Below are 72089 nucleotides of genomic sequence, written 5' to 3' on the forward strand. Positions count from 1 at the left end.
ACCCTATCAGACTTCGGATGGCCAAGAAGACCAGAAGTGAGATTTCTTTTCAGGCAGCTGCTAATGTCGCAAGGAGGATCGAAATGGTTCTTGCACAGGAAAGAGAGCAGAGGTGCAATAAGAGGCCTCGTCAGTTCGGTGGTTACAGTGGTGCCTCGTCTGGAGGCCGGAGTAATTTTAGTAGGGATTATCCTCCCAGACCATTTCATTCAGCACTTCATGTATCTCCCGGTGCTTCAAGGAGTCACGATCCTATTATGCCTTACTCTAGGCAGCCAGTATTCAGTGCACATTCAGCTCCTATCAGTGTACCACCACTCCAAAGTTACTACAGTGGTTATCTGACCCATCTGGGTCAGCTGTAGCTTCAGCAGCCACGGCATCAAGATGGGTGTTATGAGTGTGGGAACATTGGTCACATTAGGAGGTATTGCCCTAGATTGGCGAGTAACAGATCTCAGCAAGATTCTTGTGCCATCATACCGGCACTGGTTTCTTCACCGCCTACTCAGCCAGCTAGAGGTAGGGGTCAGGCAGTTAGAGGTAGAGGTCAGGCCATTAGAGGTGGAGGTCAAGCCATTAGAGGTGGAGGTCAGACCGTTAGAGGTGGAGGCCAGCTAGTTAGAGGCCGTCCCAGAGACGCAGTTCAGAGTGGTGGGGCTCAGCCCCAATTTTATGCTTTTCCAGCTAGGCCTGAGGCCGAGTCATCTGATGCTGTGATCACAAGTATTATTCCAGTTTGCCATAGAGATGCTTCAGTTCTATGTGATCCAGGATCTACTTATTTCTATGTGTCCTCCTATTTTTCTTCATATTTGGTTGTGCCTTGTGATTCTCTGAGTGCTTCTGTGTGTGTATCTACACCGGTGGGAGACTCTGTGGTAGTAGATCATGTCCACCATTCATGTGTGGTTACTATTGGTAATCTTGAAACTAGTGTAGATCTTCTACTTCTTGATATGATAGATTTTGATGTCATCTTGGGTATGGATTGGTTGTCTCCTTATCATGCTATATTGGACTGTCATGCCAAGACAGTGACCCTAGCTATCACGGGGTTACCTCGATTAGAGTGGAAAGGAACTCCTGGCCATTCTGCCAGCAGGGTTATTTCTTATATGAAAGCTTGGCGTATGGTAGAGAAAGGATGTCTAGCCTATTTGGCTTATATTTGCGATCCCAGTGCGGATGTCCCTTCTATGGACTCAGTGCCAGTTGTTCGTGAATTTTTAGAAGTATTTCCTGCAGATCTGCCGGGGATGCCACCCGACAGCGATATTGACTTCTGTATTGATTTGGCTCCAGGCACTCGGCCCATTTCTATTCCACCATACCATATGGCCCTGCCAGAGTTGAAAGAATTTAAAGAGCAGTTACAAGACTTGCTTGATCATGGATTCATTACACCCAGTGTCTCGCCCTGGGGTGCACCAGTATTATTTGTAAAGAAGGAAGATGGCTTGATGCGGATGTGTATAGACTATCGGCAATTGAACAATGCCACTATCAAAAACAAATATCCGCTGCCAAGAATTGATGACTTATTTGATCAGCTTCAGGGTGCCAAGGTATTTTCGAAAATTGATTTGAGATCTGGTTACCATCAGTTGAAGATTAGGGCATCTGATGTCCCTAAGACAGCTTTGCGGACTCGGTATGGGCATTACGAGTTCCTAGTGATGTCATTTCGGTTGACAAATGCTCCAGCAGCATTTATGGATTTGATGAATCGGGTGTTCAAGCCTTATTTGGATTCTTTTGTGGTTGTATTCATTGATGATATCTTGATTTACTCCAGCAGTCGAGAGGAGCATGAGAAGCATCTTCGAAGTGTGCTTCACACCTTGAAGAATAATCAGTTATATGCCAAATTTTCAAAATTTGAGTTTTGGTTAGACTCAGTTGTCTTTTTGGGACATGTTGTATCGGCAGAAGGCATAAAGGTGGATACTAAGAAGATTGAGGCTGTTCAGAATTGGCCTAGACCTACTTCGGTTACAGAGATTTGGAGTTTCCTGGGTTTGGCAGGTTATTATCGTCGGTTCGTGGAAGGGTTTTCATCTATAGCAAGCACATTGACCAGACTAACCCAGAAGGGTGTTCCATTCACATGGTCAGACGAGTGTGAGTTGAGCTTTCAGAAGCTCAAGACCGCTTTGACTACGGCGCCAGTATTGGTATTACCCACAAGCTCAGGATCGTATACAGTATATTGTGACGCATCTCACATTGGGCTTGGTGCAGTATTAATGCAAGATGGCAAGGTAATTGCATATGCATCGCGGCAGTTAAAAGTTCACGAGAAGAATTATCATGTTCATGACTTAGAATTGGCAGTCATTGTTCATGCGCTGAAGATTTGGAGGCATTACCTCTACGGTGTCTCATGTGAGGTATTTACTGATCATCGTAGCCTTCAGTATCTGTTCAAACAAAAAGATCTTAATTTGAGGTAGAGAAGATGGTTGGAGTTGTTGAAACACTATGATATCACCATTTTGTATCACCCCAGAAAGGCCAATGTTGTGGCCGATGCTTTGAGTAAAAAGGCTATGAGTATGGGCAGTCTTGCGTATATTCCGGTTGGTGAGAGGCCATTAGCTGTAGATGTTCAGACTTTGGATAATCAGTTCGTGAGGTTAGATGTTTCATAACCCAGTCGGGTTCTAGCTTGTACAGTCGCTCGGTCTTCTTTATATGAGCGCATCAGAGAGAGGCAGTATGATGATAATCATTTAATTGTCCTTAAGGACACGGTGTGGCACGGTGATGCCAAGCAGGTTGCTGTGGGGGAAGATGGAGTTCTGCGAATGCTGGGCCGTATTTGTGTGCCTAATGTGGATGGGCTTCGTGAATTAATTCTTGAAGAGGCACACAGTTCCAGGTATTCTATTAATCCAAGTACCGCTAAAATGTATCAAGATTTGCGGCAACATTATTGGTGGAGGAGAATGAAAAAGGATATAGTTGCACATGTAGCTCAGTGTCTGAATTGTCAGCAAGTTAAGTACGAGCATCAAAGACCTGGTGGTTTGCTTCAGAAGTTAGAAATTTCTGAGTGGATGTGGGAGCGTATCACTATAGGTTTTGTTGTTGGGCTCCCACGGACACATAGAAAATTTGACGCAGTTTGGGTCATTGTGGACAGGTTGACCAAGTCAGCCCATTTCATTCTAGTGGCAGTTACCTATTCTTCAGAGAGGTTAGCTGAAATTTACATTCGTGAGATTGTCCGCCTTCACGGTGTACCCGTATCTATTATTTCAGATCGAGGTACGCAGTTTACCTCACATTTCTGGAGGGCTGTACAGCATGAGTTAGGCACGCAGGTGAAGTTGAGTATAACATTTCATCCACAGACAGACGGACAGTCAGAGCGCACTATTCAGATATTGGAAGATATGCTTCGCGCTTGTGTTATAGACTTTGGAGATTCTTGGGATCATTTCTTACCACTTGCGGAGTTTGCTTATAATAATAGCTACCAGTCGAGCATTCAGATGGCTCCATGTGAGGCATTATACGGAAGGCGATGCCGATCGCCAGTTGGTTGGTTTGAATCGGGAGAGGCTCGGTTATGTGGTACCGATTTGGTACAGGATGCCTTGGATAAGGTCAAGATTATTCAGGATCGACTTCGCACAGCTCAGTCTAGGCAAAAGAGTTATGCCGACCGTAAAGTTTGTGATATTGAATTCATGGTTGGAGAACGTATATTGCTCCGGGTTTCACCTATGAAAGGTGTAATGAGGTTTGGAAAGAAGGGCAAGTTGAGCCCTTGGTATATCGGGCCCTTTGAAATTCTTGCAAGGGTGGGTGAAGTAGCCTACAGGCTTGCATTACCACCTAGTTTATCAGCGGTTCATCCGGTGTTCCATGTGTCTATGCTCCGGTAATATCATGGTGATCCGTCCCATGTGTTAGATTTCAGCTCAGTCCAATTGGACAAAGATTTGACTTACGAGGAGGAGCCGGTGGCTATTCTAGCCCGGCAGGTCCGACAGTTGAGGTCTAAGAGTTATCCTTCAGTTTGGGTGTAATGGAGAGGTCAGCCGGTAGAGGCATCTACCTGGGAGTCCGAGTCAGACATGCGGAGTAAATATCCACACCTATTCTCCAGCTCAGGTACTTTTTCTAATTTCGTTCGAGGACGAACGTTTGTTTTAGAGGTGGAGAATGTGATGACCCAAAAATGTCATCTTTAAATTTAATAAAAAATTATGTGTTCTAAGACCTCAAAAAATATCATTTATCATTCCTCGACTTGCGTGCATAGTCCGTACATTTTTCTGGAAAGTTTTTATGTGAAAAATGGATTAAAATGGGAAATAGAGCTTTAAAACTTAACTAAGTTGACTTTGGTCAACATTTTGAGCAAACGGACCCGGATCAGTGTTTTGAAAATTCTGGTAGGTCTGTATCGTGATTTGGGACTTGGGTGTATGCCTGGAATCGAATTTCGAGGTCTCTAGCCTGAGTTATGGAATTTTGATGAAAAATTAAAAGCTTGAAGGCTTAATGATTTCTAAGAAATTACTGATGCTGGATTTATTTACCTCGGATCCGTATTTTGGTTCTGGATCTCGGTATAGGTCCATTATAATATTTATGACTTGTCTGCCAAATTTGGCGAGAATCGGAGTTGATTTGACGTGATTCGGACGTCCGGTGGTAAAAATATAAGTTTTAAAGTTTTCTTGAAAACTTCCTTTGATTTGGTGTCTGATTCGTAGTTCTAAGTGTTATTTTGGCTATTTGATCGCGCGAACAAGTTTGTATGATGTTTTAGGACTTGGGTGCATGTTTGGTTTGGAGCCCCGAGGGCTCGGGTTGATTTCGGGTGATTAACGGACCATTTTTGGACTTGGGAATAACTGCAGAAATCTGCTTCTCGTATCCTTCTTCGCGTTCGCGAGAGGTGGCTCGCGTTCGCAAAGAAGAAACTGGAGGCAGGTGAAATTTACTCTTCGCGTTCGCGAAGAGGGGGACCCGTTCCCGAAGGGAAGAGGGAAGTGTTCATCGCCAACGCGTGGAAGCATTCGCGTTCGCGAAGAAGGCGAGGCCTGGCCGGGCACCAAGCATTAAAGCTTCACGTTCGCGTAGGGTGTATCGCGTTCACGAAGACCAAATTTGGCAAGGCTTCGCGTTCACGAAGAGAAAAGTTTTGGCAACACAAAAAATGTGCTTCGCGAATGCGAGGCACTGACCGCGTTCGCGAAGGGTAAAAATCCCAGAAATAGAACTTAAGTTCTGGAAATGGGGTTTCGACCCATTTTCAATTCTTTCCCATTTTTGAACTCGGGTAAGGCGATTTTTGGGCAATATTTACGGGAAAACATTGGGGTAAGTGTTCCTTATCCTATATTGATTATATTTTATGATTTCATACTCATTTATATCATGAATTCGTGAATTTATGGAAGAAAAATCAGATTTTTATAAAATCTTCCAAAAACGAAAAATTAAGATTTGAAGGTCTATTTGATATCGGAATTGGACAAATTTGGTATGGTTGAACTCGTATCGGAACGGGTGTTCGCATTTCGCATATTCTTTCGGGATTTGAGACGTGGGTCCCATTATAGAATATTTTAATGAATTTGAGATTTTTATCCGAAAAATTTGTAAATTCATATGGAATTAATTCCTATGATTAGTATTGAATATATTGAATTGTTTGTGAATAGATTTGAAGCATTTGGAGGCAAATTTAAAAGAAAAATCTATGATTGAATAATTGATTGGAATTTGCAAAACGAGGTAAGTGTCGGGGTTAACCTTGACTTGAGGGAATAGAACCCTTAAATTGTTTGTTATGTGTATTGCATGTAAACGACGTATAGGCGAGGTGACGAGTTTCTATACGTCGTCAAATTAATTGTTTGCCTGCTTACTTGAAAAATCATAAAATATTTTTAATCATAAATTAATTACCATAATAATTATTTTTCTCTTATTTCTTGTCAAAATATAAATTCTTGAATTCCTGCATTAATTGTTACATGCTATGTGAATTGTGTGTTTTAATTGTTATTTCACATTTAGCATATCAAATATTAAACTGCCTATTTTCTCCCTGATTTCTATAATAAATTGTTAATTGTCATTGTTTGTTTCATAATTAAATCATAATTGTTGTATACTTGTTGCCTTATAATTTTATATTAATTGTTGCATTTATTGGGGAAATTTCTTCTATAAGAATTGATTGAAACGGAATATTGGAGGATCGGGTTGCACGCCGTAACAGACTTATGAAATGTTAATATTGGAGGATCGGGTTGCATGGCGCAACAGACTTATGAAAAGTAAATAATGCAGGATCGGGTTGCACGCCGCAACAGACTTATGAAAAGTAAATATTGGAGGATCGAGTTGCACGCCGCAACAGACTTATTAAAAAGTCTATATATATACTTGATTGAAATAAATATATAACAAACTTGTTAAAAAGTTAATATTGGAGGATCAGGTTGCACGCCACAACAGACTTGTTTAAAATGAATATGTTGGAGGAGTGGGTTGCACGCCGCAAAAGAACTGAATGTGAATATATCACACTAAGAGCGGGTTGCGTGCTGCAACAGAACTGAATGTGGATATATTGTGAGAGCGGGTTGCACGCTGCAACAGAATTAATGGAAATGATAATTGGTTATGACTGCTGAGTTGCCTTCAATTATTATAAATGAATTACCTGATTTATTTCTATTATTGTTGTTGTTACTAATATTACGTACAGATTAATATAAGTGAACCGCCTTAGCCTCGTCACTACTTCGTCGAGGTTAGGCTCAGCACTTACCAGTACATGGGGTCGGTTGTACTGATACTACACTCTGCACTTCTTGTGCATATTTTGGAGTTGGTCCCAGTGGCGTACCATAGACTTGCTCGGATTTCAGCTATCAGAGGAGACTTGAGGTATAACTGCATGGCGTTCGCAGTTCTGAAGTCCCCGTCTATTGTACTTCAGGTGTGTGTTTATTTCCAGACAGCTTTATTTTATTCATACCTTTATTTGTATTTATTCTAGAAGCTCGTGCACTTGTGACACCAATTCTGGGATGGTATTTAGACACCGTTATTATTATGGATTATTTCAAAATTGCTTCCGTATTTTCTTCCTTGTTATTAATAAATTTGAAAATTGTTTTAAAAATGGATAATGTTATTCTAACGTTGGCTTGCCTAGCAAGTAAAATGTTAGGTGCCATCACGGTCCGGAGGTGGGAATTTTGGGTCATGACATGAACAGACGATGTGATAGTAGGACATATAGGGAATCAAGAACATAGGCAGTCCTAGTACTTCTAGGAATAGAATCATTTGTGAAAGTTGTGTGCTTGCTCGTTTCATTGCATCATGTTGATCATTCCAAAATGAAAGAAGGGATAGCCTTAACATACCTAAACCGATTCTCTTGACAATTCCTCTAACACACGCCAATTGTGACGAAACACGTAACGGCGGATCGGAGTAGGGAAAAATCCGTATGATATTCTTGAGAAAGATTGTACCATGTTCTCTTAGAATCAAAATTCTCATGTTGCTAAGTTGTCTTGTATGAATTTTGTAGAAAATCACGTTGCTATCATATATTCTTGTCTGAATTTGCTGAAGCCTTCTTTCATTACATTGTAGAGATATAAAATAGCTCCTTAAGTGATTTAGAGAGGTTTTTAATCTTGGTGGGTGTGGGACCCACTTAGGTGATGACCTAGCCACAAGACTCTCTTAAATGTGCCACCTTGCTACATGATTTAAGAGTCATTATTTGGGCATTGCTTGCTGCCACGTTGGGGGGGGGGGGGATTTCTGTAACACCCCGGAAACATTCGAAGTATTTAAGCGCTATTAAGAATGTTGATGTGCACTAATTATATTATTTTGTGTGTAGACAAGGACTATTATATAAATGATATCAATTGATCATTATAATATATGTATGATGTGCATTAATAATGTTTTATGGTCTAAGAAGATCCACAAGGCTAAGTCAAGTTGAAAAATTTATGATGGGATAAAGTTTCAAGTGAGTTCGCACAAGATCCTACTTCTAACGCATGCTGCAACCAAACTATAACTACCTAGGATATTATCTACCTATGAAATTAAAACCCTTTGAGTCTAGTTTCCAACGCTTTAAACAGTTCGTTATTTGGAGACTCCTACAAGACGTTATCACCAAATTACCAAAGGCTGGAAAAAATGAGATTTTGCAACCAATTCTGCGATCGCAGAATAATTAAGCGATCGCGAAAGTGCTTCTACGACCGCAAACTGGTCGCAGAATGGACCAGTGTAGCCCAATTTTTGGCATCGATTTTGCGGTGCATTTTTTGACCCGCGTAGCCATTTTGCTGTCCATTATGCAACAACATACCTGATTTCAGAGGGTTAATTTTTCTATTTTCATAACCCGACACAATTTTGATAAATAGGCTTTGGGTCTTATTTTGGGGCAATCATCTGAGATTTTTTGGAGAGAAGTGAGAGTGTTCTAGAGAGAGAAAGTAGATGAAGTGTTTTGTTCATCAAGATCTTGCCCAAGCTTTGAAATCCAATAAGGAAATCTCACAAGATCTTCATCTAAGAGGTAAGATTCAAACCCCTAGTCTTCAATTTCGAGTTTGGGGTAAAAAATGGGTGATTGAGAGTATGATTCTTGGCTGTAAGAGTATTATTTACACATTCTTATACTAATAAGGTTTGTGGGAAGATTGCTGAGCACAAATAAGTACAGATTGGGTTGTGGAGTGAAGGAAACCTTGTAGAAGAACCTTGTAGTTAAATTTGCACACCTAGTATTTGATAAAATGCTCAAATGAGCTGAGACCATGAATATCTTCCTAATTATGATTCAAAGCAATAGATTGGAATTGCTAGAATTTCCGGAACGCTATAGTAGTTTAAGAAAAGCTCAAAGCGAGGTATGTTGGCTAAACTTCTTTCATAGAATTGAATATGCTCTTGTAAGTCCCGAGTCATTCTTTATAAATCAATTATTCCGAATAAGCTTTGTGTTGAAAGGTATATATTCAAAATTTATTTCGGATGCTCTTATCATGTGATGTTATCCTTCGGGAATGTGTTCAAATCATGAGTTGGGTATAAAAATGTTATGACTCCAAGTAGCGTTTCATGTGAAGGCTATTATGTCAAATTGTGTAAGAAGTCTCAATGTACATAAGACTCTTATTTGCTCATAGGTGTACTAAAAGTCGTGATTAGAGATTCTTTGTTGTCGATAATCTATAAAGATTCTTGAAATTAAAAGTAGTGAGTTGGGGATATAAAGTGTAGACACCGTGCCAATAATGAAAGTTATGATTGTGGCCAATAGAGCCAATGAAATGAAATGATGTGAGAAATATGATGATGAGTCTTGAAAGTAATGAAATGAAAGTATGGAATATAAGATACGGCCACCGTGCCATGAATGAAGAATAATATGTATGGCAAAAAGAGAGACAATGAAATAATGATGTTGTACGTAATTGAAAGTACTAATAAAGTGATAGTATGAACATGAAATGTGATTGTTTGCCTAAATGAGAATTATGAGGTGTTGTATGTCCCAATGGTTTCAACTATAGTTGTATGCTTCTGAAATAATGTATGTAAATGACTTCGATGTTAAGTCCTTAAGAATCATGAACTTAGCTAATGACCTCAATATGTGAAGTGAGTGAATAACAAGATGAAAGGGAGATGTCCTATGCTAAATGATGATGAACCTTAAGAAAAGAAATTGGGCTCATGTGCCATTGAAATTGACTTATTGATTCACCATGTATGTGCTAATGTAATGTGCTATGTTTCTCCATGATGAGCATGAACATGAAGTGCTCCAATGATCTGGGAACTTACAACCTTAATGTAATGTTAATCATGTCTCTTTGACTTTATATATGGTTATATGCATAATGATGTGTTATGAACCCTATGGATGGTCTATGAAACGCATAGGTGCATTGTGTATGAGATGTATATGTATACGGTATGAATAAACACTATGGACGTTCTGTGAAATGCATAAGTGTATAATTTGCTATGTGAACACTAAGGACGGTCTATAAAATGTATAGAGGTAAGATAAGAGAGGGATATGGACGGTCTAGTGAGACGCATTGTTAACACAGACATTACATGCCATTTTCATTGACCTTGTTTGAACATGTTGTTTCAATTACTTTATATTATGTATTATACGCATAGTTCATGTGGCTCAGTTAATCCTAAACAAAATTTTAAATGATGTAAGCATAACGAGCCTTGAAATGTGAATATATAGGATATTTTGTAGTTCTTGATGTACTTCATATGACTCTTATATGAATTACCATGATTTCATATGTTGTTCTATTTGCCTTACATGCGAGTACTATTCCATATGTACTCATGTCCCTTTTGCCGGGGGCGCTGCATCTTTTAATGGATGCAGGTATACTTCTACAGGATGATATGGATCTTTGGTAGGGATCTTTTGTGCAACAGATTATGGTAAGCCCGCTACAATTCCAGTGGGCATTCGAGTCTAGTTGGTTAAATGTACTTAGGTATCTATTGCCATAGAAGCTCCATGTACACTGTGGGTCATGTACTTAAGTTTTGAGTTTCGTCATGTATTTATGTTCACAGATACTTACGAAGCTATGTACCCATCACGAGTGAAGAAAAACAAACTGTATGGGCCATTGAGCCAAATGTATTCAATATGAAAGTCATGATCTAATTATGTTTTGATAAATCATGGATGAGTTATGATGAGAGGTTGATGTAACATAGGCTTGCTCGACTGGGTTCACTCGGTTGAGCGCCGGTCACGCTCTTCGAGTTTGGGGCATGACAAACTTGGTAACAGAGCATGGTATAAGAGTCCCAAGGTGTCATGGAGCTGTATCAGTAGAGTCCCTCTTATCGGTGTGTTGCCGGCCACACTTATAATAGGGAGGCTACAACGACATTTAGGAAATATTTCTCTTCTTCTATCCTCGATCGTGCGTTAATGTTCCAAGTTAGTCTCGGAGTACCCTTGTTGATACCAAGGAATGTAGCACATCGTGCTACGAAATGAGAAAGGCCTAAGAATTAAAGGAATGACGCACATGACAGTCATAATGTGTGAGGTACCCAATTGTCCTCATAATGGAGGAAGAAAAAGCCAATGATACGACCAAAGGTAAGAAAGATCATAAAGTTGGCCTCGAGAGTCATAGTTGTTGATTTCATATATATGGTGCAAAGTGATGTTATCTATATGTTGTTTAGGATTTATTTTTGGGATTCTCTGACAGGTGGATAGGCCTAGTTACAGGGGAAATTCTACCAAAAATTTTAAGAATTTGTAAAGGTACCCAAATTTTAAGGGCCTTAAGTAAGTTGAGATTTTGGATAGGAAGTATAAGACCCATGTAGTCATAAGTGCCTATGCATAATGGTTTTAGGTAAAAGGATGGTAACTCTATTATTAGAGGTGTCTTTTAAAACATTCGAGGATGAATGTTCTTAAGTGGGGGAGAATGTAACACCCCAGAAAATTTTGAAGTACTTAAGCACTATTAAGAATGTTAATGTGCACTAATTATATTATTTTGTGTGTAGACAAGGACTATTATATGAATGATATTAATTGATCATGATAATATATGTATTATGTGCATTAATAATGGTTTATGGTCTAAGAAGAGCCCCAAGGCTAAGTCAAGTTGAAACTTTTATGATGGGATAAAGTTTCAAGTGAGTTCGTACAAGATCCTACTTCAAACACATGCTGCTACCAAACTATACCTACTTAGGAGATGATCTACCTATAAAATTAAAGCCATTTGAGGTCTAGCTTCCAAATCTTTAAACCGTTAATCATTTGGACACTCCTACAAGAAGTTATGACAAAATTACCAAAGGCTGAAAAAATAAAATTCTACGACCAATTCTGCGATCGCGAAAGTGTTTCTGTGACCGCAAACCGGTCGCAGAAAGAACCAGTAAAGCCCAATTTTTGGCACCAATTTTGTGGTACATTTTGTGACCCGCATAGCCATTTTGCGGTCCATTATGCTACCGCATACCGGATTTCGGAGGGTTAATTTTTCTATTTTTATAACCCGGCCCCATTTTGATAAATATGCTTTGGGGCTTATTTTGGGGCAATCATCAGTGGTTTTTTAGAGAGAAGTGTGAGTTTTCTAGAGAGAGAAAGTAGATGAAGTGTTTTAATCATCAAGATCTTGCCCAAGCTTTGAAATCCAACAAGGAAATCTCACAAGATCTTCATCTAAGAGGTAAGATTCAAACCCCTAGCCTTCAATTTCGAGTTTGGGGTAAAAGATGGGTGATTGGGAGTATGATTCTTGGGTGTAAGATTATTATTTACACATTCTTGTACTAATAAGGTTTGTGGGAAGATTGCTGAGCACAAATAAGTAAAGATTGGGTTGTGGAGTGAAGGAAACCTTGTAGAAGAACCTTGTATTCAAATTTGCACACCTAATGTTTGATAAAATGCTCAAATGAGCTGAAACCATGAATATCTTCCTAATTATGGTTATATTTTGTCATGTTTCAAAATATATTGGGATTGCTAGAATTTTCGAAACGTTATAGTAATTTAAGGAAAGCGCAAAGCAAGGTATGTTGGCTAAACTTCTTTCATAGAATTGAATTCCATGATGCTCTTGTAAGTCCCGAGTCATTCTTTATAAATCAATTATTCCGAATAAGCTGTGTTGAAAGGTATATATTCAAAATGTATTTCGGATGCTCTTATCATATGATGTTATCCTTCGGGAATGTGTTCAAAGCATGAGTTGGGTATAAAAATGTTATGACTCCAAGTAGCGTTTCATGTGAAGGCTATTATGCCAAATTGTGTAAGAAGTCTCTCAATGTACATAAGACTCTTATTTGCTCATAGGTGTACTAAAAGTCGTGATTAGAGATTCTTTGTTGTCAATAATCTATAAAGATGCTTGAAAGTAAAAGTAGTGAGTTGGAGATATAAAGTGTAGACACCGGGCCAATAATGAAAGTTATGATTGTGGCCAATAGAGCCAATGAAATGAAATGATGTGTGAAAAATGATGACGAGTCTTGAAAGTAATGAAATGAAAGTATGAAATATAAGATACGGCCACCGTGTCATGAATGAAGAATAATATGTATGGACGAAAGGGAGCCAATGAAATAATGATGTTGTAAGTAATTGAAAGTACTAATGAAGTGATAGTATGAACATGAAATGTGGTTGTTTGCCTAAATGAGAATTATGAGTTGTTGTATGTCCCAATAGTTTCAACTATAGTTGTATGCTTCTGAAATAATGTATGTAAATCACTTCGATGTTAAGTCCTCAAGAATCATGAACTTAGCTAATGACCTCACTATGTCAAGTGAGTGAATAACAAGATGAAAGAGAGATATCCTATGCTAAATGATTATGAAACTTAAGAAAAGAAATTGGGCTCATGTTCCATTGAAATTGACTTATTGATTCACCATGTGTTTGCTAATGTAATGTGCTATGTTTCTCCATGATGAGCATGAACGTGAAGTGCTCCAATGATCCGGGAACTTACAACCTTAATGTAATGTTAATCATGTCGCTTTGAGTTTATATATGTTTATATGCATAATGATGTGTTATGAACCCTATGGACGATCTATGAAATGCATAGGTGCATTGTGTAAGAGATGTATATGTATACGGTATGAATAAATGCTATGGACGGTCTGTGAAACGCATAAGTGTATAATATGATATGTGAACACTAAGGACGGTCTATGAAATGTATAGGTGTAAGATAAGAGAGGGATATGGACGGTCTAGTGAGACGCATTGTTAACGCAGACATTACGTGCCATTTTCATTGGCCTTGTTTGAACATGTTGTTTCAATTACTTTATATTATGTATTATATGCATAGTTCATATGGCTCAGTTAATCCTAAACGAAATTTAAAATGATGTTAGCATAACGAGCCTTGAAATGTGAATCTATGGGATATTTTGTAGTTCTTGATGTTCCTCATATGACTCTTATTATAATTACCATAATTTCATATGTTGTTCTTTTTTCCTTACATGTGAGTACTATTCCACATGTACTCACGTCCCTTTTGCCGGGGGCGCTACATATTTTAATGGATGCAGGTATACTTCTACAGGATGATATGGATCTTTGGTAGGGATCTTTTGCACAGGAGATTATGGTGAGCCCGCTACAATTCCAGTGGGCATTCGAGTCTAGTTGATTTTATGTACTTAGGTATCTATTGTCATAGAAGCTCCATGTACACTGTGGGTCATGTACTTATGTTTTTAGTTTCGTCATGTATTTATGTTCATAGATATTTATGAAGCTATGTACCCATCACGAGTGAAGAAAAAAAACTTTATGGGCCATTGAGCCAAATGTATGCAATATGAAAGTCATGATCTAATTATGTTCTGATAAATCATGAATGAGTTATGATGAGAGGTTGATGTAACGTAGGCTTTCTCGACCGGGTTCACTCGGTTGAGCTCCGGTCGCTCTCCTCGAGTTCGGGGCGTGACAATTTCCCACCAAATAGTTATCCAACAATTCCTTAATTAACTTGTTAATCCCCCACTAATCCAATAATTAACCAATTACCCACATAATTAAGAATTATCTCAAATTACTTAAAATACTAATCACTTTTAACACACTTTATACACCTTACTATCATGGTCATGTGGTACCTTGTATGGCACTAGTCCATAAATACCGGGTATTATAGCTCGGACCGTATTTTATCCCAAATTGACAACCTTCAACGAAACACATTTTCTTTGATTCGTTTACCCTCTAACCTTCACGACACTCACTTATCACTTGTTACAAATAACATAAATACTTATAACATCAAAAATAATCTCATTCCCGAGCTTACGTCGATTAACTTACGGCGAAACTTTAACGTATGAAATGCGGGATGTAACATCCTTCCCCCCTTAGAAACATTCATCCTCGATTGTTTAACTCCCCAGGATCTATATAAATTTTTGGCAGAGTCGCCTTTGTAATGATATTACTACCAACGCTTCCTATAGAAAACTCAATAACTCAATGACACTTAGGACCACAATCATCAATAACAACAATGGTCTCACACGACCAATGACAATAACTAACACAAGAATGCATACACGTACCTTAAGGTTGTGATGTCTCAGTCTGATCCTCCTCTGGGAGTGGAAAGAAGTGAGGATATCTAAACTTCATGTCTTCTTCGGCTTCCCAAGTCATTTCTTCCACATTATTGTTTCTCCAAAGTACTTTCACCGAAGCTACATCTTTAGTCCTCAATTTCCGAACCTGTCTATCTAGTATAGCAATATGAGTTTCCTCACATGATAGCTACTTTGTGACCTGAACATCATCAACTGACACGACTCTGGAAGGATCTTCGATACATTTTCGAAGCATAGACACATGAAAGACTGGATGTACAGACTCCAAGTCAGAAGGCAAGTCTAACTTATATGCTACCTGGCCTACCTTGCGTATGATCTTATATTGTCCAATGTACTAAGGGCTAACTTTTCCTTTCTTACCGAACCTCATAATACCTTTCGGAATACCCAGTCATCAACCTGAAACTCCAAGTCTCGTCGTCGATTATCTGCATAAGACTTCTGACGGCTTTGAGCTGCTAATAGCGTTTCCTGTATAAGCTTAATCTTCTCGATTTCCTATTGTACCAATTCCGGTCCTACTAACTTAGTTTCCCCAACATCAAACTATCCTATAGGCGTACACTTCCATCAGTAAAGAGCTTCGTATAGAGCCATCTGAATACTGGCATGATAGCTATTGTTATACGCGAACTCAATAAACGGCAACTGATCATCCCAACTACCCTTGAATTCTATCACACAAGCCTGTAACATATCCTCCAGTGTTTGAATAGTACGCTCAGCCTGTCCGTCTGTCTGGGGATGAAATGCTGTACTAAGACTTACCTGAGTCCCCAATCCTTTTTGGAAGGACATCCAGAAATTAGCTATAAACTGAGCTCCTTTATCCTAGATAATAGATATAGGGACACCATGAAGCCGTACTATCTCCTTAATGTAAAGCCTTGTATAATCCTCTGCGGAATACGTAGTCCTAACGGGCAGAAAATAGGCTGATTTTGTAAGTCTCTCAACAATCACCCATATAGAATTGAACTTACGCTGGGTACGAGGTAAGACTACAATGAAATCCATATTGATTACTTCCCACTTCCAAGTCGGAATCTCTATAACCTGTAATAATCCACCGGGTTTTTGATGCTCAATCTTAACCTGCTGACAGTTAGGGTACTGAGCAACAAACTTCGCTATATCCTTTTTCATTCCATCCTACCAATATATTTCCCTGATATCATGATACATCTTTATTGCTCCTGAATGGATAGAATAACGAGAATAGTGAGTTTATCCCATAACCTGCCGACACAGCCCTACAATATTAGGGACACATAATCATCCTCGATACCTGAGGACCCCATCTTCTGTAATCTCAAATAGCGTCTTCTCTTTCTGAGGGGTTGTATCCCTATAATGAGCTAACATAGGATCCTCATACTGGCATTCCTTCACTTCAGTTACTAAAGAGGGTGTTGTCGTGTCCTGAATAGTAATTCCAGTATCACCTAAGTCCAGTAATCGAACTCTAAGACTAGCTAGTTGATGAATGTCATGGGCTATCCCACTCTTCTCTAGTTGTAAATATGACATGCTACCCATAGATCTACGGCTGAGGGCATCCGCTAATACATTCGCCTTCCCTAAATGGTATAAAATATCAACGTCATAGTATTTCAGTAGCTCCAACCATCTCCTTTGGTGTAAGTTCAATTCCTTTTTCTTGAAGATATACTGAAGGCTCTTATGATCCGTATAGATATCAATATGAATGCCATACAAGTAATGCTTTCACAGCTTTAGTGCATGAATCACTACAGCTAACTCTAATCGTGGGTTGAGTAATTCTTCTCGTGCTTTCTTAGTTGTTTAGAAGTATAAGCTACAACCTTACCATGCTGCATCAGTACACAACCCAATCTAATGCCCGAAGCGTCACAATAGATAGCATAACCATTGGTTCCCTCTGGGAGTGTTAGAATCGGTGTTGAAGTTATCATGTCCTTCAATGCCTGGAAACTTTGTTCACAAGTATCAGTCCATTGAAACTTAGCTCCCTTTTGAGTCAACTTTGTCAATGGTGCTGAAAGGGAAGAAAATCCCTCTATAAATCTCCTGTAATAACCTGCCAAACCGAGAAAACTACAAACCTCCGTCGGTGTCGTGGGTCTAGGGCAAGTCTTTGCTGCCTCAATCTTTTGTGTATCAACCGGATACGTTCACCCAAAATAATATGCTCAAGGAAAGCTACAGAATTCAACCAGAATTCATATTTAGAGAATTTTGGATACAACTTCCCTTTTTGTAGAACTTTGAGCACAGTAGGCAAATGATCTGCATGCTCAGTGTCAGAAAGGAAATATACCAACATATCATCAATAAATACAATCACGAATAGATCTAGAAAGGGTCTGAACACACGGTTCATCAAATCCATGAATACTGCTGGGGCATTGGTCAAACCGAATGACATAATGCGAATCTCAAAATGCCCATATCTAGCCCTGAATGCTGTCTTCAGAATATCTTTCTCTCTAACCCTTACCTGATGGTACCCGGACCTCAAATCTATCTTCGAGAAATACTTGGCACCTTGCAACTGATCAAATAAATCATCAATCCTCGGGAGCGAGTACTTATTATTTATCGTTACCTTATTCAACTGTCTATAATCAATACACATCCGCAAGGAACCATCTTTCTTCCTCACAAATAACATGGGTGCTCCCCACGGTGATGTACTAGGTCTGATAAAGTCTTTTTCAAGCAAGTCCTTTAGTTGTTCCTTCAACTCATTTAGCTCCGCGGGTGCCATTCTATAGGGAGGAATAGATATTGGTTGAGTATTTGGTAGTAGGTCAATAGCAAACTCAATTTCTCACTCTGGCGGAAGACCCGGAAGATCATCGGGGAAAACATCGGGAAACTCATTAACCACAGGATAGATGGAATGGTTGGTGACTCTACTTTCACATCCTGCACCCGAACTAAGTTACAAATATAGCCATTTCTAATCACCTTCTTTTCCTTGAGATAGGAAATAAATCTACCTCTCGGCGATGCCGTATTACCTTTCCATTCCAAAATAGGGTCCCCTAGGAATTGGAATCGGACCATCTTGATCTACAATCAACGTTGGCATAACAAGAAGCCAACCAATCCATACCCATTACAACATCAAATTCTACCATATCTAACTCGATTAGGTCTGCTACCGTAGATCGACTATGAACTATTACTATACAATCTCTATATACCCGCCTAGCTATCACTAAATCCCCAATAGTTGTGGACACCTCAAAAGGTTTAACCAACTTAGGTTTTATTCCAAACTTACTAGCAACCAATATAGTAATATATGATAAGGTGGAACCTGGGTTAATCAATGCACATATATCATACGAGGAGACTGATTATATATATGTAACAACATCCGGTGACGACTCTTGATCCTGTCGACCTGCTAATGTATAAATGTTGTTCTGAGGATCGCTCGAGCTAGATGCTCCACCTATGCCTCTAACACGACCGATTAGTGCTTGTGAACCTTTCCTATGGGGTGTACTGATGATGACGAACCAACTACAGATCCTACTGGCTGAACTATGCTTGTACCATCTCTCGTCAGACAATCTCTCATAACATGGCCTGGATAACCACAAGTATAACCAACACCCAACCCCATACGGCACTGCCTGACATGCTGCTTACCACACTGAGCACATCGTAGCAAGGGTGGCCTCATCCGACTTGACTCACCCTTATACTGAGAACTTGAGGCCCTGAATATGTGGAACGATCAAATCTCCTATTGGAAAACTGAGGGGGTCCGCTTGTCGATGGCTGGGCTGGATATCTCGGGTATTGTTGTCTCTGACCACCTCGAAACTCACCAGAAGGACCCGAAGATCTTGCTCTCTTACTCTGGCCCCTATCATGCTCACGACCGGCCTTCTGCTTCTGTTTAAGCTCCTCTACACCCTGAGTGTATGCCTGAATATGATAAATATCTATGCCTGGCTGAAGTGAGACCGACATACAGTCGTTAAGCAGGTGCGGCTCCAACCCCATCACAAACCGGTGAACCCGATCCTCCATCTTAGCTACAATAGTGGGAGCATACCTAGACAACGAATCAAACTGAAGACTGTACTCCTGAACAGTCGTGTTACCCTGCCAAAGGGTTAAGAACCTATCAACTCTAGCCCGTCTAAGCTCTGGTGGTAGATAATGATGAAGAAAAGCCTTTGTAAACTCATGCCATACCAGTAGAGGGGCATCCTCACCTCTGGACAACTCCCAAGACTCATACCAATTAACTGCAACAACCTGAAGTCTATAGGAAGCTAGTTCAACTGACTCAGTCGTGGTGGCCTTCATTACCCTCAAAGTCCTCTACATCCTATCGATAAATACCTGAGGGTCCTCGTTTGGATATGCTCCAATAAATACCGGAGGGTCCAAATTAATGAAATCATGAACCCTCGCACTGATGGCCCTATCTGCATGACCAATACCTACTTCCTGATGCCGAGATTGTGCGGTTACTAATCGAGTCAATAGTTGAATAACATCTCTCATCTCTTTACCCGGTGCATCTAGTTGAGGAGCTGGATGTACAGGGGCAGGTGCTAGAGCTGGTGCCCCTCGGAGCTCCTCTGGAGAGGGCGGGGTATGTGAAGTCTAAGATGGAATCTCACAACGAGACTCTCCCAAAACCCTGGTAACTTATGGCGCTCGACTCGTAGTCTCATCAGCCACGGACTTGCCCTTCTGGGCAGCAATAGCCTCTTTAGGCATCGCTAAAAACATAACACATCGTTAGGAAAATGAATTCTTATACCGCACGATCTAAGATAAGAAAGAAGGATAACATCCTATATGTTCTGTAGTCTCCTATTTATAAATATGGTGCACAATACACTTATAAACAAGACTCTACTAGACATGGTCTATAGACAACCCTAGGACAGAACTGCTCAGATACCACTTTTTTCACGACCCAAACCGATGGGCCATAACGTGTGCCCGACTCCTACCTGTCGAACACCCCTAAGCATGCCTCTAAGATATAAATATAAATTAAGGGTAGGCCATGAATAACATATGTCATTAAACTGCTGGATCACGTGAATAAGATACGTGAGGAAAAACTGTCCAAAAGACATAGATATATATACATGTGGAATACGGTAGGGCGAGCCGACAAGGCTGCTATAGACAACTATATATCCAAAACAAGAAGCCGACAAGGTCACATATTATCCAACGTACATGACTATATACAGACCTCTAATAGAGTGTACAACTGTATAAAGGGCGGGACTGGGCTCCATCGTGCCCATATCTACATACAAAAATAGCTTACCAAAACTAATAACAACTCCGGATCAAGTGGAACACACCAACTCTCGCTGATCAAGGATCCTAAAAAGGAGGACCGTCAGCCTGTCTACCTGCACCTACGGGCATGAAACGCAGCTTCCCCAGGCAAAAGGGACGTCAGTACGAATAATGTACTGAGTATGTAAGGCATGAAACTCTATACATAAAAGACATAAAAGAAACATGGAGTAAAGTAATCCACCTGTAAGTCTAAATAACTTTGTGAATCCTGAAATATTCATAAGTTCATGCATGTATGTATAAATGTTGTATCATACATAGGTATATGTGTACATAACATCATCAAGCCTCTGAGGGCAACCCGTCATATCATCCCGACCTATGTGGGCGAAATCATCAACATATACCAACTGATCAGGTGGTGGTGTGTATATAATGCCATAACCTTTCCCCATATCCCATATACATATAATATACGCGTATATAATGCCATATGGTCATGGGTCGATATACATGTATAAATGAATGCAATGCATACGAAGTAAGTTAATAAGATCTCTCGGGTCATGACATGAACAGACGATGTGATAGTAGGACATATAGGGAATCAAGAACATAGGCAGTCCTAGTACTTCTAGGAATAGAATCATTTGTGAAAGTTGTGTGCTTTCTCGTTTCATTGCATCATGTGGATCATGCCAAAAGGAAAGAAGGGATAGCCTTAACATACCTGAACCGATTCTCTCGACAATCCCTCTAACACAAGCCAATTGCGACGAAACACGCAACGATGGATCGGAGTAGGGAAAATCCGTATAATATTCTTGAGAAAGATTGTATCGTATTCTCTTAGAATCGAAATTCTCACATTGGTAAGTAGTCTTGTATGAATTTTGTAGCAAATCACGTTGCTAACATATATTCTTGTTTGAATTTGCTAAAGCCTTCTTTCCTTACATTGTAGAGATATAAAACATCTCCTTAAGTGATTTAGAGAGGTTTTTAATCTTGGTGGGTGTGGGCCCCACTTAGGTGATGGCCTAGCCACAAGACTCTCTTAAATGTGCCACCTTGCTACATGATTTAAGAGTCATTATTTGGGCATTGGGGGGGGGGGGGAATTTCCCACCCAATAATTATCCACCAATCCTTAATTAACTTGTTAATCCCCCACTAATTCAATAATTTACCAATTATCCATATAATTAAAAATTATCTCAAATTACATAAAATACTAATCACTATTAACACACTTTATACACCTTACTATTCTGGTCATGCGGTACCTTGTATGGCACTAGTCCATAAATACCGGGTATTATATATCGGATCGTATTTTATCCCAAATTGAAAACCTTCAACGAAACTCATTTTTTTTTATTCGTTTACCCTCTAACCTTCACGACACTCACTTATCACTTGTTACAAATAACATAAATACTTATAACCTCAAAAATAATCTCATTCCCGAGCTTAGGTTGATTAACTTACGGCGAAACTTTAACATACAAAATGCGGTATGTAACAACTTTGTTCTGTTGATGTCGATCTTTCGTGATACTTCTGACAACGCGGTTGCTTGCCGTTGCGACTGCGTCCTAATTCGAACTAATGCATTACAAAATTTTTCCTAAGGTTATGACCGAACCCTTTCAGGTTGCCTACGTATCCAAAACGGAATCAGGTCTGAACGTAATTCGTGGATTATCATAAAATATGATGAAGATGACCGAGCCTGACTCAGGCAGCCTACATATCCAAATGGAATAAGGTCAAATCATAGTTCTATTACAACATATGCAAAATGATAAGTTTAGGAATGAAAATGGCCGAGTCTTACTCAGACTGCCTACGTATCCAAATGGAATCAGGCAAGAACTTAGTTCAATTACAAAAGGTGTCTGAATCTGATGAGGATTGCCTACGTATTCCTTTTTGAGGAAATCAAGTCGGTGTAGTTCCCCGAGCAACATACAAAAGTGATATTTGGTTTTTCTATTACAAGAGAAAGGAGTGAGAGAAACCGAACCCTACTTGGGTTGCCTACGTATCCCTCTGTGGGACGTCAGGTTGAACGTAGTTCTATTATAATAAAAACCTAACTCTATTTGTCTTCAAACATAGTATCTCTTGATTGCGTCTGAGTTGATGGGCTTCGTGTTGATTCTTCCATCTATTGCTGCTAAGATTAGAGCTCCACCCGACAATGCCCGGTGAACCACGTAAGGACCTTGCGAGTTTGGTGTGAACTTTCCTTTGGCATTTTCTTGGTGAGGAAAGATTTTCTTCAAAACCAACTGCCCCGGCACGAGGAGAGGCTTCATTCTCTTATTAAATGCGCTGGCCATCGTGTTCTGATTCAGCTAACCATGGCATATTGCATCCATTCTTTTCTCGTCAATGAGCATGAATTGCTCCTGTCTGACCCGTATTCATTCTGTGTCGTCCAATTTTGCTTCTTGAATGACCCTTAAATACGGTATTTCGACCTCTACGGGTATCACAGCTTCAGTACCATATACCAACATGTACGTCGTTGCCCCAGTGGATGTTCTCATGGTGGTTCGGTAACCCAGTAAAGCGAAAGACAATTTCTCGTGCCATTTTCTATGATTGTCCACTATCTTCCGTAGAATTATCTTGACATTCTTGTTGGCTGCCATGACTGCCCCATTTATTTGTGGCCTGTAGGTTGTGGAATTGCGGTGGTTCTGAACTTCTTGCAGATTTCTCTCATGAGGTCACTGTTGAGGTTAGCGGCATTGTCAGTGATGATAGACTCTAGTATCCCAAATCTGCAGACAATGTTGTTTCGGACGAAATCTGCCACTACATTCTTTGTAAAGGCCTTATAAGTTGACGCTTCGACCCATTTAGTTAAATAGTCGATAGCTACCAAGATGAAGTGATGTCCATTTGATGCGGTGGGCCTTATAGGTCCAATCACGTACATGCCCCAAGCGGCGAACGGCCAAGGTGAACCCATTACGTTTAACTCATTTGGCAGAACTCGGATAAAATCCCCGTGAATATGGAACTAGTGATACTTCTGTACATATCAGATATTGTCTCTTTCCATATTAATCCAAAAGTATACAGCTCTCAAGATCTTCTTGGCTAATGTGAACCCTTTCATGTGGGGTCCGCACATTCCTACATGTATTTCCTCCAATAACCGGGTTGCCTCGATAGCGTCAACACATCTCAACAAACCTAAATCTGGGGTCCTCCTATACAGGACTTCCCCGTTGAGGAAGAAATGGTTTGCCAACCTCCTAAGGGCTCTCTTTTGACCATTAGTAGCATTCTCCGAGTATTATCTGGTTGCAAGGAATTTTCTGATGTCGTGATACCATGGTTTACCATCTGGTTCTTCATCTACATGGAAGCAATAAACATGTTGATCCCTGATCTCTACCTCGATAGGGTCGATGTATTTCTTGTCTAGATGCTGAATCATAGATGATAGGGTTGCAAAGGTGTCGGCGAACTCGTTCTGAATCTTGGGGACCTGCTTGAACTCAATCTTTGTGGACTTCTTGCATAGCTCCTTCACGCAGTGCAGATACAAAAGTACCTTGACATTCTTGATGGACCATTCCCCTTGGACTTGGTGTATCAATAGATCAGAATCCCCTATGACCAAAAGTTCTTTGACGTTCATGTCTACTGTCATTCTAATCCCAAGGATGCACACTTCATATTCAGACATATTATTAGTACAAGGGAACCTTATCTTTTCTGATGCTGGATAGTGTTGTCCAGATTTCAAAATCAGGACTGCCCCAATTCCGACTCCTTTGAAGTTTGCTGCTCCATCGAAAAACATTCTCCATCCAGGGTACTATTCTGCAATATCTTCTCCAGCAAATAATACTTCTTCATCGGGAAAATACGTAGTAATTGGTTCGTAATATCCATCCACCAGATTCTCTATGAGGTGGTAGGCTAAAGCTTGCCCTTTGATAGCCTTCTAAGTTATGTACATAATGTCAAATTCGCCGAGGAGAATTTGCCATTTAGCTAGATTCCCGGTAGGCATCAACTTTTGGAATATGTACTTGAGCAGATAGAACCGAGATATCAGATGCGTAGTGTATGTTGACATATAATGCCTTAGTTTTTGGGAAATCCAAGTCAGAGCATAACAAGTGCATGCTATCAGAGTATACTTGGCCTCACATGGCGTGAACTTCTTACTTAAGTAGTAGATGGCCTGCTCCTTTCTCCCAGTTTCGTCATGTTGTACCAACACACAGCCAAAGGCGTTATCGAAGACTGACAAATATAGTAATTGTGGTTTCCCTGGTTCGGGGGAAACCAACACTGGTGGATTTGACAGATACTCCTTGATTCTGTCGAAGGCTTTCTATCACTCGTCTGTCCATTGTGTGGCAGCATCCTTTTTCAACAACTTGAAAATGGGTTCACAGATTACCGCAGACTGGGCTATGAAGCGACTAATGTAATTTAATCTACCCAGGAAACTCATTACATATTTCTTACTCTTTGGTGGCAGCAACTCCTAAATGGCCTTGAATTTTAATGGGTCTAGTTCTATTCCCTTCCTGCTTACGATGAAGTCCAACAATTTTCCAGCAGGGATTTCGAACGCGCATTTTGCCGGGTTCAACTTCAAACTGTACCTCCGCATGGGTTCGAAAAATTTCCTCAAATCATCCAAGTGCTCTGAACTCTTTTGAGACTCTATGATGATGTCATCCATATACACTTCAATCTCCTTATGAATCATGCCGTGAAAAAGGGTCATCATGGCCCTCATGTAGGTGGCACCGGCATTCTTGAGACCGAATGACATAACTCTATAATAATAGACTCCTCAAGATGTGGTGAAGGCTGTCTTTTTTGCATCTTCCTCATGCATCAAGATTTGGTGATACCCAGCGAACAATCCATAAACGACTCCAGTTCATGCTTCGCACAGTTGTCGATGAGGATGTGGATATTTGGCGGGGGAAAATCCTCATTTGGACTCGCTTTGTTGAAATCTCGGTAATCTATGCATATTCTGATCTTTCCGTTTTTCTTGGGTACTGGGACGATATGCGCCAACAAGATTGGATAGTTGGTGACCCTTACCACATTTGCCTCTATCGGCTTGGTCACTTCTTCCTTTATCCTCAGACTTAAATCAGGTTTGAATTTCATGGGCTTCTGCTTGACCGGTTGTCTGGTAGGATCGGTGGGCAATTGATGCAAGACAATGTCAGTGCCTAATTCTGGCATATTATCATATGACCATGCGAACACATCGATGTACTGTCGGAGGACCTCAACTTTTTTTTCCTTCTGCTCGACTTCTAGACGAATGTTAATTCTGGTTTCTTTTACATCTTTTTCACTTCCAAGAAGGACCACTTACGTTTCTTCGAGGTTGGGCCTTTTATGACTCTTCAGTTGTCCGATCTCTTGTGGGAGATTGTTTGGCATCATAGTCTCATCATATTCCTCGTAATATGAGTTATTGCGCTTGACAATTTCGTTACATGTCATAATCGCGGAACGCAGGTTTTTAGCATGTTGATTACTAAAACAAAAAGCTAGGCATAAATAAAGCGGTAAATAATTTTGCGATATTTGAGAAAATGATTCTTTTTATTTCATCAAAAAAGGAACGTCTTAAGCATTCAAAAGAGGCAAATGACAAAAAGGTACAAACACGGTGCATGCCTCAATTGACTGTGCACTTTTCAAAAGAAAACTTTTACAGTTCCATACTACCAAGACTCCTGGAGAACCAAAGATGGAATGGCAGTCCAATTCCGCAGCTCTTCACCTGGTTCGGCATCCTTGATAGTCAGTGTCTTGGTGTCAGTCCCTTCATAGCATTCTTCAATCAAATTCACGGACAAATTTCCCATCCCATCGATGATATCATCTTCTGGTACTGAACTCTGACCCGGACATGAAACATGCTCTATTACAAAAACCTTTTTCTTAGACCTAGCGTATGAACTTTCCCTTCCGAAGGCTGATATCCTATGTCGGCCCTTCCTTTCTGCCCATTAATTAGCTCTGTGATTCTGTCCGACCTGGCTCCCAGCCCTATCTTGGCCTGTATCCATATTTCATCATCTCCCTCATAGCCATCTTGGATCTATATGGTGATTGCATTCCCAGGTTTTGTTTAGCCTCTTCCATTTCGGTAGTCTGCATGATTTCCACTGCATGGAAAGAAACTCCGTCTAGCCCTTCAACGAATGGAACAACATGCTCCAAATAAGAGGAGTGACCCCACTCGCCGTGGACCACGATCTCCTGACATCCCCACTCAAATATCATGCATTGGTGTAAAGTGGATGGGATGGCCCTTACCATATGTATCCAGGGCCTTCCTAGCAGCAAGTTATTGGAAGAGGAGATGTCCATTACTTGAAACAATATGGGAAATTCGACCGTCTCGATTTGCAAGGCCAAATAAATTTCTCCAATAACATCCTTTTGCGAACCGTCAAAGGCCCTCAGCCTCACATGGATATCCTTGACTTCCCTCAAATGAATTCCTAACTTCCATAGGGTGGAGAACAAACAAATCTTGACTCCTGACCCTCCATCGACCAACACTCGAGACACCACCTTGTCCCCGCATTTGACAATGATATGAAGAGCTTTGTTGTTACTTGCGCTTTTGATAGGAAGTTCGTCTCTTCTGAAAGTGATCATATTTTCCTAGACCATTTTCCTAATTGTCACGGCTAGCGCCTCACTAGTGGCGTTACTTGGTCCACTTACCCCACTTAGTACTTTCAAAAGGGCGTCCTTATGACTGTCGGAGCTCATTACCAAATCCATGATTGATATTTGTCCTGGAGTTTTCTTCAGTTGATCCTCCACAGAATACTCTTTGGTCAACATTCTCTTCCAGAACTCATCGACTTTTGGGTCAGTTATGTTCCTTCTTTGAATTTTCTCTCTTCCCAAGTTCCCTAAATTAACATCTTCAGGAGCATAGAATCTCCCAGACCTTGTCATACCATGGGCTGCGACAGAGTCTGTCATTTTTGCCTTCCCTTTTTGTTGGTACGTCCATGGGATGGTTTTGTATTCTTTCTTCCTCTTCAGTAGCAATGACAGGTTGTCGCTGATAAGTTTGAACACTCGCAGTAGGCCTCACTTGTACTATAATTATTGGAGCCCTTTGAGGAGGGATCCTGGTGACTTCTGCATTTCCTATAGTGACGATCGTCCCCTTCATATCATACTCTTCATCCAATGTGATCATGTTAACTCCCTGGTTTCGGTGATTTAGTTGTGGATTGTGATTCACATTGGGTGACGCCATAGTGCATTGGATGGCTCCGCTCTTGACTAGTGTTTCAATATCATATTTCAGCTTAAAAAAATCTTCAGTATCATGGTCGGTACATTAGAATGATACACGCATCTTTTAGTTGCATCAAAATACTTGGATGGATACTCAGGAACCCTTCCTTCAACTGGATGTATTTATCCTGATCTACTCAATTTCTCGAAAAATTAGGCCAGAAGCTCAGCAATCAGGGTATAATTAATTGGACCCTTGTCTTCAAAGTTGGGACGAGGGCGTGGTGCATAAGCGGGTCGATTTTGGTACATAGTGGTTTGGACAGGAGCATATGGTCGTTGTGGATTCGGGTTGTTGTTTGCTCGAGGATGGTTGTATTGGGGTTGAGGGTGATAATATGGCTGGGTGTTATAGACTGGAGCGTAAGTGGGTGGTGGTGAATGGCTGTTTGGGGAATAGGAAGTATTTTCGTGGTGTGGGTTTGGTTGATAGTAAGGGACGACTGCTGAGATCTACTCTTTCTTCTTCTTTCCACTACCGATTGACCCTGATTGGATGGCCTTCCTGGCCGCTTACCGTGTTGCAATGGATTGTACTTTACCATATCTTATTCCAACTCGGAGAATTTCTATCCCATCACTCCCATCATCCTTTCAAATTATATCCCTTCCTAGGCTCTGATGAAGTACTTGGTTAGTTCACTGTCATCCAGCGGAGTTTGCGCCATGGCGGCCTCTGACCTCCACCGACATGCATATTCTTGGAATGACTTGGATGGTTTTTTCTGCAGGGTCACCAGTGCAAATTGATCACGGGTGATTTCTGTGTTGAATCGAAAGCGATTCATGAAGTCCTCTGCCATATCTTGCCAAGTTCTCCAATTTTGCGGATCCTGTCGAGTATACCAGGTAAGTGCTTCTCCCGTCAGACTCCTTATAAATAACTTCATACTTAGCTTCTCATTCCTCCCCACTCCGACTAGCTTGTCACAATATGCCCTCAAATGTGCGTGGGGATCACCCGCCCCATCGAACATATCAAAGTTTGAAGGTTTATACCCTGTCGGCATATCCACATCCGGATGAATACACAAATCCTTGTAGTCCAAACTTTCACTTCCTCGGGCAACTTGGAGGTTCTTCATTTGCTTTCTCAAGATTTGCAGCTGCTCAAATACTAACTCTTCTTCCTTACGCCTGACTTCACTTTCCGTCTCGGCATATTGATCAACCTCATAAGGCACCCTGACCGTGACAGGTGTTGTAAAGGTAGGTTTAGAAATGGCATATACAGGGGGAATATACCGCTCATGGGCGACGGTATGTACCATAGGTATGTGCTGGTTAGTGGTAAAAGTGACTCCGTCACGAGGAGGGGTATGAGTTGCATTGGTGGTGATAAGCGGGTTTTGTGGTGTCTGAACGTACTGTGGTACGTAGGGCGTGTGGATAGGGGATATTTAGGGGTCACAGGAGGTATGACTTGAGTGGTAGTAACTGAAGTTGGGGTGTTGTTGTTTTGGCGTGATTTGGAAGGAAAGTGGTCAAAGATTGAATCGAAAGAAGGGAATCGAAGTGGTTGGGGAAGCTTTGTCATGGCCAGGTGCGCTATTTCCCTGATATGATGTACTTCCTCCCTTAGAGATTCCATTTCCTGGGCCATCCTGGCCATGTGTTCCTTATTCCTGGTTTAGTCCTTTTCCCCTGATCGCCCCGGGCTATCAGATATGACCAGAGCATGTTCAGTCGGGTTTTCTGTGGCTGACATCTTCCCCTTTGATCTTAGATTGTACAGTGGTTCTACCAGTTTTGGTCGACACAAACCAACTTTCTTTCTTTTTGGGGGTAATAATAAAGCAAAAGAAAAATATGAGGAATGAAAAGGGAAAATGAACAAGAGTCAGTTTCTTTATTTATACAAGCAGGAAATCACACAGAGCAATTAATTCACGCATTAAGTCTAGCGTGTTTCCTAGAATTTGTGGGAGCCTCACATTGCCGGAAGTAGGCCTAAATTGCAAATATTTGACAGATATTTAGACTTGACACATTTAGATTCGAAGCAAATTTGTTGTCATTGATAATTTGGACTGATATAAGTAGGAACAAAGATTACATCACTTTACATGGAACTGTGTGGGCTTCGACAACTCGTCCTTTTTGAAAGTAAAGAGAGAAAATTAGGGATAAGGGTACAAAGGGGGAAAGAGGGGAAATCAACCAACTCTAATAACCATCTCCTGAGTCATTTCCCATATCCTTCTCTTCTTCTGGCTCCTCTTCCGGATCCTCCTCCGGGTCTTCCTCGAACTCCTCCTCACCATCGTTGAATTCAGACTCCTCCTCTGGATCTTCTTCTGACTCTGTGCTAGACTCTATTTTGATGCACTCAACTACCCGGTCATCGTCTTCAGCAGGTGGCAACATATGATCTATGGATCATGGGACCACTTAATGGTGTATTGAAGTGGTCACAAGGTAATATGGCAGGATCTCATGGTAAATTTGCAAAGCAACCACTGCCTCCTCCAACTAGGCTATACCCTCTCTGCTTGGTCGGGCTAGCTCATCTTCCTCATTGATCCAAATATAATACTCTGGAGTGCACCACGAATTTTGACCCATCGGCATTGTGACCAGGTCGTTCCACTCTTCTTGGAGCCTTCTTATCATGGGAATTGGAATAAGTCCGTTGTACTCATCCTCGTATAATATTGTCCTTGTCCACAGAGGCACATCTTGGATCATCCCGAACTGTCTAAGGACTTGCAAGGGTGAGTATGGTTGAATACCTTCAAGTTCGATCAACTCGATTAAGTATTTCTAAGCAGTCCTTAAGATTGCTCTCCCACCTAACCATGATAGCTTCCTGTTGATCCATTCCCCACTCAAGTTGGTCAGCATCTCCCTCCACTCTTCTTGGCCGTTTGGGGAGATCCAATGTCTCATCCTCTTGTTGTGGTTGCGGATCATGTTGCTGACGCCCACAAAGTAGTCGATGGTGGCCTCTAGCAGGAAGAAATGTTCAGTAGCCTAGATCTGAAGCAGAAAGTTACAACACTTAAAGAAATCATACCCTCGTGCACATACAGACAAAGCCCTTAGCATCTCAACTATCACCATTGGAACCTAATTAGCTTGAAGGTTGCCACGGAAAGTTGCCAGGACCACAGGTAATAGGTTAATGTTGATCCGACCCCTTCTCTGCGGGAAGACCAATAGTCCCAATAGTACCATTGAGAAAGTGATAGGCCTGAGACTCTCCCATGTTACTTGGTCATATTGAAACTCTCCTGAATACCACTCGTAGCTTTCACAGGTGCCCAAATCTGTCGAATAGCTGGTCGAGGCTCACCCATCCGTCCTCGATACTTCTGAGACTTTTACTATTGGCCAGGCCTAAAGCTTCCAAGAACTGGTAATCGGGCATAGTAATTGGCAATATTGTCTTCCTTCTATTGAACGGCATCTCCGTGAAATTCGTGACTTCCTCCAATGTCAATACTAACTCACAGTCGGCAAATTTGAACACCACCTTAGACGGATCCCAAAACTCTATCAATAGGTGAATGAGCACCCAGTCTACACGGATGTTCAGTAAAGCGGTTAGTGCCCCCAGGTGTGTCTGAACCTCCTCTTCGTGTTCCCGACGAATATTTTTCCACCACTGCTTTGAATTATGTGGCGCTCCAATACCATGTTAAATTCAGGGATATTTTGGTTGATTTTTTTTTTCTAAGGTGGGTAAAAGAAACATGTTTGATAAGTGTTTGCTTTGGATCCTTAAGTGTCTTATCAGGTTTGTTTGTCTTTCCAAAGAAGTGATGTCGTTGGGTGCATGACCCGTTGACATTAGGGTGGCTTTCCTAATTGTGTGTCGATGCCAAGGATAGACTCACCTAAGGTTATGCAGTATGACCTAGTTTTGCTAGAGTAGAGTGTTTCCTATTTTTTGAGTTGGTCTAAAGGCTGTGAGAAGTTATGTCAGTTGACCTAACAAAGCCATTTTCTGAAACTAGAGAGTTTTGAAACGAAGGTTCGGAGGGGTGTAAAAGACAACCCTCGCGTGCCATTGTGTATGATAGTATACGGCCAAGACTCGATAGGAAGAAATGTGATGATAGTGTATATAAAGCAGTAACAGATAAGAGTGTAGCAAAAATAAGTATGATAATAAGCATGATAATATGCATGATAATATTCATGATAATAAGCATGATAATAGGCATGAAGAGCAAATAAGGCAGGTAAGCACGTAATTACAATTATATCTACAATTAAAGCAATGTACAAATAAATCTAGATGCCAAATTAGTTTAACTCTGCTAAGGTCAGAACCTAAGTGTGAATCCCCAGCAGATTTGCCATGTTGTTGCACCCTATTTTGCACTAGTCAAAACAAGATTCAACTTGTGGTTTCTCTGTTGTTGATAAAAGAGAGTCGCCACCTAATATTTAAAGGTATACTAGGTTACCTATTTAATTACTAAGTCGTATTATTTATTAGTCTGCTAACCGGTGAGATTATGGGTAAGGGTTCTTGTTCTTCTTAGGGGAAAGTGTTAGGCACCTCTTAAAATCTACGTGAGGTAGCTCCATAGCACTTAGACTAAATTTGGAATCAATTATTTATACTATGCCTTAATCTGTGTTCTAGAGATATGGCTTATTATATATTAGGACATAACTCTTACAAGGGGAGGGTGTAGTTTAAAAAAGGTATGAATTTATAGAGGAAAATAACATTAGTGCACACATGCTTGAAAAGAGCTTTTTGAAATGAGATATAGGTTGTTTGCACTTAAGAAAGTATGTAAAAAGGGGAACTAAATTAAACACTTGTTCTTAAAGTATGAGTAGGCCTAAATGTACCTTGATCTTTTAGACTTGAAGAAAATCCATTTTGAAAATTCTTTTAGGGGGAATGCCACTTCATATTTTGAAACAATTTGATTCCCTTTTTGAAGATAAAGCTTGCGATTCAAATCTGATTTTCCTTTTTGAAAGTGGGGCTGCTGTTTTTCTAAGCCTTGGGCTTCAAAATCCTTTAAGAAAAAGAAGGTGAGCGAAAACATGGTAACGATATAAGCAATTATAATTGGTGAACGAGAAATTAGTCACTAACTAATTCTTTTTTTAATCCTATGTTATTTAGGGCCGGCCTATGTTTTGTATGACATTAAGGTATAAAGTAAAACATGTAATCTATTATATAAGTGTTGTATACATGTGAGATAGAAAAATCAACAACATAGTGCAACAAAGTATAACAAGGCAGTAGACTAAAGTAGTGAAGCAATAATAATAATAGGAGTTTAGAGAAAGAGGATTGGACTCTGGTGTTTGGGCCTCAAGAGGCAGGCCGAGCAAAAAGGGACGGCTGCAGCAAACTTTTGATTTTCACATAATACGGCAAGGCTGAACTTGGGCATGAGTTCCTTAGGAACTTAGCAGGCACAATCAAATGTACATGTCCAAAAGAAAGAGAAGGTCATTAGATACAGATCATGCATGTTCAATTATGTATGAAACACGTAAACAAATGATGGGAGCAAAATATAACAAAATATCAATACTCAAATACTATGAGAAACTTATACTAATGTGGTGGTTACACATGGAAAATAATTTATATTGAAAATCTTTCATTGCCATTAAATACTAAAACCCTAAATAACAACAAGTGTCAATGATTTGAGGGCTAAGGAGAGAGTCCTACTCAAGGTTGATGCCCCTTTGAATCCCCCGACACTTTAAAGTTCCCAAGGGTCTCAAGGCCTAGGGCAATGCTTGTGCCGGGGAGAGCAGCCCAACCTAGAGTTAAACTATACTTCCAAATACCCTTAACCACTAACGACTCGTTTTTCCTTATGGGTTTAGATGCTAATGAGGCTATTTCAATGTAAACCAACTACCATAATATCCCCTACCACAGAAATATACTTTTCCCTTGACAGAATAACATATGGACATAAGAATGGTTTCACTTTATAACTACATTTCTAATATCACATGAATAATACACATATTAACCAAGTCTAAAGGTAAGATTTCAAACACATATGGATGAGGGGGGAGGCAGAGACATTATAGCATTATTGTTAAAGATCTACACACTTAGGATCACATTCAAAGGATAGGTAAAAACTACACAATGCACATATGCAATAACCCATAAATAGATACTTCTGCCTTGGCAGACTAATCATGGGTTGATTAGCTTAGGTCTTGCCACTAGCACATGCATAGACTGATCACACTACTTGGAATTCTTAAAAGCATTAACAAGGATTTAGACAAACAGTCACATCAAACAACTTCTATAGGTGTTATCAAAAATATCAGAACATGATCAGGATTCTTAGTAGGAATGTAGGCTCACAGATTCAAACATGGAATTCTTAAAGATGCTTAACAGAACCACAGGTTACCACCATACTTCATTTGGGATTGAGTGCAGAATCACATCTTCATAAAAATATTAATCTTATATTGAAATAGGTAGACTATTATGTCCAAACAACAGCAATAGAAAGTTCACTTATGGTTTACAGACTAATTTCAATCATTAGCAGGGAAAGAGAGGACCAAGTGCAATTTCAATATAGAGTATAAGAACAAGAGTTCATGCAAATAAACAGAAATACATGCAACATTTAATCAACTAATCATAGATACTTTACATGAGGTTATAATCCTACAGAAGATATGGTAAACTTCACAAAGTTAGCAATGTCATTAAAGAGATTAAAGACAATAAGAGTGCTAAACCAAACATGTTTAACTCAACCATGTAACAGAGAGTTCTTTCTATGTTAATTTAGGAGATAATTAATTTAACGGTAAACCAAATGCACCGTATAAGTTTTATAATTAATTTAATGAGTTAAAAGACAATTTGATAACAACAGAATATAGGTAGATGGATTACTAATGTTCATGAGAGTTCACCTCAACAAGACTGCTTTCATATAAATCCAACCAACAGTTAGATATGAACATAATAAGGACATGGTGACAACCCAGAAGTTGCTCTTAGAGTTAACAGATACAGCTATAGAGACGGGGAGAACTTAAACACTTAGACGTTTTATGATTCAGTTAAATGGTGAGGAATTAAGCTATAAACTTTTAGGTCTATGCCAGTTAGAATTATCAAACAACAATCTCGACCAACAGAATGCAGGAAATAGTGTATGGAGATAGAGATCACAACAGAATCATTAATAGAAAATCTGAAACCTAAGCATGCATGAGAGGTCATTTAAAGCATATTAGGGAGATTTAATCATATTGGCTATTTGAGATAAGAAATGAAATCCATTAAGGTCACATACAGTACAATCAACATTATTTTAAGGATACTTAAGAGCATAACAAATAATCACAAGTGAACAACACCTTATCACGAACTGAAAATAACATTTCTATACTAATGACAAACATTATAAGCTAAAACAGTTAATAGAAAGCAACAACATGTTCATGGTATTCAAGTAAAAATAATTAAAAGAGAAGAGGGTGAAGGTGTACTGACCTTCTCTATGGCAGCAGACCAAATAAGGATTCGTTTAGCCGTTTAGGATCCAAGAACTAAGAAACTACAACCGATGAGTACCTCAGAGCCAATTCAGAAATCAAGTAAGAACTTAGCCTTAGTCGAAGAAATTCTAAAACACTACTATATTGATTTTCTGCCTTTTTCAGTTGTTCTTTATGTGTTTTCTTCGGTGGTTGTTCGTTATAGGTGTTGTTAGGTGTGAACATTAAAGGCCTTATTTATAGTGTCATTAAGGATCTAGGGTTTCAACAGATTAAAAATCATTAGTGGAAAGAGACAAATGGTATATAATGGGAGCACGATTGAGTGAAATCGGAAAGGAACAGGGGGGAAATCAATGCTGAGTTTACCTGAGCATGAGGAGGTCGACCGTTGAAGCCTTTGGAACAGCGGTTAAACCCTAATGTCCAGAGGTCACTGCGTTTGACCTCTGGATAACGAGTACTCATGATGAACCGTAATAAAGACTCCATGCATGCTCCGACTTGATAACTCATGAGAGAAATCAGATGATATGAAGGTTTTCCCTTTCGAGCTTAGGGTTTCAGATTAAGGATTTTGAATTGTAACAATGGAATTGGAATGTTCAGGCAGGATTCGTGGTGTAGCAATAATTTTTGCAAGGTTCTGGAGATTGATGGGTTGATGGAGATGAGAAAAAAGAGAGAGGAAAAGGAAAGAGAGGCGGCAAGGGAGGTGGGAAAATGATTAGGGTTTAGGGGTCATCTCTGAGTTAAAAATCAGAGATGGAACGGGCGCTGTTGGATCTCTTGATCAACGGCTCCGATTGTTTTGATAATTAAGAGTTTAGAAATGATTTAATGGGAAAAAATTAAAGACCATTGGATATTTTTGATCGGACGGTTGAAATTAAATCTATGGGTGCTTACAATTTAAAGAGGAAATAGAATTAAAACGTGGGCCGTTGATTTATGAAATGTACGGCCCAGATGATTTGTGTTTGTTTTGTGAGTGTGGGATATGGGTTACGTGGCACATGACACGTGGTGATTGGTTCAAATATGATGGCAAGGATTGCCAACAGGGATTGAAGGGGTTGTTTGGGTTGGGTATTTTCGGACTGGGCTTGCACATTTGGGCCAAAATAAATTTAAAAGATGGCCACTTTGTATTTAGTTTAGAATTGCAATTGAACCCTTTTATCTTTTAATCTCTTTTTAAATATATTTAAATAAACTTAACTAATTTCCAATAAAATATAGTAAGATCATAATTATCAAATATACTACTAATTATTGCAATTATTTATAAAATACTTTATAAAATACTTTATCTCCTAAATTAACATAGTGACCTATTTAATTAAAATTGAGAAATGAATCATTAAATTAATTATAAAACTTATACGGTGCATTTTATTTTAACAATCTAAACAATAATAAGTGTATTTATAACTACATAATACTGGTGCCAGGTGACTATTTTTTAAACTAATAATTAATTAATTTGTAGAAATAGGTATTTATTAATAGAAAATGCCTTCAAAATATTTATTAAAAATTATTAGGTATTAATATATTAATTTTAAAAAGGAGAGTCAAAATTGACCGTCAACAACATCTATAGTGTTTAAGTCGCATCCGTTGTGCTAAAGTATTAAACTAAGCTTCATCATGACTATGTTCTTACACACAGCTTGTATGATAGATCCTTAATGTAATACTCTCATTGACTTTCTTGAAACTTATACTAGTAACACTGTTGATTTGATCTCATGATATTACGCAATGACTGCCATGTTGTGATCCGGTAAGACTGTTATATGTGCATGTTTGAATACTATCTCTGGAATTTCTGCACTCTGCTTATTCTTGAACAAGCTCTGTTTGTCTTACCTGCTCATACCTGTGTACTTGATATCACATAACTTTGTTAAGTCAATGTAAGTTAACTGTTACCATTATAAACTTAGGTATGTTTGTCTGCTTTATTGAGTGTAGGACTGTGTATTTAACTTTTAATCTGCCTACATAGAATGAAAGATCTCTTTAGATGTCATATCATAGGTTAAGTGTAGACAAATGTATTTGCTTATCCCTGTCTTTTAAGGACTTTGAAGTGAATTGTTAACCCCTATACTTAGTATGAAGTGGAGTGCTGATCTATTTGTATACTTTCATTAAGTGTATACATGACTAAATACATGACTGCGGTTGAAAATCTTCACAAGTATGAACCTGCCAATAGGATTAGTGAGGTTAATACACATGATATATCCTCTACTCCTTTGGACTACATGACTTATCTGTTCTGAGTTCTTGTATTGGCATGTTGGTTTACTCATTACTTGTCTGCACCTGTAACTAGTTTTGTTGAGTACTCTCAAGCCTATTAAAGTACATGATAGTGTATTACATGCTTGTGTGTGAACTATGATATTTTGGTGTTATCTGTAGTGTTCTGAACAGTTATCTACAAGAAATGTACATCTCCTTGTGTGTTGTCATTACTGTTGTAATGGAATTTACATTGAGTGCCTCTTTAGCATTTAAACCTATAGTGAAGAGTAAGTGTGAGTAGTTGAGGGTATTTAGAGTAGAATTTAGTTCTTGGTTGAGATACTCTCCCTGACGCAAGCACTGCTCTGGGTCCTTGAGACCTTTGTGAACTTTGAAGTGTCAGGGATCCAAAGGGTATCTTGGCCATGAATGAAATTTTACCTTAAGCCTTTAATTAATGACATTTGCTAATCTCTTTAGGTTTAATGTTAAATGGAAACAAATTTTCACTGTAAATTGTATTACTCTGTGTGACTTCACCTTAATTTGCATTCTAAAATTACTACTAATGATTATAACAGTTTTGTCTTGGCCTATATTGATCTTACTTGTGTTTAAATGTTGTATTGGGCCATATATCTAATATCCTTTTTTTACGCATGTGTCTGAGTTGTGCCTGCCGAGTTCTCAATGAACTCAGGCCCAAATGCTTGCCTGAACCTTGGAGTCATCGGTGCAGCTGCTGTTTATTTTTGCTGTATGCTGGGCCTAATCTCTTTCAGGCCCAAAACTATGAGTCCATTTGTTTGTCTTTCACCGCTCTTATAAGTTTACTACTATTCTTATATGTATCAACACTGACAATATTGATTGAATGTCTTACTTTATTTCTTTGAGTTATAGTAAGACAAAATACATAAGTTACCCCCTAAACTATGGCCCAAATCCCCGTGCCACACTTTTTGCGGACGAAAATCACTTTACACACTCAACCTTTCTAAAGTGTAGCTAATACACACTACTTTTATTTTGACCACTTTTTTAAGGAGGTGCATATCATGGACCAACAAGATTGTAACACGTATCATTATTTTTTTTAAAAGGAAAACACTTACAAATACAATTCTACCCCTAATTACCAAAAATTCTAAATTCTCCATCTTCCTCATCTGAACCATGGGTGACGCCACCACTCCCAAGACCTTCAAAAATCAAAACTACTATTTTGTCCCAGCAAAATCTACCTCTGTTCCAAATACAAAGTTCAAACTTCACTAGTGAAACTGCAATTAAGACCCATTGAACCACCACAAAAAGCTAAGAATAAAAAATCATAAAATCATGCAGAAAATAACCCAGAAATCACACAACTCATAGGGGAAAAATGGAATCTATCACCGACAGCATAATATACAAACACCCAACCCCATTTTTGTAAAAACAGAAACTTTACCAAAAAGATGCTAAAATCAAAATTCAAGATTCAAGTATTTAAGATAATTACCAAAACCACAAACAAAATTAACAAAATAAATGTTCAATATAAATCACGGGTAACTTGTGATTTAAGAAGAATTTAGCAAATAGTAGATGGTGACAATGGAGTCACTTATTTAGAATGTGGCTATGCAGTAGCTTTGGGAATAAACGAAAAGGAAGGGGATTTGGGTAGAAAAATAATGGAAGTACAAAACACACAAAAAGTAAGTAAGGAAGAATAAGAGAAGGGGGGTGTGGCGGAGGCCAACGGGGATAGCGGTGTTCAAGTGGGGACAGCGGGGGATGGTAGGGGTTCAATTGGGGGTGAAGGGCCTGGTGCCTTTTTTCTCTTTTCTTTTTATCTATTAAAATAAGAAAAATAAAGAAAATAGAATAAAATCTTGACACGTGGGCTCAAATAATGATATTGACAAAATATATGTTGGTTTTACGCGCTCAATCTTTTTTGTCAAGTACACGCGGGCCATCTAGCAAAAGTGGTGTGTGTTAGACACACTTTGGAAAGGCTACGTGTGTAAAGTGATTTTCATCCGCAAAAAGTATGTCATGGGGATTTGGTCTATAGTTCAAGGGGTAAACTATGTATTTTTCCTTATAGTAATAACCTAGGCAAGCCTTAAAGACGTAGGTAAAAAACAAAGGTACTGCAACTTAGTAATAATTAATTCTAATTATTAATCACTTCTTTTATTTAACTTCCATCCTTGTTCTTACTGACAATTTTTTCATGAAGTTATGAAACCGAGAGATATTTGCAAAAAAGGTCAACAACCTTCTCTTTCCAAAATAAGAAGAAACCGAAAATCAGAAAATGATTTCCAAAAGGGGGCTGTTCAAACAAACACTGCTGCAATCAAAGATCTTTCAAACTGTTTGAATTTGAATATGGGATTTGAAATCAACTTTCAAGGTATATCTAAACCCCACTACCCAAACAATTCTTACTTTACACAAATAACCACTTTGTTTTAAAAAAATTAAATGTTTTAAACTTAACCCTATTTTATTAGTAGAGTAAGTGTTATAAACCCATTTTTTCTAAACACTCTTTCAATCAGATAGACATTTTCAAAGGTTTTTCTCTTAAATAAAACTTACACCTTTTCAAAGTATATACACTTCTTCTCTTTCAAAATTGATAAGTTTTACAACATAACATAAGGTAAGCCGCACTTTTAAGCACTGACTAAGAAAGATATAGACATCTAAATTTCCTGAACATAGTCTAAATCCTATGGAGCTACCTTAGGTAGATTCTAGGGGGTGCTTAATACCTTACCCTTAGAAGAATAATAACCCTTACTCAAACCTCACTGGTTAGCAGACTAATAGGATAATAATCTTAATAATTAAACAGGTACCCTAGTATACCTTTAAATATTAGGTGGCGACTCTCTTTTATCATTAACAAGGAAACCAATAGTTGAATCTTGATTTGACTCGTGTAAAATAGGGTGCAACAACATGGCGACTCTGCTGGGGAATACCCTTTGGTTCTGACCTTAGCAGATTTAGACTTGACCTAGAATTTAGGAACATTTGTATATATACTTCTTTAACTGTGCTTAATTTGCAAATATATGCTTACCTGCCTTAGTTGTTCATCTTGTACTTATCTGCTTACTTTAATGTTATTACTAACATCACACTATCTGTTACCGCTTTATATACACTTTCATCACACTCTTTCCTATCGATTCTTGGTTGTACACTATCACACACAATGGCACGCGAAGGTTGTCTTTTACACCCCTCCGAACCTTCTTTCAAAATATTTTAGTTTCAGAGAATGGCTTGTTCACAGTATTCATTCCAACTCCAAAGATAGGAAACACTCTAGAAAACATAGGTCATATTGCATAAATCTTAGGTGAGTCGGTCCTTGGCATCGACACACAATTAATAAATCCCCCTAATGTCAACGAGCCATGCACCCAACGACATGACTTTTTTGGAACATCAAACCAATCATGATGAGACACTAAAATTTCAGAGCAAAATACTTATCAAACCTTTTCTACCCTCTTCAGAAATGGAAATCAACCAGAACATCCCCGAAATCAATATGGTCATGGGAGCGCCGCATAAGTTGAAGCAATGGTGGAAGAACATTCGCCGATAAAATCAGAAGGCACATAGGAGCATTTACTGCCTTACTGAACATCTGGGCCAATAGGGTGCTTAACACACTGCTGATAGAATTCTGGGATCCAGCCAAAATGGTTTTCAAGTTCGTTGACTGTGAATTGACGCCAACGCTGGAAGAAGTTACCAGCTTCACAAAATTGTTGTTTACTGGGAGATAGCTGATACTAATGGTTACTATGCCCAGCTACAGGTTTCTTGATGCTTTGGGTTTAGCAGGCAGTCAGAGTTTGAGAAACATTGAAGATGGATGGGTAAGCCTATACCAATTTTTTGATAGGTTCGGAAATCGATAGAGCTACAAATGGTACTTGGGAGGGTTCCAATGTGATCAGGCAACTGGGAAAGTCTCAGCCCCATAACCTTCTCTTTGGCGCTGCTAGGATTACTGGTTTTCCCATAGAGGAGAGGATGAATCAACATAAACTTGTTGCATGTGGTCTTGGCAACATTCCGGGTTAACCTCCAAGCTAAGCCACCTTGGTGCCTATGATATTGGCAGAAATTCTCAGAGCATTGTCTGCATGTTGTCGGTGGTATGATTTTTTCAAAGGCTGCAACCTATTGCTCCAAATATGGGCAACGGAGCACTTCTTTCAACGAGAGGCCACAGTTGATTACTTTGTAGGTGTTAGCAATATGATTCGGAGTCATAATGAGAAAATGAGGCACTGGTCTCCCTGCACGGACAGGAAGAACGGAGAGAGATGGTGACAAACATCAGTGGAGAATGGATAAACTAAAAGCTTTGGTGGTTGAGCGGCAGGGAAATTCTAAGGACCCCCTAAAAGTATTTCATAGAGTTGATAGGACTTTAAGGAATTCAGCCATATGCACCCCTACGAGTTCTCAGGCAATTGGTCTGATTCAGGATGTACCCCTCTGGACGAGGACGACTCTATATAAAAATGAGTACAATAGGCAGATCCCGATACCAAGGATAAGAAGACTATAAGAGGAGTGGAATGAGTTAAATCATGATACCGCTGGTTCAGAAGTCATGGTGTACCCCAGAATACTTTGTCTGGATCAATGAAGAGGATGAGTTGGCCCGACCAAGCAAAGAAGGAGTGGCCTGGCTAGAAGATGCAGCAATAGCCTTACAAATCTATCACAAGATTTTACCTCATTATCTTGTTACTATCGCTATGCATCGCCAAGTGCTCCCAGGGTCAGGCGATCATATGCTGCCACCTCTAGAGGATGATGATTGAGTGGTCGAGTGTATACAGATTGAATCCGAGACAGAACCAGAAGAAGATCTTAAAGAAGAGCCCGAGTTCAATAATGATGAAGAAGAAGAATTTGAAGAAGACCCAGAAGAGGAACTGGAAGAGGAAGAAGATATGGGAGATGATTCCGGGGATGGCTACTAGTGGCTAGTTGATTTCCCCCTTTCCCAATCTTGCATCTTTTATCTCGTACCCTTTCATTTCTGTAAGGGCAAGCTGTAAGCCCATGTAATCTTGTGAATGTTGAAAACAATGTTGTAATCTTTGCTCCTGCCTGCCACAATCAAAATATTATTAATGAAAAACCAAAGTTTGCTTCGGATCTAAACGTGTCAAATCTAATTGTTTGTCAAATATTCGCAACGTACGCCCCACCTCCGGCAACTAGAGGTCCCCCGCACATTATGAAACACACTTACTTGAATATGTGAACTAATTTCTCTGTGTGCTCATATTTGTGCAAACACTGAAACCGACTTCTTCTTTTCTTTTCTTTTCTTTTCTTTTCTTTTCTTTTCTTTTCTTGCATTACTTTATTATTATTCCCCGAAACAGAGGTTGGTTTGTGTTGACCCGAAAACTGGTGGAACCACCATACAACTTGAGATTGAAAGGGAAGACGTCTGCGACAGATGACCCGACCGGACATGCTTTGGTAATAGCTGATAGCCCGGGGCAATTGGGAGAAAAGAATGATATTTGGAACGATGAATATGTTGCTAGGATGGCATAAGAGATGGAACCATTGAGAGAGGAAGTACAACACATTCAGGAATTGGCGCATCTAGCCATGACGACGCTCCCACAACCACCCCGCTTTCCTTCACTAGACTCGATCCCTGATCACTTTCCTTCAAATACCCTCCAAGTAAACAATACCCCGACTTTAGCCACTACAACCCAGGTTGTACCCCCAGTAACCCCTGCAAACCCACGAAATTCTCCTATACATACCTCTTATGTACCAAATTACATTCAAACATCGTAAAACCCACCAATCGCTACTAATATTGTTCATACCCCCCCCCCCATGAAGGCGTCACCTTTACCAACAATCAAAGTTAGCACATACCTGTGGCACATACTGCTGCACATGAGCGATATGTTCCACTCGTATATGCCATTTCAGAACCCACCTTCACAGAACCTATCATGGTCAGGTTGCCTTCTGAAGTTGATCAATATGCCGAAATAAAGAGGGAAGCTAAATATAAAGAGGAAGAGTCAGTATCTGAACAGTTACGAGCATTGAGGAAACAAATGAAGAACCTTCAGGTCGCTCGAGGGAGAAAAAGTCTAGATTAAGAGGATCTGTGCATACACCCTGACGTGGACATGTCGGTAGGATAATAACCTCTAAAATTTGACATCTTTGATGGGACAGGTGATCCTCATTTACACTTGAGAGCCTACTGCGATAAGTTAGTTGTAGTAGGAAGGAATGAGAAGTTAAGGATAAATCTATTTATAAGAAGTTTGATAGGAGAGGTACTCACTTGGCACACCCGTCAGGATCCCAGATACTAGAGAGAATGGCAGGATATGGCAGAAGACTTCATGAACCGTTTTCGGTTTAACACAAAAATTGCTCCAGATAGGTTCACCCGGGTAAATTTGCAGAAGAAGCCGTTAGAATCATTTCAATAGTATGCCCATCATTGGAGGTCAGCGGCCACCATAGCCCAACCCCTGTTAGATGACAATGAGCTTACCAAATACTTCATCAGGGCTCAAGAATGAATCTACTTTGAAACGATGATGGGCATGATGGGGTAGAAGTTTCCTGAATTTATTAAAATGGGAGACTTTTTGAAGGAAGGGATAAGTCAGGCAAGATACAATCTATGGCTGCATTGTAAGCAGCTAGCAAAGCGATTCAATCTAGTTTAATAAGCAGTGGAAAGAAGAAGAAAGAAGAGGTATCAATAATCATTCATATTACCAGTCCAGTTCATCCCACGAAAACAACTCTTTCCCTCTGAACACCCATTCTCCACACCAACCTATATATGCTCCAGTATACAACACACAACCATACTACAATCCCCAACCTCAATATAACCCACCTCGCGCCCATACAAATCCAAATCCGCCAAGACCAGATGATCCAGTTCAGACCACCATTCATCAAAATCGACCCACCTATGCACCCCGACCTCGCCCAAATTTTGAAGAAAGTGGTCCTAGAAACTACACCCCGATTACTGAACCTTTGGCTCAATTGTTTGAAAGATTGAGAAGAGCTGGCTTGATATACCATGTAGAAGGAAGGATTCCTGAACACCCTTCAAAATACTGTGATGCAACTAAATGGTGCGTCTATCATTCAGGCATACCGGGACATGATACCGAGGATTGCCTCAGGCAGAAGAATGAAATTGACTCACTGATCAAAAGTGGAGAAATTCAATGCACCCCAGCTCTGCCAAATGTGAACCATAACCCACTACCAAACCACCAGAATCAAGAAGTTAATATGATTTCTTTGGATGAAGAGGATTTGAAAGGGACTATCATCATAATAGGAAACACTGAGGCTGCAAGGGTTCTTCCCCGAAGCACTCAGATGATCACGGTACAATTAAAACCCCCAGTGATGGTCCAGACATACCAGCAATAGTCGACCACCGCTATGAGGAATGAGGAGGATCGGGAATACAAGACAGTCCTGTGGACGTATCAGTAGAAAGGGAAAGGCAAGATGACGGATTCCGCAGTGACTCATGGAATGACCAGGTCATGAAGGTGTTACGCTCCAGAGGAGGTAAACCAAGGAAATCCAGGAAGAGAAAAGATTCAGAGGAGGAATATAACAGACACTGAGGCCACAAAATTTGGAAGAAGATGCAAGCTAAACAATACTCCGTGGAGGGGAAATTGAAGAAAACCCCTACACATATATCGATCATGGATCTGCTAATGAGTTCTGACAGTCATAAAGACGCCTTGATGAAGGTGTTAAGTGGAGTGAGCATGCCGAGCAACACTACAAATGAGGCATTGGCAACATCCATCGGGAAGATAGTCGAGGCGCATGATCACTTTCCAAAGAGATGAACTTCCAGTAGAGGGCGTGGGTCACAACAGAGCTTTACACATCACCGTTAAGTGCGGATATAAAGTGGTGTCCCGAGTACTTGTTGACGAAGGATCCGGAGTCAATATCTGCCCTCTCTCTACTGTGCGAGAGTTGGGTATTCATCTGAGAGAAGTAAAAGAAATCCATGTGAGAGTGAGAGCGTTTGATGGATCACAAAAAGATGTCATTGTGGAGATCTACTTAGCTCTATAGATCGGACCAGTCAAATTCCCGATACTATTTCAAGTAATGGACATTTCATCCTCATACAACCTATTGCTGGGAAGTCCGTGGATACATATGGCAGGGGCAGTTCTATCCACCCTCCATCAGTGCATGATGTTCGAGTGGGGTTGTTAAGAGAGTGTAGTTCACGGCGAATGAAGCCAGTCAACTTATCTAGAACATGAAGTTTCGTTCATAGAAGAATGGTATGGGCTCGCTTTTCACGCGATGGAGATCATACAGACCACAGAGATAGAGGGGACTGAGCAGAATATGGGTATGCAGTCACCATACAGATCAAAGATAGCTATGAGGGAAATGATGAAGTACGAGTACCGACCAGGGACCGGCTGGGAGCCCGATCAGATAGGATAACTGATCTGATTGAGTTAAGGGGACAAAAAGGTAGGGCCGGCTTGGGGTATCAGTCTCCAACTAGAAAGACTTACACCGATGGCTTCGAGAAGAAGGCTTTTGTGCCAAAGCATGTTTAGGCTCTAGGTCAGAGCTCAACACCAGAGGACAACATCATTGATGGAATGGAAAGGATATTTGTGACCACGATCAAGGAATTCTGTGACAAAGTTGATATCAAGACACCGACCATTTGGGATGCCGTACTAGTAGTGGACTTGCATAATTAGACCGCCAGCCCATCTCAGTCTTGGTAGTGTGGAATTGTAAAACTTTTGAAAAACTGGATGGTCAATTGAGGCTTGAACTGTGCTTGCACATTTTTTTCAACTGCCTCATTGAACACTGAGACGTTCATTTGTAATGAAATAAGAATTTCTTTATTAAAATTATTGCAAACTTATTTATCGCTTCATTTATACTTAGTTTTTCTTTTCAACAATCAAACCGATAAAAATCCACGTTCCGCAATTATGAAATGTAACGAAACCCTCAAGTAGAATGATCCAAACTATGAGGAATACGATGAAAGCATGATACCAGATAATCTCCCATAAGAGATCGAGCAGTTGCAAAGCCAAAAAAAGCCTAACCTTGAAGAGACAGAAGTAATCAACTTAGGAAGCGAAGAAGATGTGAAAGAAACCCGAATCAGTATCTATTTAGAAGCAGATCAGAAGGAAGAATTGGTCAAGCTCCTCTGACAATACATCAACGTGTTTGCGTGGTTATATGATGACATGACCGGATTGAGTGCCGACATTGTCTTGCATCGATTGTCCACCGATCCTACCAGACCACCAGTTGAACAAAAATCTAGAATGTTCAAGCCGTATTTGATTTTGAGGATAAAAGAAGAAGTGACCAAGCAAATAAAGGCAAACATGGTGAGAGTCACCAATTATCCCACACGGTTGGCAAAATATCGTAGCAGTACCAAAGAAAGATGGGAAAATTAGAATATGTGTGGACTATCGAGATCTTAACAAGGCCATTCCAAAGGATGATTTCCCTTTACCAAATATTCATATCCTCATCAATAATTGTGCAAAGCACGAGTTGTAGTCATTCGTGGATTGTTTCGCCGGGTACCATCGGATTTTGATGCATGAAGAAGATGCGGAGAAGACACCGTTCACTACGCCTTGGGGAGTTTATTGCTACAGAGTCATGTCGTTCGGCCTCAGGAATGCCGGTGCTACTTACATGAGGGCCATGACGACCCTCTTTTGCAACATGGTCCACAAAGAGATCGATATATATGGATGACATCATCATTAAATCTAGAAACAATACATAACACTTAAACGACCTGAAGAAGTTTTTTGAACGCTTGCGGAAGTACAGTTTGAAGTTAAATCCTGCAAAATGTGCATTCGGAGTCCCTGCCGGAAAAACTGTTAGGTTTCATTATAAGCACCAAAGGGATAGAACTTGATCCTTCAAAGATTAAATCCATTCAAGACTTATCACTGCCTAAGAGCAAGAAGGAGATGATGAGTTTCCTTGGCAGATTAAAAATTACATCAGCAGATTCTGTCACGCCCCGACCTCGGGGAGCGCGACCGGCGCTCAATCAAGATACCCCGGCCGGGCAAGCCTATACAATACCTTTTACCCAACTCGCCCATGAATAAATAGGAGATACATTTATATCATTAATTAAACATCAAGAGGTCATGTGAATAACAATAGTTCACTTCTATTAGTTACGTCATTAACAAGTCCCCAAAACAGTACACTATATATTCGTAGTTAAAGTGGGACAGATAATACAATTATAACAAGTTTAGTTCAACCTTCCAAAAACAGGATACAACCCACACTATGTCTACGGAGCCTCTAACAGAAACAAGACAGTACTACGACAGTGCCAGCAATAAGGCCTCGGCTATACTTCAAAACACTATGTACATGTAACAAGAGATACAGTACCCCGGAATAAAGTGGGGCTCACCAAGTTAGCTGAAGAGAGGGTGTGCTTCTATCACTGATCAATACCACCCGCTATGGAACCACCTGCATTTATTCAAGATGCAGCGCCCCCGGCAAAAGGGACATTAGTACATGTCAAATAGTAGTAGTATGAAAACCAAACATATGCAAGGACTTGGAAATACAACATGAATATGAAGAATCATGGTAACAATAGAAGGCTTAGTTAGCCGTTAAAGCCATAGAAAATTTATTAAGAGCTTTCACTTACATTTATAAATCCTTAAGTCGAGGATCCTCTACAGCTACCTTTACACAAAGTGGCCCTGCCGCCTCACCCTAATATATTCGGGTGGAGGTGCAATCACAATGCCAGAAACTCTACACAAAGCAGCCTCACCGCCTCACCCCAATCTATGCGGGTGGAGGTGTATTCACAATACCACAACTCTACACAAAGAGGCCCTGCCGCCTCACCCCAACGTATGCGGGTGGAGGTGTATTCACAATGCCACACTTTGGATTCCTAAAATGATAATAGTTTATACAAAAGAGTTCCCTTTCAAATCAACCATTTGGCACCTTTGGCCTTGGCAAGAGTAGGTTCATAAGGTTTCATCATATGAGAAATAAGTCTTTAATCACATTGATTTCATACAAGATCTTCTTCCCCAAAGGGTATAACATAATTAAGTCAAAATAGAGAATCGTTAACACACGAGGGTTCTAACACATTATGCCAATCGGGAATCAATTTTACTAGTTTGAATACCCCATATCAATAGCGTTTCAAGTTCGACTACACATGATAGAACTTCACAAGGATTCGGGAATTCCGATACTAGAAGAAGAGTTTAGCATTCATACCTCGCTTTAAGCTTTTCTTAAATTACTATAATGTTTCGGAAATCCTAGCAACTTCACTCTATTTTGAGACATAACAAAATTGAACACGAATTAGGAAGATATTCATGGTTTCAGCTCATTTGAGCATTTTATCAAACACTAGATGTAAAAATTTGATTACAAGGTTCTACCACAAGATTTCCTTCACTCCACAACCCAATCTTTACCCATTTGAGCTCAACAATCTTCCCACAAACCTTATTGGTACATACATGTATAAATAATACTCTCAAACCCAAGAATCACACTCCCCCTTTACCTATCTTCTACCCAAATTCAAAATTGGGGAATCGGGGGAAGAAATTCTTACCTTTTAGAAACCTTAGCAAGTTCCTCTTGATGAAATTACAAGGCTTGATCCAAGTTGAGTAGTGAAATCCTTGAATCCTCCCCTTTCTCTCTCCAGGATAGCTCTCTCCTCTCTCTAAAATATCAGATAACCCCTCAAAAATGACCTCTATAACTAGATAAAATAAAATGGGGTCGGGTTATTAAATTAGAAAAAATGAAGCCCCAACATAGATCTGCGGCCGCATAAGCGACCGCATAACACTTCTGCGGTCCGCAAAATGGGCTGCATAATGGCCCTCCGAATTGGGCACTTCTGCCTCACTCTGCGATCGGTCTGCAGCTCGCAGACCTATTCTGCGGTCACATAATGCACCGCAGAACCTCCCTCTAGAAAGTTTTGAGCTGGGTCTGCGATGGGTTATGCGGCCCGCAAAATGATTAGCGACCGCATAATGGACCGCACAATGGTCCGAAAATTTGCCCAAATTTCTGCCTCAGTCTGCGGCAGATCTGCGATCCCCAGATCAAATCTGCGACCACAGAGTGGACCGCAGAAACGCCCTGCATTTCCAAAAATTTCTTCAACTCCCCAATGTACTGTTCAACCCAAAAAAGTTCGAACCGTAAGAGTCCCTACACTCATCAACACATAAGTCTACTTCGGCACCATGAAACTCCGGTTTTTAGGTATAATATTTTTACGGGGCCTTACAGATTTATAGCCCAGGCAATGGTAATTTGCGAGCCCATGTTCAAGTTGCTGAAAAAGAACGCTGCTACGAAATGGACAGAAGAGTGCCAGAGAGCTTTCAACAAGATCAAGGAGTACTTGTCAAATCCGCCAGTGTTGGTTCCTCCCGAGCCCGGAAAGCCACTATTATTATACTTGTCAATTTTGGACAAGGCATTTGGATACGTGTTGGGAGAACATGATGAGACCGGGAGGAAGGAGCAAGCCATCTAATACATGAGCAAGAAGTTTACACCGTATGAAGCCAAATATACTCTTATAGAGCGAACCTGCTGTGCTTTGACTTGGATCGCCTGGAAGTTGAGGCGCTACATGTCAGCATACACCACACATCTGATATCCCGGCTCGACCTACTCAAGTACATCTTCCAGAAGCAGATGCCTACAGGAAAACTGGTCAAATGGCAGATTCTTCAAAGCGAGTTCGACATTGTATACGTAATGCAGAAGGTTATCAAAGGACAAGCCTTAGCTGACCACCTTCCAGAGAACCCAGTGGACAAGGATTACGAGCCGCTCACTACATACTTTCCGAATGAAGAAGTGTTGTTCGTCGGATAAGACATCGCAGAGTCATACCAAGGTTGGAGAATGTTCTTCGACGGAGCAGCAAGTTTCAAAGGAGTGGGAGTTGGGGCAGTCTTAATTTCACAATCAGGGTAGTATTACCCAGCATCAGCAAATATAAGGTTCCCCTGCACCAATAATATGGCCGATTATGAAGCGTGCATCGTCGGGATTAGGATGGCAGTTGACATGAACATCAAGGAGTTTCTGGTCATAGGAGATTCTGATTTGTTAATACATCAAGTTCAAGGAGAATGGACTACCAAGAATGTCAAGATCCTTCCGTACTTGCATTGCGGATAGGAACTAAGCAAAAAGTTCACCAAGATCGAGTTCAAACATATTCCCAGGATCCAGAACGAGTTTGTTGATGCTCTCGCAACCTTGTCATCCATGATCTAGCATCCAGATAAGAATTACATCGACCCTAATGAGAAAGAAGTCCAGGATTAGCATGCATACTATTCCCGTGTAAATGAAGAGCGAGACGGTAAGCCATGGTACTACGACATCAAGAGGTTTCTGGAAATAAGAGAGTACCCAAATAATGCCACCAATGGTCAGAAGCGAGGGCTCAGAAGGCTAGGAAATCACTTTTTCCTCAACAGGGAAGTCCTGTACAAGAGGACCCCGGACTTGGGTCTTTTAAGATGTGTAGATGCTGCTGAAGCAACTAAATTGCTAGAAGAAGTACATGCAGGGACAAGTGGGCCTCACATGAACGGCTTCACCTTAGCCAAGAATATTTTAAGAGCCATATACTTTTCGATGACCATGGAAAGCGATAGCATTTGCTACGTGCAAAAGTGTTACCAGTGCTGGATTCACGGGGATTACATCTGGGTTCCACCTAATGAGTTGAATGTAATGGGTTCACCTTGGTCGTTTGCCACTTGGGGCATGAACGTAATCGGACCTATAGAGCCCGCCACATCAAATGGACACCGTTTCATCTTGGTAGCCATTGACTACTTCACTAAATGGGTCGAAGCATCCACATACAAGGTCGTCACGAAGAAAGTAGTAGCAGATTTGTTTCGTCACAACATAGTCTGCCAATTTGGGATGTTGGAATCAATCATCACTGACAATGCAGCCAATCTCAACAGTGATCTCATGAGGGAGATTTGTGAGAAATTCAGAATCGTCCATCGTAACTCTACGGCCTACAGATTGCAAATGAATGGGGCAGTTGAAGCAGCCAAAAAAATCAAAAGGATCTTGCGAAAGATAGTGGATAGCCACAGGCAATGGCATGAGAAATTATCCTTCACCTTACTAGGTTATCGTACCACTATGAGAACAACCACTAGGGCAACGGAATACAAGTTTATATATGGAACCGAATTTGTGATACTCGTAGAGGTCGAGATACCGTCTTTAAGGGTCATTCAGGAAGAATAGTCAGATAATGCAAAATGGATACGGGTTAGGCAGGAGCAACTCATGCTCATCGATGAGAAGAGGATGGACGCAGTGTGTCATGGTCAGCTGTATCAAAATAGGATGGCTAGTGCATTCAACAAGAAGGTGAAACCTCATCAATTTACAGTGGGGCAATTGGTTTTGAAGAATATATTCCCTCATCAAGAAGAAGCGAAGGGAACAATTGGCAAGGTCCTTACGTGGTCCATCGAGTATTGTCGGGAGGAGCTCTGAACATAGCAGAAATTAACGGAAGAGTCAGCACAAAGCCCATCAGCTCAGATTCAATCAAGAGATACTACATTTGAAAACAGTAGAGTTAGGTTTTGGTTGTAACAGAACTACGCCTGTCCTGACTTCCCACGGAGGGATACGTAGGCAACCCACGTAGGGTTCGGTTTCTCTCCCCCTTTCTCTTGTAATAGAAAAACCAAATATCAATTTTGTATGTTGCTCAGGAACTATGCCGACTTGATTTCCTCAAAAAGGAATATGCAGGCAATCCTCATTGGATTCGGTCATTTTTTGTAATTGAACTACGTTTTGGCCTGATTCTACTTGGATACGTAGGGTGTCTGAGTCAGACTGGGCCACTTCATTTCAGTCTCGTCATTTTGCATCTATTGTAATCAAACTACGTTTTGACCTGATTCCATTTGGATACGTAGATTGCTTGAGTCAGGCTTGGTCATAATCATAATTTCTTTTTCATTACCCACGAACTACATTCAGACCTGATTCCCTTTCGAATATGTAGGCAACCTGAAAGATTCGGTCACGAACCTAGGAAAACCTTTGTAACACACGTTTAGATTAGGACGCAACCACAAAGGCAAGGAGCTACGTCATCAGAAACATCTTCGAGAATCGACGTCAACGGGACAGAGTCTTCCAGAAGAAACATTCACGCATGATGGAATTTCTAAATATGTCATAATCCGGAACGACAACATTCGCCAAAAAAATGGATTATTTTCAAAAATAAATTCTAAAAGAACTATCATTCAACCTACCAAACTTCATGGAATAACCTCACAAAGACAGGGGCAAAGAAGGGCTATCGTCAACAAAAACCAACCCCCCCCCCCCCCGCTAAGAATTGTTCTTTAAACGTAGGACCGACATGATACATTGAAACGCTGCGGCTCTCTAGGGCAATGACGAATCCACTACACTTTCATAAATACCATATCTCTTTCATTTTTTAAATTATTTCCTCATATGACTAAAGACTAACTCCCAAATCCTTTGCAAGTATTCTGGAACCAGGCCGCCAATAAGTGGAGCATATTGTAAATAGCAAACCGCCTGCTCAACCAAGCGGAGCACTTCATATATAGTGAGCCGCTGACCAGCCAACTGGAGGCATATAAATAAACAATAGTCTTCTCAACCAAGCGGAGCACTTCGTATACAGCGAGTCGTTGGCCCCGCCAATCAGAGCCATGTAAATAGCAAACCGTCAGCTCAATCAATCGGAGTATCCTGTACAAATCGAGTCGTCGGCTTTGCCAATCAAAAGCCCTGTATATAGAAAAATGTTCGCTTCGCCAATGGGAGAGTTCCTCACTGCCACTCCGCCATATTGGAGATTACAAGTAGATAGTCTCAAACCCCGTCGCCAACGTTCTGCCGATCGACGACCGCAATTAGTTTTGCAGTCCAGAGTACCTCTTGGGCATTATCCTTATTTCTTTATCTTTATCTCGAATGTTTTTACGTTTTTCTCATGCAGCTTATAGGCATTTTATATTTTTTCAAGTCATAAACTCCCATTATAAGGAGATACTTTACATTTCAAGTAAACATGTTAAACGGGTCGGGCCAGCCCACTGACAGCCCGGTCCGCTAGGGGGATGGGATGGGTTGGGAAGGGTTAGGGGGGAGCCGGACGGGGGCGGGCCTTTGTTTAGTAACCGATGCCCTGAAAACCGGTTAGCCCGGTTACCCACTACCGGATTTTTACTGAAATACAACCCGGTCCAGCCCGGTTACCGTTAGCCAAAAAAAATATTTAGAAGTTTTTGGCCGTTGCCAACGGTCAAATTCAAAAATGACCGTTGGGCAACGACCATGTTTTTGCAATTTTGGCCATTTCGGCCTACCCCTTAATAAAATAGCCCCTCACCCTTAATAATTAATAAATTATAATTTTAACCTTTTAAAAATTATAATTAGACCCTTTTCTTCTTTATTTTTTCGCACAATTTGCTCTCTTACTTCTCTAATTCTCTCTTGATAATATTGCTTATTTCTCTCAAGTTCTCAATTACCTATTATTTTAATTTTCAACAAATATTTACTTTAGTCACTACAAAATTATAAGTATCAAACATCAAGTATTCAAGTAAAGTGTGGTATCAATATTCAATATCATCAAATATCAATTGAAGTGTGATATCAAATTTAGTGCGGCATCCGGAATCCCAGTACACTCCTTCCATCTCTTTCTCTTCTTTGGTGTATATTTTTATTCTATTATTTAGAATTATTAATTTAGTTTTTTAATTTAATTTACATAATGGATATATTTAGAGCAGCCAAAAAAGCGTGTGCTAGTAGGAGTGGTAGTAGTAAGAGTAAAAATCCTAAAAGATCAAAAGGTGATACTAGTTCTTGTAGTAGTCCGGTTACCCACTACCGGGTTTTTACCGGAATACAACCCAGTCCAGCCCGGTTAAAGTTAGCCAAAAAAATTTAAAATTTTTTGGCCGTTGCCAGCGGTCCAATTCAAAAATGACCGATGGGCAACGATCATTTTTTTGCAATTTTGGCCATTTCGGCCTACGCCTTAAGAAAATAGCTCCTCACCCTTAATAATTAATAAATTATAATTTTAACCTTTTAAAAATTATAAATAGACCCCTTTCTTCTTTATGTTTTCTCACAATTTGCTCTCTTACTACTCTAATTCTCTCTCAATTCTCTCTTGATAATATTGCTTATTGCTCTCAAGTTGTCAATTACCTATTATTTCAAGTTTCATCAAATATTTACTTTAGTCACTACAAAATTATAAGTATCAAATATCAAGTATTCAAGTGAAGTGTGGTATCAATATTCAATATCATCAAATATCAATTGAAGTGTGATATCAAATTTAGTGCGGCATCCGGAAACCCAGTACACTCCTTCCATCTCTTTCTCTTCTTTGGTGTATATTTTTATTCTATTATTTAGAATTATTAATTTAGTTTTTTAATTTAATTTACATAATGTTAGAGCAGCCAAAAAAGCGTGTGCTAGTAGGAGTGGTAGTAGTAAGAGTAAAAATCCTAAAAGATCAAAAGGTGGTACTAGTTCTTGTAGTAGCCCGGTTACCCACTACCGGATTTTTACCGGAATACAACCCAGTCCATCCCGGTTACAGTTAGCCAAAAAACAATTTAAAATATTTTGGCCGTTGCCAACAGTCAAATTCAAAAATGACTGTTGGGCAACGACCATTGTTTTGCAATTTTGGCCATTTCGGCCTACGCCTTAAGAAAATAGCCCCTCACCCTTAATAATAAATAAATTATAATTTTAACCTTTTAAAAATTATAAATAGACCCCTTTCTTCTTTATGTTTTCTCACAATTTGCTCTCTTACTACTCTAATTCTCTCTTGATAATATTGCTTATTGCTCTCAAGTTGTCAATTACCTATTATTTCAAGTTTCATCAAATATTTACTTTAGTCACTATAAAATTATAAGTATCAAATATCAAGTATTCAAGTGAAGCGTGGTATCAATATTCAATATTATCAAATATCAATTGAAGTGTGATATCAAATTTATTGCGGTATCCGAAATTCCAGTACACTCCTTCCATCTCTTTCTCTTCTTTGGTGTATATTTTTATTCTATTATTTAGAATTATTAATTTAGTTTTTTAATTTAATTTACATAATGAATATATTTAGAGCAGCCAAAAAAGCGTGTGCTAGTAGGAGTGGTACTAGTAAGAGTAAAAATCATAAAAGATCAAGAGGTGGTACTAGTTCTTGTAGTAGCCCGGTTACCCACTACCGGGTTTTTACCGAAATACAACCCAGTCCAGCCCGGTTACAGTTAGCCAAAAAAAGATTTAAAATTTTTTGGCCGTTGCAAACGGTCAATTTCAAAATGACCGTTGGGCAACGACCATTTTTTTCCAATTTTGGCCATTTCGGCCTACGCCTTAAGAAAATAGCCCCTCATCCTTAATAATTAATAAATTACAATTTTAACTTTTTAAAAATTATAAATAGACCCCTTTCTTCTTTATGTTTTCTCATAATTTGCTCTCTTACTACTCTAATTCTCTCTCAATTCTCTCTTGATAATATTGCTTATTGCTCTCAAGTTGTCAATTACCTATTAGTTCAAGTTTCATCAAATATTTACTTTAGGCACTACAAAATTATAAGTATCAAATATCAAGTATTCAAGTGAAGTGTGGTATCAATATTCAATATCATCAAATATCAATTGAAGTATGATATCAAATTTAGTGCGACATCCGGAATCCCAGTACACTCTTTCCATCTCTTTCTCTTCTTTGGTGTATATTTTTATTCTATTAGTTAGAATTATTAATTTAGTTTTTTAATTTAATTTACATAATGGGTGTATTTAGTGCAGCCAAAAATGCGTGTGCTAGTAGGAGTGGTAGTAGTAAGAGTAAAAATCCTAAAAAATCAAGAGGTGTTACAAGTTCTTGTAGTAGCCCGGTTACCCACTACCGAGTTTTTACCGAAATACAACCCAGTCAAGCCCGGTTACAGTTAGCCAAAAAAAGATTTAAAATATTTTGGCCGTTGCCAACGGTCCAATTCAAAAATGACCGATGGGCAATGACCATTTTATTGTAATTTTGGCCATTTCGGCCTACGCCTTAAGAAAATAGCCCCTCACCCTTAATAATTAATAAATTAGAATTTTAACCTTTTAAAAATTATAAATAGGCCTCTTTCTTCTTTATATTTTCTCACAATTTGCTCTCTTACTACTCTAATTCTCTCTTGATAATATTGCTTATTGCTCTCAAGTTGTCAATTACCTATTATTTCAAGTTTCATCAAATATGTACTTTAGTCACTACAAAATTATAAGTATCAAATATCAAGTATTCAAGTGAAGTGTGGTATCAATATTCAATATCATCAAATATCAATTAAAGTGTGATATCAAATTTAGTGCGGCATCCGAAATCCCTGCACACTCCTTCCATCTCTTTCTCTTCTTTGGTGTATATTTTTATTCTATTATTTAGAATTATTAATTTAGTTTTTTAATTTAATTTATATAATGGATATATTTAGAGCAGCCAAAATAGCATGTGCTAGTAGGAGTGGTAGTAGTAAGAGTAAAAATCCTAAAAGATCAAGAAGTGGTACTAGTTCTTGTAGTAGCCCGGTTACCCACTACCGGATTTTTACCGGAATACAACCCAGTCCAGCCCGGTTACAGTTAGCCAAAAAAAATTTAAAATTTATTGGTCGTTGCCAACGGTCAAATTCAAAAATAACCGTTGGGCAACGACAATTTTTTTGCAATTTTGGCCATTTCGGCCTACGCCTTAAGAAAATAGCCCCTCACCCTTAATAATAAATAAATTATAATTTTAACCTTTTAAAAATTATAAATAGACCCCTTTCTTCTTTATGTTTTCTCACAATTTGCTCTCTTACTACTCTAATTCTCTCTCAATTCTCTCTTGATAATATTGCTTATTGCTCTCAAGTTGTCAATTACCTATTAGTTCAAGTTTCATCAAATATTTACTTTAGGCACTACAAAATTATAAGTATCAAATATCAAGTATTCAAGTGAAGTGTGGTATCAATATTCAATATCATCAAATATCAATTGAAGTATGATATCAAATTTAGTGCGACATCCGGAATCCCAGTACACTCCTTCCATCTCTTTCTCTTCTTTGGTGTATATTTTTATTCTATTAGTTAGAATTATTAATTTAGTTTTTTAATTTAATTTACATAATGGGTGTATTTAGTGCAGCCAAAAAAGCGTGTGCTAGTAGGAGTGGTAGTAGTAAGAGTAAAAATCCTAAAAAATCAAGAGGTGTTACAAGTTCTTGTAGTAGCCCGGTTACCCACTACCGAGTTTTTACCGAAATACAACCCAGTCAAGCCCGGTTACAGTTAGCCAAAAAAAGATTTAAAATATTTTGGCCGTTGCCAACGGTCCAATTCAAAAATGACCGATGGGCAATGACCATTTTTTTGTAATTTTGGCCATTTCGGCCTACGCCTTAAGAAAATAGCCCCTCACCCTTAATAATTAATAAATTAGAATTTTAACCTTTTAAAAATTATAAATATGCCTCTTTCTTCTTTATGTTTTCTCACAATTATCTCTATTACTACTCTAATTCTCTCTTGATAATATTGCTTATTGCTCTCAAGTTGTCAATTACCTATTATTTCAAGTTTCATCAAATATGTACTTTAGTCACTACAAAATTATAAGTATCAAATATCAAGTATTCAAGTGAAGTGTGGTATCAATATTCAATATCATCAAATATCAATTAAAGTGTGATATCAAATTTAGTGCGGCATCCGAAATCCCTGCACACTCCTTCCATCTCTTTCTCTTCTTTGGTGTATATTTTTATTCTATTATTTAGAATTATTAATTTAGTTTTTTTAATTTAATTTATATAATGGATATATTTAGAGCAGCCAAAATAGCATGTGCTAGTAGGAGTGGTAGTAGTAAGAGTAAAAATCCTAAAAGATCAAGAAGTGGTACTAGTTCTTGTAGTAGCCCGGTTACCCACTACCGGATTTTTACCGGAATACAACCCAGTCCAGCCCGGTTACAGTTAGCCAAAAAAAAAATTTAAAATTTATTGGTCGTTGCCAACGGTCAAATTCAAAAATGACCGTTGGGCAACGACAATTTTTTTGCAATTTTGGCCATTTCGGCCTACGCCATAAGAAAATAGCCCCTCACCCTTAATAATAAATAAATTATAATTTTAACCTTTTAAAAATTATAAATAGACCCATTTCTTCTTTATGTTTTCTCACAATTTGCTCTCTTACTACTCTAATTCTCTCTCAATTCTCTCTTGATAATATTGCTTATTGCTCTCAAGTTGTCAATTACCTATTATTTCAAGTTTCATTAAATATTTACTTTAGTCACTACAAAATTATAAGTATCAAATATCAAGTATTCAAGTAAAGTGTGGTATCAATATTCAATATCATCAAATATCAATTGAAGTGTGATATCAAATTTAGTGCAGCATCCGGAATCCCACTACACTCCTTCGATCTCTTTCTCTTCTTTGGTGTATATTTTTATTCTATTATATAGAATTATTAATTTAGTTTTTTAATTTAATTTACATAATGAAGATATTTAGAGCAGCCAAAAAAACGTATGCTAGTAGGAGTGGTAGTAGTAAGAGTAAAAATCCTAAAAGATCAAGAGGTGGTACTAGTTCTTTTAGTAGCCCGGTTACCCACTATCGGGTTTTTACCGGAATACAACCCAGTCCAGCCCGGTTACAGTTAGCCCAAAAAATATTTAAAATTTGTTGGCCGTTGCCAACGGTCAAATTTATTTTTTTTGCAATTTTTGCCATTTCGGCCTACGCCTTAAGAAAATAGCCCCTCACCCTTAATAATTAATACATTATAATTTTAACCTTTTAAAAATTATAAATAGACCCCTTTCTTCTTTATGTTTTCTCACAATTTGCTTTCTTGCTACTCTAATTCTCTCTTGATAATATTGCTTATTGCTCTCAAGTTGTCAATTACCTATTATTTCAAGTTTCATCAAATATTTACTTTAGTCACTACAAAATTATAAGTATCAAATATCAAGTATTCAAGTGAAGTGTGGTATCAATATTCAATATCATCAAATATCAATTGAAGTGTGATATCAAATTTAGTGCGGCATCCGGAATCCCAGTACACTCCTTCCATCTCTTTCTCTTCTTTGGTGTATATTTTTATTCTATTATTTAGAATTATTAATTTAGTTTTTTAATTTAATTTACATAATGGATATATTTAGAGCAGCCAAAAAAGCTTGTGCTAGTAGGAGTGGTAGTAATAAGTGTAAAAATTCTAAAAGATCAAGAGGTGGTACTAGTTGTTGTAGTAGCCGGTTACCCACTACTGGGTTTTTACCGGAATACAATCCAGTCCAGCCCGGTTACAGTTAGCCAAAAAAATATTTAAAATTTTTTGGCCGTTGCCAACTGTCAAATTCAAAAATGACCGTTAGGCAACGACCATTTTTATTTGCAATTTTTGCCATTTCGGCATACGCCTTAAGAAAATAGCCCCTCACCCTTAATAATTAATAAATTATAATTTTAACCTTTTAAAAATTATAAATAGACCCCTTTCTTCTTTATGTTTTCTCACAATTGGCTTTCTTACTACTCTAATTCTCTCTCAATTCTCTCTTGATAATATTGCTTATTGCTCTCAAGTTGTCAATTACCTATTATTTCAAGTTTCATCAAATATTTACTTGAGTCACTACAAAATTATAAGTATCAAATATCAAGTATTCAAGTGAAGTGTGGTATCAATATTCAATATCATCAAATATCAATTGAAGTGTGATATCAAATTTAGTGCGGCATCTGGAATCCCAGTACACTCCTTCCATCTCTTTCTCTTCTTTGATGTATATTTTTATTCTATTATTTAGAATTATTAATGTAGTTTTTTAATTTAATTTATATAATGGATATATTTAGAGCAGCCAAAAAAGCTTGTGCTAGTAGGAGTGGTAGTAATAAGTGTAAAAATTCTAAAAGATCAAGAGGTGGTACTAGTTGTTGTAGTAGCCCGGTTACCCACTACTGGGTTTTTACCGGAATACAATCCAGTCCAGCCCGGTTACAGTTAGCCAAAAAAATATTTAAAATTTTTTTGCCGTTGCCAACTGTCAAATTCAAAAATGACCGTTAGGCAACGACCATTTTTATTTGCAATTTTTGCCATTTCGGCATACGCCTTAAGAAAATAGCCCCTCACCCTTAATAATTAATAAATTATAATTTTAACCTTTTAAAAATTATAAATAGACCCCTTTCTTCTTTATGTTTTCTCACAATTGGCTTTCTTACTACTCTAATTCTCTCTCAATTCTCTCTTGATAATATTGCTTATTGCTCTCAAGTTGTCAATTACCTATTATTTCAAGTTTCATCAAATATTTACTTGAGTCACTACAAAATTATAAGTATCAAATATCAAGTATTCAAGTGAAATGTGGTATCAATATTCAATATCATCAAATATCAATTGAAGTGTGATATCAAATTTAGTGCGGCATCCGGAATCCCAGTACACTCCTACCATCTCTTTCTCTTCTTTGGTGTATATTTTTATTCTATTATTTAGAATTATTAATTTAGTTTTTTAATTTAATTTACATAATGGATATATTTAGAGCAGCCAAAAAAGCGTGTGCTAGTAGGAGTGGTAGTAGTAGGAGTAAAAATCCTAAAAGATCAAGAGGTGGAATTAGTTCTTGTAGTAGCCCGGTTACCCACTATCGGGTTTTTACCAAAATACAACCCAGTCCAGCCCGGTTACAGTTAGCCAAAAAATGATTTAAAATTTTTTGGTCATTGCCAACGGTCAAATTCAAAAATTACCGTTGGGCAACGACCATTTTTTTGTAATTTTTGCCATTTCGGCCTACTCCTTAAGAAAAGAGCCCCTCACCCTTAATAATTAATAAATTATAATTTTAACCTTTTAAAAATTATAAATAAACCCCTTTCTTCTTTATGTTTTCTCTCAATTTGCTCTCTTACTACTCTAATTCTGTCTTGATAATATTGCTTATTACTCTCAAGTTGTCAATTACCTATTATTTCAAGTTTCATCAAATATTTACTTTAGTCACTACAAAATTATAAGTATCAAATATCAAGTATTCAAGTGAAGTGTGGTATCAATATTCAATATCATCAAATATCAATTGAAGTGTGATATCAAATTTAGTGCGGCATCCGGAATCCCAGTACACTCCTTCCATCTCTTTCTCTTCTTTGGTGTATATTTTTATTCTATTATTTAGAATTATTAATTTAGTTTTTTAATTTAATTTATATAATGGATATATTTAGAGTAGCCAAAAAAGCGTGTGTTAGTAGGAGTGGTAGTAGTAAGAGTAAAAATCCTAAAAGATCAAGAGGTGGTACTAGTTCTTGTAATAGCCCGGTTACCCACTACCGGGTTTTTACCGGAATACAACCCAGTCCAGCCCGGTTACAGTTAGCCATAAAAAGATTTAAAATTTTTTGGCCGTTGCCAACGGTCAAATACAAAAATGGCCGTTGGGCAATGACCATTCTTTTGCAATTTTGGTCATTTCGGCCTACGCCTTAAGAAAATAGCGCCTCACCCTTAATAATTAATAAATTATAATTTTAACCTTTTAAAAATTATAAATAGACCCCTTTCATCTTTATATTTTCTCACAATTTGCTCTCTTCCTACTCTAATTCTCTCTTGATAATATTGCTTATTGCTCTCAAGTTATCAATTACCTATTATTTCAAGTTTCATCAAATATTTACTTTAGTCACTACAAAATTATAAGTATCAAATATCAAGTATTCAAGTGAAGTGTGGTATCAATATTCAATATCATCAAATATCAATTGAAGTGTGATATCAAATTTAGTGCAGCATCCGGAATCCCACTACACTCCTTCCATCTCTTTCTCTTCTTTGGTGTATATTTTTATTCTATTATTTAGAATTATTAATTTAGTTTTTTAATTTAATTTACATAATGGATATATTTAGAGCAGCCAAAAAAGCGTGTGCTACTAGGAGTGGTAGTAGTAAGAGTAAAAATCCTAAAAGATCAAGAGGTGGTACTAGTTCTTGTAGTAGCCCGGTTACCCAGTACCGTATTTTTACCGAAATACAACCCAGTCCAGCCCGGTTACAGTTAGCCAAAAAGTGATTTAAAATTTTTTTGGTCGTTGCCAACGGTCAAATTCAAAAATAACCGTTGGGCAACGACCATTTTTTTGCAATTTTTGCCATTTCGGCCTACGCCTTAAGAAAATAGCCCCTCACCCTTAATAATTAATAAGTTACAATTTTAACCTTTTAAAAATTATAAATAGACCTCTTTCTTCTTTATGTTTTCTCACAATTTGCTCTCTTACTACTCTAATTTTGTATTGATAATATTGCTTATTGCACTCAAGTTGTCAATTACCTATTATTTCAAGTTTCATCAAATATTTACTTTAGTCACTACAAAATTATAAGTATCAAATATCAAGTATTCAAGTGAAGTGTGGTATCAATATTCAATATCATCAAATATCAATTGAAGTGTGATATCAAATTTAGTGCGGCATCCGGAATCCCAGTACACTCCTTCCATCTCTTTCTCTTCTTTGGTGTATATTTTTATTCTATTATTTAGAATTATTAATTTAGTTTTTTAATTTAATTTACATAATGGATATACTTAGAGCAGCCAAAAAAGCGTGTGCTAGTAGGAGTGGTAGTAGTAAGAGTAAAAATCTTAAAAAATCAAGAGGTGGTACTAGTTCTTATATTAGCCCGGTTACACACTATCGGGTTTTTACTGGAATACAACCCAGTCCAGCCCGGTTACAGTTAGCCAAAAAAAATTTAAATTTTTTTGGCAGTTGCCAACGGTCAAATTCAAAAATGACCGTTGGGCAACGACCATTTTTTTGCAATTTTGGCCATTTCAGCCTACGCCTTAAGAAAATAGCCCCTCACCCTTAATAATTAATAAATTACAATTTTAACCTTTTAAAAATTATATATAGACCCCTTTTTTCTTTATGTTTTCTCACAATTTGCTCTCTTACTACTCTAATTCTCTCTCAATTCTCTTTTGATAATATTGCTTATTGCTCTCAAGTTGTCAATTACCTATTATTTCAAGTTTCATCAAATATTTACTTTAGTCACTACAAAATTATAAGTATCAAATATCAAGTATTCAAGTGAAGTGTGGTATCAATATTCAATATCATCAAATATCAATTGAAGTGTGATGTCAAATTTAGTGCGGCATCCGGAATCCCAGTACACTCCTTCCATCACTTTCTCTTCTTTGGTGTATATTTTTATTCTATTATTTAGAATTATTAATTTAGTTTTTTAATTTAATTTACATAATGGATATATTTAGAGCAGCCAAAAAAGCGCGTGCTACTAGGAGTGGTAGTAGTAAGAATAAAAATCCTAAAAGATCAAGAGGTGGTACTAGTTCTTGTAGTAGCCCGGTTACCCACTACCGAGTTTTTACCGGAATACAACCCAGTCCAGCCCGGTTACAGTTAGCCAAAAAAAGATTTAAAATTTTTTGGTTGTTGCCAACGGTCAAATTCAAAAATGACCGTTGGGCAACGACCTTTTTTTGCAATTTTAGCCATTTCGGCCTACGCCTTAAGAAAATAGCCCCTCACCCTTAATAATTAATAAATTATAATTTTAACCTTTTAAAAATTATAAATAGACCCCTTTCTTCTTTATGTTTTCTCACAATTTGCTCTCTTACTACTCTAATTTTATATTGATAATATTGCTTATTGCTCTCAAGTTGTCAATTACCTATTATTTCAAGTTTCATCAAATATTTACTTTAGTCACTACAAAATTATAAGTATCAAATATCAAGTATTCAAGTGAAGTGTGGTATCAATATTCAATATCATCAAATATCAATTGAAGTGTGATATCAAATTTAGTGCGGCATCCGGAAACCCAGTACATTCCTTCCATCTCTTTCTCTTCTTTGGTGTATATTTTTATTCTAATAATTAGAATTATTAATTTAGTTTTTTAATTAAATTTACATAATGGATATATTTAGAGCAGCCAAAAAAGCATATGCTAGTAGGAGTGGTAGTAGTAAGAGTAAAAATCCTAAAAGATCAAGAGGTGGTACTAGTTCTTGTATTAGCCCGGTTACCCACTACCGGGTTTTTACCGAAATACAACCCAGTCCAGCTCGGATACAGTTAGCCAAAAAGCGATTTAAAATTTTTTTGGTCATTGCCAACAGTCAAATTCAAAAATAACTGTTGGGCAATGACCCTTTTTTTGCAATTTTTGCCAATTCGGCCTACGCCTTAAGAAAATAGCCCCTCACCTTTAATAATTAATAAATTATAATTTTAACCTTTTAAAAATTATAAATAGACCTCTTTCTTCTTTATGTTTTCTCACAATTTGCTCTCTTACTACTCTAATTCTCTTTTCATAATATTGCTTATTGCTCTCAAGTTGTCAATTACCTATTATTTCAAGTTTTATCAAATATTTACTTTAGTCACTACAAAATTATAAGTATCAAATATCAAGTATTCAAGTGAAGTGTGGTATCAATATTCAATATTATCAAATATCAATTGAAGTGATATCAAATTTAGTGCGGCATCCGGAATCCCAGCACACTCCTTCCATCTCTTTCTCTTCTTTGGTTTATATTTTTATTCTATTATTTAGAATTATTAATTTAGTTTTTCAATTTAATTTACATAATGGATATATTGAGAGCAGCCAAAAATGCGTGTGCTAGTAGGAGTGGTAGTAGTAAGAGTAAAAATTCTAAAAGATCAAGAGGTAGTACTAGTTCTTGTAGTAGCCCGGTTACCCTCTACCGAGTTTTTACCGGAATACAACCCAGTCCAGCCAGGTTACAGTTAGCCAAAAAAAGATTTAAAATTTATTGGTCGTTGCCAACGGTCAAATTCATCAATGACCGTTGGGCAACGACCATTTTTTTGTAATTTTGGCCATTTCGGCCTACGCCTTAAGAAAATAGCCCCTCACCCTTAATAATTAATAAATTATAATTTTAACCTTTTAAAAATAATAAATAGACCCCTTTTTTCTTTATGTTTTCTCACAATTTGCTCTCTTACTACTCTAATTCTCTCTCAATTCTCTCTTGATAATACTGCTTACTCAAGTTGTCAAAATACCTATTATTTCAAGTTTCATCAAATATTTACTTTAGGCACTACAAAATTATAAGTATTAAATATCAAGTATTCAAGTGAAGTGTGGTATCAATATTCAATATCATCAAATATCAATTGAAGTGTGATATCAAATTTAGTGCGGCATCTGGAATCCCAGTACACTCCTTCCATCTTTTTCTCTTCTTTGGTGTATATTTTTATTCTATTATATAAAATTATTAATTTAGTTTTTTAATTTAATTTACATAATGGATATATTTAGAGCTGCCAAAAAAGCGTGTGCTAGTAGGAGTGGTAGTAGTAAGAGTAAAAATCCTAAAAGATCAAGTGGTGGTACTAGTTCTTGTAGTAGCCCGGTTACCCACTACTGGATTTTTATCGGAATACAACCTAGTCCAGCCCGGTTACAGTTAGCCAAAAAAAGATTTAAATTTTTTTTACCGTTGCCAACGGTCAAATTAAAAAATGACCATTGGGCAACGACCATTTTTTGTAATTTTGGCCATTTCGGCCTACGCCTTAAGAAAATAGCCCCTCACCCTTAGTAATTAATAAATTAAAATTTTAACCTTTTAAAAATTAGAAATATACCCCTTTCTTCTTTATGTTTTCTCACAATTTGCTCTCTTACTACTCTAATTCTCTCTTTATTCTCTCTTGATAATATTGCTTATTGCTCTCAAGTTGTCAATTACCTATTATTTCAAGTTTCATCAAATATTTACTTTAGTCACTACAAAATTATAAGTATCAAATATCAAGTATTCAAGTGAAGTGTGGTATCAATATTCAATATCATCAAATATCAATTGAAGTGTGATATCAAATTTAGTGCGGCATCCGGAATCCCAGTACACTCCTTCCATCTCTTTCTCTTCTTTCGTGTATATTTTTATTCTATTATTTAGAATTATTAATTTAGTTTTTTAATTTAATTTACATAATGGATATATTTAGAGCAGCCAAAAAAGCGTGTGCTACTAGGAGTGGTAGTAGTAAGAGTCAAAATCCTAAATGATCAAGAGGTGGTCCTAGTTCTTGTAGTAGCCCGGTTACCCATTACCGGATTTTTACCAGAATACAACCCAGTCCAGCCCGGTTACAGTTAGCCAAAAAAAGATTTAAAATTTTTTGGCCGTTGCCAACGGTCAAATTCAAAAATGACCGTTGGGCAACGACCATTGTTTTGCAATTTTGGCCATTTCGGCCTACGCCTTAAGAAAATAGCCCCTCACCCTTAATAATTAATAAATTATAATTTTAACCTTTTCAAAATTATAAATAGACCCCTTTCTTCTTTATGTTTTCTCACAGTTTGCCCTCTTACTACTCTAATTCTCTCTCAATTCTGTCTTGATAATATTACTTATTGCTCTCAAGTTGTCAATTACCTATTATTTCAAGTTTCATCAAATATTTACTTTAGTCACTACAAAATTATAAGTATCAAATATCAAGTATTCAAGTGAAGTGTGGTATCAATATTCAATATCAACAAATATCAATTGAAGTGTGATATCAAATTTAGTGCGGCATCCGGAATCCCAGTACACTCCTTCCATCTCTTTCTCTTCTTTGGTGTATATTTTTATTCTATTATTTAGAATTATTAATTTAGTTTTTTAATTTAATTTACATAATTGATATATTTAGAGTAGCAAAAAAAGCGTGTGCTAGTAGGAGTGGTAGTAGTAAGAGTAAAAATTCTAAAAGACCAAGAGGTGGTACTAGTTCTTGCAGTAGCCCGGTTAACCTCTACCGGATTTTTACCGGAATACAACCCAGTCCAGCCAGGTTACTGTTAGCCAAAAAAAGATTTAAAATTTATTGGTCGTTGCCAACGGTCATATTCGAAAATGACCGTTGGGCAACGACCATATTTTTGCAATTTTTGCCATTTCGGCCTACGCCTTAAGAAAATAGCCTCTCACCCTTAATAATTAATAAATTATAATTTTAACCTTTTAAAAATTATAAATAGACCCCTTTTTTCTTTATATTTTTTCATAAGTTGCTCTCTTACTACTCTAATTCTCTCTCAATTCTCTCTTGATAATATTGCTTACTCAAGTTGTCAAATACCTATTATTTCAAGTTTCATCAAATATTTACTTTAGGCACTATAAAATTATAAGTATTAAATATAAAGTATTCAAGTGAAGTGTGTTATCAATATTCAATATCATCAAATATCAATTGAAGTGTGATATCAAATTTAGTGCAGCATCCGGAATCCCAGTACACTCCTTCTATCTTTTTCTCTTCTTTGGTGTATATTTTTATTCTATTATTAAGAATTCTTAATTTAGTTTTTTAATTTAATTTACATAATAGATATATTTAGAGCAGCCAAAAAAGCGTGTGCTAGTAGGAGTGATAGTAGTAAGAGTAAAAATCCTAAAAGATCAAGAGGTGGTACTAGTTCTTGTAGTAGCCCAGTTACCCACTATTGAGTTTTTACCGGAATACAACCTAATCCAGCCCGGTTACAGTTAGCCAAAAAAAGATTTAAAATTTTTTGGCCGTTGCCAAAGGTCAAATTCAAAAATGACCGTTGGGCAAGGACCATTTTTTTGCAATTTTGGCCATTTCGGCCTACGCCTTAAGAAAATAGTCCCTCACCCTTAGTAATTAATAAATTACAATTTTAACCTTTTAAAAATTATAAATAGACCCCTTTCTTCTTTATGTTTTCTCTTACTACTCTAATTCTCTCTCAATTCTCTCTTGATAATATTGCTTATTGCTCTCAAGTTGTCAATTAGCTATTATTTCAAGTTTCATCAAATATTTACTTTAGTCACTATAACATTATAAGTATCAAATATCAAGTATTCAAGTGAAGTGTGGTATCAATATTCAATATCATCAAATATCAATTGAAGTGTGATATCAAATTTAGTGCGGCATCCGGAATCCCAGTACACTCCTTCCATCTCTTTCTCTTCTTTGGTGTATATTTTTATTCTATTATTTAGAATTATTAATTTAGTTTTTAAATTTAATTTACATAATGGATATATTTAGAGCAGCCAAAAAAGCGTGTGCTACTAGGAGTGGTAGTAGTAAGTGTAAAAATCCTAAAAGATCAAGAGGTGGTACTAGTTCTTGTAGTAGCCCTGTTACCCATTACCGGATTTTTACCGGAATATAACCCAGTCCAGCCCGGTTACAGTTAGCCAAAAAAAGATTTAAAATTTTTTGGCCGTTGCCAACGGTCAAATTCAAAAATGACCGTTGGGCAAAGACCATTTTTTTGCAATTTTGGCCATTTCGGCCAACGCCTTAAGAAAATAGCCCCTCACCCTTAATAATTAATAAATTATAATTTTAACCTTTTAAAAATTATAAATAGACCACTTTCTTTTTTATATTTTCTCACAATTTGCTCTCTTACTACTCTAATTCTATCTCAATTCTGTCTTGATAATTTTGCTTATTGCTCTCAAGTTGTCAATTATCTATTATTTCAAGTTTCATCAAATATTTACTTTAGTCACTACAAAATTATAAGTATCAAATATCAAGTATTCAAGTGAAGTGTGGTATCAATATTCAATATCAACAAATATCAATTGAAGTGTGATATCAAATTTAGTGCGGCATCCGGAATCCCAGTACACTCCTTCCATCTCTTTCTCTTCTTTGGTGTATATTTTTATTCTATTATTTAGAATTATAAATTTAGTTTTTTTAATTTAATTTACATAATGGATATATTTAGAGCAGCCAAAAAAGCATGTGCTACTAGGAGTGGTAGTAGTAAGAGTCAAAATCCTAAATGATCAAGAGGTGGTCCTAGTTCTTGTAGTAGCCCGGTTACCCATTACCGGATTTTTACCAGAATACAACCCAGTCCAGCCCGGTTACAGTTAGCCAAAAAAAGATTTAAAATTTTTTGGCCGTTGCCAACGGTCAAATTCAAAAATGACCGTTGGGCAACGACCATTGTTTTGCAATTTTGGCCATTTCGGCCTACGCCTTATGAAAATAGCCCCTCACCCTTAATAATTAATAAATTATAATTTTAACCTTTTAAAAATTATAAATAGACCCCTTTCTTCTTTATGTTTTCTCATAATTTGCTCTCTTACTACTCTAATTCTCTCTCAATTCTCTCTTGATAATTTTGCTTACTCAAGTTGTCAAATACCTATTATTTCAAGTTTCATCAAATATTTACTTTAGGCACTACAAAATTAAAAGTATTAAATATCAAGTATTCAAGTGAAGTGTGTAATCAATATTCAATATCATCAAATATCAATTGAAGTGTGATATCAAATTTAGTGCGGCATCCGGAATCCCAGTACACTCCTTCCATCTTTTTTTATTCTTTGGTGTATATTTTTATTCTATTATTTAGAATTATTAATTTAGTTTTTTAATTTAATTAACATAATGGATATATTTAGAGCAGCCAAAAAAGCGTGTGCTAGTAGGAGTGATAGTATTAAGAGTAAAAATCCTAAAAGATCAAGAGGTGGTACTAGTTCTTGTAGTAGCCCAGTTACCCACTATTGGGTTTTTACCGGAATACAACCCAGTCCAGCCTGGTTGCAGTTAGCCAAAAAATGATTTAAAATTTTTTTGCCGTTGCCAACGGTCAAATTCAAAAATGATCGTTAGGCAACGACCATTTTTTTGTAATTTTGGCCATCGGCCTACGCCTTAAGAAAATAGCCCCTCACCCTTATTAGTTAGTAAATTACAATTTTAACCTTTTAAAAATTATAAATAGACCCCTTTCTTCTTTATGTTTTCTCACAATTTGCTCTCTTACTACTCTAATTCTCTCTCAATTCTCTCTTGATAATATTGCTTATTGCTCTCAAGTTATCAATTACTTATTATTTTAAGTTTCATCAAATATTTATTTTAGTCACTACAAAATTATAAGTATCAAATATCAAGTATTCAAGTGAAGTGTGGTATCAATATTCAATATCATCAAATATCAATTGAAGTGTGATATAAAATTTAGTGCGGCATCCGGAATCCCAGTACACTCGTTCCATCTCTTTCTCTTCTTTGGTGTATATTATTATTCTATTATTTAGAATTATTAATTTAGTCTTTTAATTTAATTTACATAATGGATATATTTAGAGCAGCCAAAAAAGCGTGTGTTACTAGGAGTGGTAGTAGTAAGAGTAAAAATCCTAAAAGTTCAAGAGGTGGTACTAGTTCTTGTAGTAGCCCGATTACCCATTACCGAATTTTTACCGGAATACAACCCAGTCCAGCCTGGTTACAGTTAGCCAAAAAAAGATTTAAAATTTTTTGGCCGTTGCCAACGGTCAAATTCAAAAATGACCGTTGGGCAATGACCTTTTTTTGCAATTTTGGCCATTTCGGCCTACGCCTTAAGAAAATAGCCCCTCACACTTAGTAATTAATAAATTACAATTTTAACCTTTTAAAAATTATAAATAGACCCCTTTCTTCTTTGTGTTTTCTCACAATTTGCTCTCTTACTACTCTAATTCTCTCTCAATTCTCTCTTGATAATCTTGCTTATAGCTCTCAAGTTGTCAATTACCTATTATTTCAAGTTTCATCAAATATTTACTTTAGTCACTACAAAATTATAAGTATCAAATATCAAGTATTCAAGTGAAGTGTGGTATCAATATTCAATATCATCAAATATCAATTGAAGTGTGATATCAAATTTAGTGCAGCATCCGGAATCCCACTACACTCCTTCCATCTCTTTCTCTTCTTTGGTGTATATTTTTATTCTATTATTTAGAATTATTAATTTAGTTTTTAAATTTAATTTACATAATGGATATATTTAGAGCAGCCAAAAAAGCGTGTGCTACTAGGAGTGGTAGTAGTAAGTGTAAAAATCCTAAAAGATCAAGAGGTGGTACTAGTTCTTGTAGTAGCCCTGTTACCCATTACCGGATTTTTACCGGAATATAACCCAGTCCAGCCCGGTTACAGTTAGCCAAAAAAAGATTTAAAATTTTTTGGCCGTTGCCAACGGTCAAATTCAAAAATGACCGTTGGGCAAAGACCATTTTTTTGCAATTTTGGCCATTTCGGCCAA

The 72089-nt window shown here is 38.0% G+C and overlaps 2 protein-coding genes across 2 annotated transcripts; both read right to left on the reverse strand.

The window, feature by feature from the left end:
- Positions 1 to 23179: 23179 nt before the first annotated feature.
- On the reverse strand, positions 23180 to 23491 carry LOC142163865 (uncharacterized). The gene has a single exon (XM_075221012.1). It carries the CDS (start codon positions 23489 to 23491, stop codon positions 23180 to 23182), a length of 312 nt encoding a protein of 103 aa, XP_075077113.1.
- A 330-nt stretch (positions 23492 to 23821) lies between these two features.
- Positions 23822 to 24334, reverse strand: LOC142163866 (uncharacterized). Its single transcript, XM_075221013.1, has one exon. The coding sequence runs from the start codon at positions 24332 to 24334 to the stop codon at positions 23822 to 23824; it is 513 nt and encodes a 170-aa protein (XP_075077114.1).
- Between the last annotated feature and the right edge of the window lie 47755 nt (positions 24335 to 72089).

Source organism: Nicotiana tabacum, chromosome 9 (assembly GCF_000715075.1).
Source record: "Nicotiana tabacum cultivar K326 chromosome 9, ASM71507v2, whole genome shotgun sequence".
NCBI classification, from domain to species: domain Eukaryota; kingdom Viridiplantae; phylum Streptophyta; class Magnoliopsida; order Solanales; family Solanaceae; genus Nicotiana; species Nicotiana tabacum.

Coding starts and splice junctions, on each gene's coding strand:
- LOC142163866 (XM_075221013.1), bottom strand. CDS start 24,334: ATGTTTTTCGATGGAGCAGCAAACTTCAAAGGAGTCGGAATTGGGGCA.
- LOC142163865 (XM_075221012.1), bottom strand. CDS start 23,491: ATGGGTTCACCTTGGCCGTTCGCCGCTTGGGGCATGTACGTGATTGGA.